The 72,089-nt window shown below is 36.0% G+C and overlaps 1 protein-coding gene across 1 annotated transcript; it reads right to left on the bottom strand.

Annotated features, from left to right (window-relative positions):
* Window positions 1-13,731: 13,731 nt before the first annotated feature.
* PRELID2 (PRELI domain containing 2) lies at window positions 13,732-51,326 on the bottom strand. Its single transcript, XM_044659868.1, has 4 exons — window positions 51,252-51,326; window positions 17,047-17,104; window positions 15,714-15,787; window positions 13,732-13,896 (listed from the first exon to the last, which is right to left on the bottom strand). Exons 1-4 carry the CDS (start codon window positions 51,324-51,326, stop codon window positions 13,732-13,734), a joined length of 372 nt encoding a protein of 123 aa, XP_044515803.1.
* Window positions 51,327-72,089: the final 20,763 nt, after the last annotated feature.

The raw sequence follows: 72,089 nt of genomic DNA, 5'->3' as shown, positions 1-72,089 counted from the left end.
AAATGTTCACTGATTTTATTGAACTGATTTTTCTTTTGCTTTTTAATCTTTTTTAAGAAGGATGGTAGGGTCAAGATAGAAATATATTTGGAAATAAAAGTAACATTAGAAACTAAAGCTATCAATAAAAATAAGATTTTAAAAAGCATACATATACTAAGTTTATGTACCTTATTAACAAATAAAATTTTATTTACCTTATCAGTTGGAACCACCACACCAATATTTTAAGAATATTCACATGACAAAATTTAGCAGCAATGACAATTTGTCAGTTTAAAGATGGTTACTCATTATATTCATTTAATTTTCCCCCTAAAGTTGGACCTGGGCTTTCTGATCATGCTCTATAAAGAATTTCATATTGTATATGCATTGATTCTATACAAATTTATGGTATACTAACATCTTAGTAGCCTGTATTTCAACAGGTAAACATTAAGAGGTCTTAGAAATGGTGTATAAATATTAAAAACTAAGCAGATTGTTTTAAACCTGAAGATGAATAACATGTCACTGAGACACTTATTCAAAGACAGAATAGTTCTGGCTCTTAAATATTATGAATTTGATTAGTCTTTACCATACTGAAATGATATTAAATGTTCCCTCAAGATGCCATAAATGTTTTTGCTTAACACAAAAATCTCCATATGGCTATGGTTATAAAGTAAAAATAAATAATTCTTCTGTATGGAAGAGTAGTTAGTTAAGTATTTTTTAATTGTATTCTTCAATTAAAGGAAATGTTTATTATTAAAATTAAAGCAAGTCAGCATGAAATGTGATTATCTTTCTTTATATTTGAGCCTATAAACGAAATCTATTAACGAGGTAGAACAGGAACAAGAACCAAAAATGAACACAGATAGACTTTCCAATGTGTTTGCAAACATAAAACAGCAACTCATTAATAAACCTGCATTGATTATAAAAATCCCAGAGGTCAAGCACCACTTCTTACTACCAACCAGTCAATCAATGAATATTCATAAAGCACCTGGGGACACACAAAGTTTAAATAAGAAAAGGCTTCTATCCTCAAGTAGTCTACCTAGGGATAAAATAACTGGACAGCTCTCTGTAATATATACATAATATTTGATGGCAATAACGTTGGAAAGTTACAAAATAAAGTTCTAGGTGAAATCCAAGAGGCAAGCTCCTTATAGAAATACAATTTTTAAGAAAAAAAAAACAGCTTTTATTTACTAGTTTCTATAATCATAGTGAAAGTTTAAACAATTAACTTTGGGGAAAAAAGAGTAAATGAAAACAAAATAATCTACACAACAAATAGCACCAAACCAATCATCTTTTCAGTAAAACTTATATGGTCAAAATGTAACAAAAATTTCCCACTTCTATTTTAAGGTCTTTCACACCACGAATCAGGTCTTCTGTTTCTTCTTTGTTATGCCCTACAGACACACACACACACACACACACACACACACCCTAATAATTGTTCTACAAATAGTCATTCAATAAATATAACTGATGAAAGTACAGATGCTTCAAAGGAACACAAAAATTCAAAATTATCAATCAGCCTTGACTTCAAGAAAGGAACAGAACATATTTACACAAGAACATTGGTAAACATGATATGAAAAAGGCAGAACCTATTTTTTTTGTATAATAGAAAAAGTACTGGACTTTAGTCAGGATAGACCTAACCCACCTTTGGCCCATATTAAGCGTTCATGGGTTAGTAACCCTTCTGAGCTTCATATAGTATATATCTTACAGGGCTAATGGTAGGATCCAATGAGACAATGTATGAAAAACGTTTTGAAGTTTTTAATGCATAACCTCTGAGTTTTGATGATAGTGATGATGATTATTTCTTTCTCATCTTTATTGATGGATTTCAGACAGAAATGGTCCTAAAATAAATGACTACCCTGTTTTTCTTGTATATTTAATTTTATGTAGACCACTGCACAGATCAAGAAAAAGAGCTGCTTTTAGTAATTTTTAACTTGTCTTTTGTGGGCTCATTGAAAGCATCTTTGGGAAAGTTCCAGAAGCAGACAAGATCACGAGAATGATACTAACTTCATCCTGTTCCCACATAATTTTTACTTCTTCTAATAGCGTTTTTTATTCCACACACAGTAGAGGCTATGAGTATTTGGTAGAGCAGCATCAATTAAAAACATCCTAAGTTTTTATAACTCAGTGTTATATTCAAGCAACTGTGCATTGTCAGTGATAGTAGCCTGATTCCAATATAGTTTTTTGTTTCAAAATTTTGTTTCAAAGATATTTTTGAGGTCTCTTACTTGAAGTATGGAAATTTGTTATTTATTTTATGAGATGTAGAAGTCCTAATGTATAATCCTTAACCAGTAGTTATTTGTTGTCTTGGTAAATGCTTAAGTTTTTGTAGTCTTCAGTGACTGTTACAAAGGTACTACTTTTTGCTTGCATTATCTCCACTGATCAATAAGTCCAGACAGTTCAAACATAACCATCTGTAATTTCTGGTTGTAATGCTCTGGTCCCTCACTGTCATCATAAATTTCTCCACCTCTTTTTTTTATTAACACTCATCTTCCATCTTAGAATCAATAATTTCAGTTATTTTCAACAAATCTGCTGAGATATGCATAATTTCAGTCTATATAGATTGCTTTGTAGAGTGATATCTTTTTAGTTCAATAGAACTATAAGTTCCTAACCTATTTATCATGTTCCATAAAAATATTTCTCATCCATCATCATCCTTTTTAATGAGGAAATGTTCATTTTTTCCATCACTGATTTAGAGTAATGGGCTCTGTTTTGTCTATTATTTTAAACTGTTATTGAATTACAAATCTGTTGTGGTCCACTTTGTGCGTGTTGAGACTGATTGCAAAGGTGTTAATTGCTTTGAATATGTTCTTCATGCTGGGTTCTGATTTCAGAATACCATTAAGTTTCTTGACATACATGACCTTGATATTTTTGTATGTCATGGCTTGCCTGGAGGAACACAAGCTGGTTTTAAGTATCACCTTCTTTCATTAGTTCAACTTAACCTCAAGATTTCAGTCTCGTTCCTAGATTCCTGGATCTTCATCTTTTCATGACACTTTTTTCTTCTCATACACTTTTGAAATTCAATGGACACTTTTGTATAATTTTTTAATAAAGATTCCATGAGATGAAGAACCTACTTAAAATGTTTGGAGTAGGAAGCATATAAATTTGATATCATTGATAAACATCAAGGATTTTATTATCATTATGTTAATTGTATTTATGACTTATTAATCTTTTTCTCAATTACATATAGAAACAATTTTTGATGATTCTTTCTCATCAACCCCCACCCCCAGACACTGATACTAGTTATACCAATGCTTTCATACAATACATATTTCCATATTGCTCATGCTGTGTATGTCATCAAATTTCAAAAGATTTATTAAAGGACTACAATATGGAAGACACTATGCCAAGAATATATCATGTATAGATTCTAATCTGGAAGACAAGACTCTCTCATGCATTTCTTTTGCATTACTCTTAGCACTAAGTAGAGTACTTGGTACATAGTAGGTGCCTTATATTTGCTGTTTTGTTTTGGATTTTTTAGTGAGGAAATATTATATAGATAATAAAGAATCTGATGGGATAGACTTCATGATCCTTTTAAAGTGTCCATTACTCCCCAACTCTAAGAGTCTAGGATCGACAATTCATTGATTCTAAGATCCAGAAGATGAAAGGGGTTGGGAAAATGTTGAGTTAACCTAACAAAGACAAGATTAATTTGGAAATTAGCAAAATGTAATAGGATGGAGGGGAAGGCAATTGACCTGAAGAGGTAAGAAAATTGTAAAAAATTCAAGTGGGAGTTGAAATTTGACATGCAACGGGAAATAGAGCATAGTCTCAGCCAAATACTGCAGGAAATCCATTTCAAAACCATCTCAGAATTGAAAAGACAGGCAGAGCATAGGGACAGAATGACATTTGGTTTCCCATCACACACCCACACCTGCTAACCAACACACAGCTTGTAGATCTAATTTTAGGCTTAACAGCCTTGGCAGTTTTTCCCTTAAAAAAAAGTTCATATTTCATCTTCTGGTCCCCGTAAGTGACTAGTCATTACTATCACAACTCCTGAGGGGAAAATGAAAGAAAAAATGAATGTATTTCTTTATTTGACTTCTCTCCCTCGATTACCAACTTGTTTTAAGGTGTCTAGTGAAATGTCTTCCTGAAATCATATCAAAAGCTAAGTATCATTCCTGGTTAAAATGGCGGCAGAGTAAAAAGCAGCTGATTGACCTCTCCTAACCTACGCATATAGGACTCTTCAAGAAGACATAAAAAAAAAAAAATCCAGACGAACAAAGGGACCCTACAACAGGGCGCAGCATTGAAGGTACATGGAATCGTGGCACTTCCATGCTATAAAGGGGTGAAATAGTGCTCACTAAAATGCGAGCTAAGCAATCCCCTCCCAACCACCACCACCTACAGTGCCAAAGCCAGCCCAAAAGAGTTAGAGCAAGTTTGGGCCACCCATTAAGTCATTGGCAGCTCCAGAGCCTGCTCCTAAGAGCAGAAAGAATTAAGACCCAAAGGAGCTAAAGAACACGCGGACTTTGAACACAGACCCTGAGCTCAGGCACAGACTCAGATCCTGAGCTGAGGTGTGGACCTTGAGTGGGGACCAAGCGCAGAGGGGTGCACGACTGTGGAAGCAGTGCCCTGAGACTGTTAAATGAGCTTCAGGCAGAAGAACAAGCAAGGGGACCATCAGGAGGCTTGACCCTAAGAACAACTAGACCTGAGACCTCAGGAGCCTAGAGAGTGGAGACAGACCTTGGGTGTGAGGATAAAACTGAGAGGGCACGCAGTTCACAATGGCAAGCCAGACTCAGGAACCCCCAGAAGAGAAAGATTAAGAAGAAACCTTTAACACTTGACAACTTTTACTCGGAAAAAAATCCAGACAACAGAGCAAACAGCACAGGAGAACAAACAAGTAACCATATCCAAACCTTCCCAAAAAAAAGAAAATGGGTCACAAGGTCTTGAAGAGTTCAAATCTGAGATTATGAGAAATTTGGAAGAGTTCTGGCAAGAAAATAACAGTTTAAAAGGCAGAATTTCGCAATTAGAAAGTGAGGCAAGTAAAACGAAGACCAGAAATGACCAGATTGAAAAGGAAAACCAGTCTCTAAAGACTAGAATTGGGCAATTGGAAAAAGATGCCCGCAAATAAAAAGAATTGATAAGCAAATTGGAGACCAAAATCAAACAGCAGGAAAACAGGATAGACCAAATTGAAAAGGAAAATCAAAAGCTTATAGCAGAAAACCAGTCTCTAAAGAAAAGAACTGGGCAAGTAGAAGCCAATGATCTCTCAAAATAGCAAGAACAAATAAAACAAAGTCAAAAGACAGAAAAAGTAGAAGGAAATATGAAATAACTCAATGAGAAATTGACAGATCAAGAAAACAGGTCTAGAAGAGACAATTTGAGAATCATTGCTCTTCCCAAAAAAGCAGAAATTAATAGAGATTTGGACTCCATACTAAAAGAAATTATTCAGCAAAACTACCCTGAAGTTCTACAACAAGAGGGCAATATAGACATTGAAAGGATCTATAGATCACCCTCTACACTAGACCCTGAAAAGACAACCCCCAGGAATATAATAGCCAAATTCAAGAGCTTCCAAGTAAAAGAAAAAAATTTTACAAGAAGTCAGAAAGAGACAATACAGATATCAAGGAGCACCAATCAGGATCACACAGGATCTGGCAGCCTCTATACTAAAAGACCTCAAGGCGTGGAATATGGTATTCAGAAAGGCAAGAGAACTAGGTCTTCAACCAAGGATCACCTATGCATCAAAACTGACTATCTACTTCCAGGGGAAAGTTTGGGCATTCAACAAGATAGAAGATTTCCAAGTATTTGCATAGAAAAGACCAGGACTAAATGGAAAGTTCAATATCCAACCACAAAAATCAAGAGAAACATGAAAAGGTAAATAAGAAACAGAAGGGAAAGTAAGAAAACTCATATTTTTTAAATTTGCCTCTTTAAGGGCTTCAATAAGATCTAATTATTTGTATTGCTATGTGGAGAAATGTTATGTATAATTCTCTGTAGTGAACTCCATTCACTATTATAGTATTCACTACTATAGTAATTAGAAGAATTATTCATAGGGAGAGGTTGGAATACTAAATGGTCTAAGATGATATTGGGGGTGGGAAAGAGGGGAGTGAATAGTAGAGGACACCAAGAGAAACTTGAAGGAATAAGAAAAATAGGATATTGTATTATACACAAAGAGGGCATAGGAAGGGGAAGGGATAAATACTATTATAAGAAGGAGAGGAAGAGAGCATTAAGAGGTAATATTTAAACCTTACTCTCAGTGTAATTAACCCTGAGAGGGAAGAGTAGCTATATCAATTGGGATATAAAACTCTATCTAACCCTACTGAGAAAGTCAGAAGGGATAAACCAAGGGGAGCAGGGGAGTGGGGAGGTCAAAAAAGGGAGGGAAGAAGAAGGGGGAGGGAATTCATTAGGCCTTAAAAATAAAAAGAGGGGGATAATAATGGAGGGGGTAGAAAGGGAAGTAAATCAAGTGAGGGGACAAGGGTTACTGGCTTAAATCAAACCACTGGTTTAAAAGGAATTAGTGTAAGAAGAAAGGGTAGAACTAGGAGAGGATACCAAAATGTTGGTGAATACACAACTGATAATTATAACTCTGAATGTGAATAGGATGAACTCGCCCATAAAATGGAAGCAAATAGCAGAGTGGATTAGAAACCAAAATCCTACCATATGTTGTATACAAGAAACACATATGAGGCAGTTGGACATACACAAGTTTAAGGTTAAGGGCTTGAGCAAAATCTTTTGGCCATCAAATGAGAAAAAGAAGGCAGGAGTAGCAATTCTGATTTCTGACAAAGCCAAAGTAAAAATAGATATAATTAAAAAAGACAGGGAAGGTCATTACATCCTGATTAAAGGCAGTATAAACAATGAGGAAATAACACTGCTCAATATGTCTGCACCAAGTGGCATAGCATCCAAATTCATAAAGGAGAAACTGGCAGAGCTCAAGAAGGAAATAGATAGTAAAACCATACTGGTGGGAGATCTCAATATTCCTCTTTCAGATCTAGATAAATCAAACCAAAAAATAAATAAGAAAGAGGTAAGAGAGGTGAATGAAGTCCTAGAAAAATTAGATTTAATAGATATGTGGAGAAAAATATATAGGAACAACAAGGAATACACCTTCTTTTCAGCTGCACATGGTACGTTCACAAAGATTGACCACGTAATAGGGCATAGAAACATTGCAAACAAATGCAAAAGAGCAGAAATGATAAATGTAACCTTCTCAGATCATAATGCAATAAAAATAATAATTAGTAAGGGCACCTGGACAGGTAAATAAAAAACTAATTGGAAATTAAATAATATGATTCTCCAAAACCAGCTAGTCAAAGAAGGAATCATAGAAACAATCAACAATTTCATTGAAGAGAATGACAATGATGAGTCATCCTACCAAACTCTGTGGGATGCAGCCAAAGCAGTGCTCAGGGGGAAATTTATATCCTTGAGTGCATATATTAACAAATTAGGGAGGGCAGAGGTTAATGAATTGGGCATGCAACTTAAAAAATTAGAAAGCGAGCAAATTAAAAATCCCCAGATGAAAACAAAATTAGAAATACTAAAAATCAAGGGAGAAATTAGTAAAATCAAAAGTAAAAGAACTATTGAATTAATAATAGACTAGAAGGTGGTATTTTGAAAAAACAGATGAAATAGACAAAGTAATGTTCAATCTTATAAAAAAAGGAAAGAAGAAAACCAAATTGACAGTATCAAAGATGAAAAGGAGACCTCACCTCTAATGAAGGGAAAATTAAATCAATCATTAAAAACTATTTTACTCAATTATATGGCAATAAATATAGCAATCTAGGAGATATGGATGAATATTTACAAAAATATAAATTGCCTAGATTAACAGTAGAAGAAATAGAATACCTAAATAATCCCATATCAGAAAAAGAAATTGAACAAGCCATCAAAGAACTCCCTAAGAAAAAATCACTAGGGCCTGATGGATTCACAAATGAATTCTATCAGACATTCAAAGAGCAACTAATCCCAATACTAAGCAAATTATTAAAAGCAAAGAAGGAGCCATACTAGATTCCTTTTATGACACAAATATAGTACTGATTCCAAAGACAGGTAGACCAAAAACAGAAAAAGAAAACTACAGACCAATCTCCCTAATAAACATAGATGCAAAAATCTTAAATAGAATATTAGCAAAGAGACTCCAGCAAGTGATCAAGAGGATCATCTACCATGATCAGGTGGGATTTATACCAGGAATGCAAGGGTGGTTCAACATTAGGAAAATCATCCACATAATTGACCATTTCAACAGTCTAACAAACAAAAATCACATGATTATCTCAATAGATGCTGAAAAAGCCTTTGACAAAATACAGCATCCATTCCTATTGAAAACACTGAAAAGAATAGGAATAGAAGGACCTTTCCTAAAAATAATAAACAGTATATACCTAAAACCATCAAGAAGCATCATATGCAATGGGGATAAATTAGAAGCCTTCCCAATAAGATCAAGAGTGAAACTAGGATGCCCATTATCACCTCTATTATTTAACATTGTACCAGAAGCACCAGCAGTAGCAATTAGAGAAGAAAAAGAAATTGAAAGTATCAAAATAGGCAATGAGGAGCCTAAGCTATCACTCTTTGCAGATGATATGATGGTCTACTTAAAAAATCCTAGAGAATCAACTAAGAAGCTTGTAGAAATAATCAACAACTTTAGCAAAGTTGCAGGATACAAAATAAATGCACATAAATGATCAGCATTTCTATATATTTCCAATACATCACAGCAGCAAGAGGTAGAAAGAGAAACACCATTTAAAATCACCCTAGACAACATAAAATTCTTAGGAATCTATCTACCAAAACAAACACAGGAATTATACGAACACAACTACAAAACACTTTCCAAACAATTAAAACTAGATCTAAACAATTTGAAAAACATTGATTGCTCATGGGTAGGATGAGTTAACATGATAAAAATGACCATTCTACCCAAATTAATTTGCCTATTTAGTGCCATACCTATCAAACTACCAAAAAACTTTTTCACTGAATTAGAAAAAACTATAACAAAGTTCATTTGGAATAACAAAAGATCAAGAATATCAAGGGAAATAATGAAAAAAATGTGAAGGAAGGGGGCCTAGTAGTATCAGATATTAAGCTTTACTATAAAGCAGCGGCCATCAAAACGGTATGGTACTGGCTAAGAGACAGAAGGAAGGATCAGTGGAATAGACTTGGGATAAATGACATCAGCAAGACAGTCTATGATAAACCCAAAGAGCCAAATTTTTGGAACAAAAACCTACTATTTGACAAAAACTGCTGGGAAATTTGGAAAATAATATGGGAGAGATTAGGTTTAGATCAACATCTCACACCCTACACCAAGATAAATTCAGAATGGATGAATGACTTGAATATAAAGTAGGAAACTATAAATAAGTTAATTGAACACAGAATAGTACACTTGTCAGATCTCTGGGAAAGGAAAGATTTTAAAGCCAAGCAAAAGTTAAAGATAATTACAAAATGTAAAATAAATTATTTTGATCATATCAAACTAAAAAGCTTTTGTACAAACAAAAACAATGCAGCCAAAATCAGAAGGGAAACAACAAATTGGGAAAAAACCTTTATAACAAATAACTCTGACAGGGGGTCTAATTACTCAAATATACAAAGAGTTAAATCAATTGCATAAAAAATCAAGCCATTCCCCAATTGATAAATGGGCAAGAGACATGAATAGCCAATTTTCAGGTAAAGAAATCAAAACTATCAATAAGCACATGAGAAAGTGTTCTAAATCTCTAATAATTAGAGAAATGCAAATCAAAACAACTCTGAGGTATCACCTCACACCTAGCAGATTGCTAAAATGATAGAAGGGGAGAGTGATGAATGTTGGAGGGGATGTGGCAAAATTGGAACATTAATGCATTGCTGGTGGAGTTGTGAACTGATCCAATCATTCTAGATGGCAATTTGGAACTATGCTCAAAGAGCTATAAAAGACTGCCTGCCCTTTGATCCAGCCATACCATTGTTGGGTTTGTACCCAAAAGAGATCATAGATAAACAGACTTGTATGAAAGTATTTATAGCCACACTTTTTGTGGTGGCAAAAAACTGGAAAATGAGGGTATGCCCTTCAATTGGGGAATGGCTGAATAAATTGTGGTATATGCTGGTGATGGAATACTATTGTGCTCAAAGGAATAATAAACTGGAGGAATTCCATGTGAACTGGAAAGACCTCCAGGAATTTATGCAGAGTGAAAGGAGCAGAGCCAGAAGAACATTGTACACAGACACCAATACACTTTGGTAAAATCGAATGTAATGGACTTCTGTACTAGCAACAATGCAATGACCCAGGACAATTCAGAGGGATTTGTGGTAAAGAACGCTACCCACATTCAGAGGAAGAACTGCAAGAGTGGAAACAGAGAAGAAAAACAACTGCTTGAACACGTGTTGAGGTGGATATGATTGGGGATGTAGACATCGAAACTACCACACCAACGCAACTATCAACAATTTGGAAACAGGTCTTGATCAATGACACATGTTAAAAGCAGTGGAAATGCACATTGGCTGTGGCAGGGTGGAAGTCGGGGGGTTAAGGGGAAAGTAAGAGCATGAACCATGTAACCATGTTAACTTTTCTAAAAAATTAATATTATTAAATGTTTAAAAAAAAAAAAAGCTAAGTTATCCAAGAAGTCTCTGGTATCCAAATACTGCTTTTATTCTCTTACTTTTGTGCTTAAGAAATCTTAAATGACTTCCCATTGCCTAAAGGAAAAAACCAAACTCCTTCACCAATTCAAGACCCTTTAAAATTAGTCCCTAACATACCTAACATTCCAACCTTACTTCATACTACATGGCTATATAAATTACCTTCCTAAACAAGCCTTATCCACCTAATTCCTCATAAATATGCCTTTTTTATTTGTTCTAATTAATAAATTTAGATTCAGTCAATATATCCTTATTGACAGCTTAACAGATTCTCTCCTGTCCCATATATGAACACTCTCTATTCTTTTCTAGCTATATCTATCCTCTAAAGCCAAGCTTCTGTCTCCTCCACAGTCCAATAGGACTTATCTCCTCCCTCCACTGAATTTCTATTGTACCTATACTCTATACCAGGGATGGCAAACCTCTTAGAGATGGAGTGCTGGAGCCCAGTCCCATCCTACTCCCCTAGACCAAGTGCTGTGGCTGCACCCCTCACAGACTGTATGCCATGCATGCTCCTACCCCCATCAAGTGTTGGCTGTGCCTTGCCCCCACCCTTACCCCACACAAGGGAAAGAGGAAACACTCTCATTGGGCTACTAGGCAGAGAGGTGGGTGAAGTGAGGAATGTCCTCAGAGAGAGTATAGAGAGGGTGAGGGGAGTGGCCTGACTCTTCTGCTCCCCTCCAGCTCTGCTGCCTGTGAGCCACCCAGATTATCCCCTGTGCACTCCCATTGGGCTGCTGGGCAGAGGGGAGGGGGATGTGAAAAAATGTCATCAGGCACAATGGAAAGGGGAAGAGGAGAAGTTCTGCCTCCCTCTTCTTTCTAGTAATGAACTCTGGGAGAGGAGAGGGAGGGATGGTGGTCACGTGCCCATAGAGAGTGCTCTGCATGCTATCTTTGGCACCCATGCCATAGGTTCTCCATCACTGCTCTATACCATACTTATTTGTCACTTAAAATTATATTTGAGTTTTAGCTAATTTTTCATACATATCCATCTGATTTTTCCTATTCAGTTTAAAACTCTGAGAACAAAGGTTATACCTTATACTTCTATTTATGAAATGTAGAATCTAGCATAAGGAAAATAGCAAACACATACTCAAAAACCAATAACAAGAGAGGTGCCAAAAAGCAAGTAAACCCAGGAAATTCAAAGTTATGATGTTTTTGAAAGTGTGGATACAACCTATATTAAACTATTTACCACTTAGGTGGGGGAGGGGGGAGAAAAATCTGAATTTTAAAATGTCAAAAAACAATTGTCAAAAACTGTTTCTATGTGTAGCTGAAAAAAATTTTAATTTAAAATTAAACAAAGTTAGGATGTTTAGTTCATAATATAGATTACCAATCATATAAATTTGAAGTAAAAAATCTGTTTTTATGCCTGAGAAAGAAAGTCATGTATTCCATTCTGACCCATACTCTCCCTACAGCTTTTGAAGGCAAAACATTCCATGTTTTAAACAGAGATGGTACCTTCTCAAATCATCTTTAGAAGTCCATCCATACCCAGAAGTAACCTTTCCAGGAAAAGATCATCAAACCCAATCTAAAATATTTTTAGGGAAAACATTAGAGAATTGATCAGGGAATAACAGGATGTCAGAATTGAAAGGGACCTCAAAGATTACATAATCTAATCTCTGCATTTTCAAGGAGGAAATGGGAGCGATTTATCAATAGTTACATCAAAACTCAGGGGGCCTGACCACTTGTCTTATATTTTTTCAATAAGCCACACTAGAGTTAATTATATTTCCACAGGAGAAAAGAAATCCTGGAGTTGAAGGCAAAGGGGAAAATAAAATGCCAATAAAAATATTTTTAAAAGGCTTTGGAGATATTCCAAAACAAAAACATAAAGGAATAAGGTTTCTAAAAAGTTATTTCCCTGGAATTTCCAGGCCAAAGTGTCAAGATTTATTTCACTAAGGAAAGCTCATCCAACAGGAAAAAAGTCTGAGAAATATCAGGTTAAAATGAAAATATATTCCTGTCTAAAACTGAATTTTTCTGCTTAAAATTAGAAATTCTAACTGCTACATTTTTGTGCTACTATGTAATAAGAAAAACTTTATTCATACATGCAGATGGTACTGTTATCCCTAGTCTATGGTTTCACCAAATGTAAGACATTTGGCTCACCTGAGAGTGTGGATTGCTCAGAGCAAACTTATCCTTGCTACTAAGGAATAATTTGAAATGCATCTTCTTTTGGTAGCATATGAACAATATCATCTTCTCATAATGATTATCACAAAGCACTGAGTATCTTATTATTATTTTCTAATCATATGTACATTAACAGAATGAGTTATTAGAACTATGGTGTAAGTGAGAGGAATCATGGCAAAGTGGATAGAGAGATAAACTCAGAGTCCAGAATACCTGATTTCAAGCCTTGCTTCCAATATATACTGGCCTGATGACTATGGCTAAATCACTTAATCTGTCAGTAACCCCAGGAAATTCCTTAAATGACAAACTGCCAAGCAATTACCAGTATGCATTGGGTTAAGGGACTTTTCCTCCCTGAGAGTTCCACATACCAATGAAATCACAGGTTCAGATCATGACATAAGTAACTCAAATGGACAGGTAATAAATTTAGCAGTCTAGTAGAAGCTTTTTAAAAGCCTCTCTCTTCAAGGGAATGTTAAGAGGTAATTTCAAAAGGGATTAATATTATAACATTCTTAGGGGTAAAAGGTCTAATTCAGAACAGAATGTTACATGCATAAAATTAAAAAGGGGGAAGGGCAACAAGAAAAAGTAAAAGAGAATAGAGGGAAGAAGGAGGGGATCTTACCAATTTGGATTTTCCAAGCTTTCCCTGAAGACAGAATCTTCATTCATGGATGCATATTGAGTCCAAGTTAAACAGTGACTTCTTATAATCATATTTCTTTCTTGAGGATTGAGCCACGATTCCTCTTCTAACAGGATATTTGGCACTTTTAAAATGCTCACCTGTCCAACAAAGGGATGGTAACTTCATATCTTTGCAAAGAGGCCACATGAAAAGGAACTAAAGAGGTGCTTTCAGTCTTGGATAATTAAGAGGCCACATAACTGTTAAGCACAAATGACACATCTCACCAATTGCTGTAAGTCCTTGATAATCAAATGTACTTTGACCTTAATAAATGCTGGTGAGGACATGCAGATGGCCCAAGATTTATGCAAGCTGTGTGGTTCCCTGGCCAGATTTCCCTAATCACTAAACACTAAGTAAATTATCAGCCTATTTCATGTTTCAGCTCTAGCTTGGTTATGGCCCTCTTAAATTGATGGATTCTAATAGGACCCACTTACAGACCATCACATGCAAGATAATATCAGGTAAAATATTTTCTTCACTTTAGCCTCTGCCCAATACCTGGAAATTTATGCTTTCCTAAGTGGAGGAGATATGTAAAAAATTAAAAAAAAAAACAGAAACGTACAAGTCAGAAGTATCTTAAATAATTTAGGGTTTGAGATGTGTGATGAAGTTGAATGCATTTTTGAATAATAGATTCAATATGTGTATTTAGGACAATGGAAGCATGCACTGTATACAAAAATCATTCCTATCACACTCTCTATATACAATGCAAAACATTTTACCATCTCAAAATAAAGAGAAGTTCATTGCTAGAATAAGGTATAGGCTCTCCTTTTATTAAAGGTCATTTTTAATCTTTAACATAATCTTGAATTTTCCATAAAAAAAAAGTGGCAGGAGCCACTGTTTTTCTACCCACTTATACAACACAGCAATTCAATTTCAAATCTAATCATTTAGGGAGCACAGCTTGGGTTTGTATCATATAAAATCAATTCAAGTTTTAAATGTCTATCAGAATGCTCTAATCCCTGGTTCTTAAAATACTCCCAACAATCTATGCCCCTTATGGCACAAGCAATATGAGAAAAAAAACTTTTCACTTACCTTCTTCCAACAAAGTATCAGCAATGTGGCTTTAAGGGGTTTCAAAGAGAAAAAATAATTTTGCTATCATGAAGACTTTTGTCTGTAACACAATTACTCTATAGATAACATGAGTATAACAAAGATTTAAAGGAGAGCTCCAAGAAGTAGGGTACCATCTTAAATACTCCTTTTGTCATCCCTGGCCACGAGTTTAAAAAGGAAGTTTATCATGCTTTCTAAAAGGTCAGACCAAATCTGTACAACTTTTACACCTCAGATCATTTTTACATAAAAAGAGTCACTTTTACCCTTTGGTAAAAAAAATGTAAAATCCAACTCACTCATGCAATATGTCTCCTATTTTGTTAAAACTAATTTAGAGCATCTCAACATCTCCACAAAGGAGCAAAAAAAAAATAAAAGGAAAGTACTTGAAACTTAAGGAAGTTGAGTTAAACCAAAAGTTTTATTCCTTGATAATGAGGATTTACAAGATGTTAGAATTTGGGAGATTGACTGGTCTCCTTTCCATACAAGAAAATGTAAGTACTGGACAAATTCCCATTTTTCTGAATAGCTGAAGGACAATTTTTCCCAAGGGCAAAGGGGAAAGGACATATGAATTTTTGTACTAATATTTTTCCACTATATTTCTTTGAAAGCACTGGTCTAGGGTTTAAGACCAGGGTTCTAGTTCCAGCTCTAATACTAACTCATGATATAAACTCAGGAAGGTTAGACATACTTCAGACCTTAGTTTCCTCATATGATTAGCTTGGACTAAATGACTTCCTATAATTCTATGACTAAATGGATCAGATAGGGAGAATGAAAACTAATGGAATTCCAAGTAAACAATTTAATTTGTTACCTTTCTTAAAATTTCTGGAATTACATTCTGACAGACTGCAATCCTCTTTCTGTAGATGATCCCTGTTGAGGCATCTAAAAATAATAACAATAATAATAATAATAATAGCTAGTATTCTGCAGTGCTTTAAGATTTGCAAAGTGCTTTACAAATACTAGCTCATTTATCCTCACAACAACCCTGGGAGGTAGGAGTTATTATCCTCATTTTATAGAAACTAGTAAGGCAAAAGTTAAGTAACCTGCAAATGGTCATAAAGCTAGTAAGTACAGGAACTCAGGTCCTCCTGACTCCAGGTCCAAAATGTGTCACCTAGTTCTGGGGGGAGGAGGAGTAACTAAGAAGGGGAAAGTGGTATTTTTATCTTTCATGTCAATTAAGTAAATTCTCAGATATCTCTGTATAACTGTTCTATGGCAAAGTTTTAAGCCCAGTTTAACTTCCCTAGATCATAATTCTGAACCACCATATTCAATTAGTATTTTTCATGTGAAGGATAATATGGCGAGATGGAAATAGCACTGAATTTTGAGGGAGGAGATCTGATTTCAGGTTGTAGTTCTGCCATTTCCTAGTCACTTGAGCTCTGTTACCAAAGCAACTCCATAAGATACAAGTTGTAGAGTAAGTGTCAATTTGCATTGTTCTCTATGTAAAGAGAAGTCACAGGTCAATGATACTTACAATAAAAGCACAAGGACACTTATACTAACTACTTCATAGGGTTGATATAAACTTTTAAAGTGTTGTAGATATCTAAGTTATCATTATTATCAATAATGCATCTTAAAGCCAAAACAAAAAGAGAGGGAGAGAATTTTTTAGTCTCTACCATTTTGAATTATCTGTGTCATTGCATTTACTATTGACATACATGACAAAATGTAACCACAATTAAAATAATTAAATGAAAACACTGAGAATGAGAATTATATGCATGATTAGAAAAAGCACAGGACTGGAAATTGGGAGATACTGTTCAGTAAGATATTGTCTCTATTATCTATCTATTATCTATTATTATTAAAGATAATATTATGATATCATCAGTGAAATTAGAATCAAGTCCTTGTCACTAACCAGTTAAGTGACCTCTAGCAAACACAACCTATATTTGGTGGATGAAATCAAAGTTGATAACAATAGAACAGAAGATTATTCACTCACTGTTACCAGTAGAAAAAGTCAAAAGAAACTTAACTGTCATAAATTGTTGATTATTTTACTGTTAAAAATCCATTAGACCACAAATTCATCTCTTGTGTTTAATCTCTCTTTTAAAATAAAAATAACAACCATCGATGATCTCATAACAAGCATGCCCGCAGCTTACCTGTTCGTTCTTCCACAATTCTCACAGCAATCACATTTTTATCCATGGAATTAGGGTACTAAGTGAAAGAAAATAGAGTAAAAGTTATTGGTTACTAAAAATAGACATTTCTGTTTATAGAATCATTAAATATTTTCTAAGAATTATCTGAGTAAAGGCCACTTTTGATCTAATATTTTAAATTTGCTATCCAGCTGAAGAAAGGATGGTTTTTGGTTTAAAAAATTAACATACATTTCTTCATGCGATAACATCTACTTTTATTATGAAATAACCATAATTTCAACTTGGAGGATATTTATTCAGAAATAATTTGCTAATTGATTATGTTCATCAAATAGATGATAATCCCAAAAACAAAGCAAAACAAATTAGATAATAGAACCACTTCCAATAGATGGACAGGGTCCACTTATGATACATTCAGAGAGAAGTTATAATCTCATCACTACCTGATTGTATGTCTCCAACATCTTCTCTCCCTACCTGAAATGTAACCATCAGAACCACTATTTTGGGAGTAAGGAAAAGTTAAGAATTTATAAGCAGAATGTTTTCATTAAAATATGCTATATGAGAGAATAGACATGAATACACAAATATCCTCTTCATATTAGGGACCATGGTTTATCATTTAAAAAATACTAGAGTGTGTGTGTCCTGGAGGAAGTCACTTAAAAGGGTAAGATGGTAAGCAGTTCTGTAGGACTATAAGTTGTCTTGGTAGAGTTTCCTTACCTGGGTATTCCCAATGTCAATGAAATCACAGGTCCAGTCCATATTCTTAACTTTATCCCAGATATCATCTTAGAAAGTTGAGTAAATAAGACTATAGGACATCTATGTTTTAGATAATATGCCATTTCAAGAATATTGAGAGATATTTTGGAGAGAGGATCTTTTCTTGGCATGAAGAAGAAATAGACAGACCAATGTATGTGAGTTCCCCTGGCCTTTCAAGGAGAAATCACTCATATATTTAGAGCTAGAAGGGACCTTATAAGTCACTGAGACTAACCCCCTCATGTCATTTTACTTTATTAGCAAGCATTCATTTTTTTCTTTTATCTTCCTTGTTCTCCATTCCCCAACCCTTAGCTCCCTTTGGGGGAAAAAAAAAGGAGAAAAAAGAAAAACAAAAATACTGTAACAAATACACCGTCACATGAAACAAATTCCTGCATTGGAATATATGATTCATTCTATATCTTGAATTCATCACCTCTTTTTCAGTCTTTACAATGATCAGAGGCCTTAAGTTTTTCAATGTTGCTGTTAATGCATGAATTGTTCTGGTTCTATTCACTACATTCTTTATTAGTTCATACAATTTCCAGGCAGGTTTTTCTAGGACCAACTCTTTCATCATTTCTTATGGCACACTAATACTCCTCTCCATTCATATAACAATTTATTCACCTACTCTCCCTAGTATATGAGTAGCCCCTCAATTTCCAGTTATTTTCCACTGCAAAAAGAGTCAATATAAATATATTTATTAATAGCTAGAATTTTGAGGTAGCTACATGGCACAGTGGATAGAGTACTAGACCTAGAGTCTGGAAGACCTGAGTTCAAATCTTCTTTCATATATTTACTAGATGAAGTTTGAGCAAGTTACTTAATTTCTGTTTGCTTTAGTTTTTTCAACTAAAAATTTGGGTTAATGATAGCACCTACCTCCTAGGGTTGCAGTGAGAATTAAATGTGATGATAATTTTAAGGTGCTTATTATAATACCTTTACATACTATTATTATTATTATAGTACTTACTATGTGTTAGGCACTGTCCTAAGTGCTTTATGAATATCATCTCATGTAATTCTCAAAATAACCCTGCAAAGCAGATACAATTATTATCCCAATTTGACAGCTAAAAAACTGGAACTAACAAAGATTATATAACATGTGTAGGATTTAAATTAATGTCCAATACTTCAAGTATTATTTTTATAAAGTTTATTATCTAACAAAATAGAACCAAATACATACAAAATAACTAAAAGGTAATTTGGGAGAGAGAGCACTACCATTTGGGAGAATGAAGAAAAGCTTCATGCAGAAGATAACTTCAGAAGCTGCTTGTGGCACAATAGAGTATTGGGCTTGGAGTCAGGAAAATTTGAATACAGATCCAACTTCAGATATTTTCTAGCTGTATGACACTGGACAGGTTGCTTAATCTGTTTGTCTCATTCTCCTCAACTGTAAAATGGTGATAATAATAATACCTATCTTGTAGGATTATTATGAGGATGAAATGTGATAATATTTAAAATATGGTAATATATAGATTGTATAATATGTAAATAGATGAAAATATGAAAAGTGTGCTTAGCACAATAACTGGCACAGTTTTCACTCTATAAATGCTTATTCCCTGGGGACAGCTAATTGGCTCAATAGATCGAGAACCAAGTCTAGAGACTGGAAGTCATGCATTCAAATCTAGTCTCAGACACTACCTAGCTGGGTAACCCTGGGCAAGTCACTTAACCCACATTACCTAGCCCTTACCTCTTTTCTGCCTTGTAATCAATAAATCAGAAAGCGTGAGTTTAAATAAAGAAATAAATATTATTCCCTTCCCATTCCTCCCTCCTTCCATTCTGTACCCCAGAAAATATACTTCAATGACAACCTAAAGGAAGAGGCTCTGAGGCTGAGGTAAAGAGGGGATGTCTTCTAGAAAGAAAAAACAACAGTCACTTCCCTCTCCAGGACTTCCTTTCCTTATCTGTAATCTGAGTGGCCTGAACTACCTCAATCATCAAAATCATTTCCAGCTTTTTCATTTAATGTCCTTAGATCACTTTCAGATCTAAAAGTCCATGTTCTATTTTCTAAGACCCCATCCAGCTCTAAAATTCTAACATTTTGTGAAATCTAACAATCTATGTTATACAAAGCTATTCAGAAGGTCAACATTCTTTGGCACAATGAAAAATGTTTTATAATTCCCTTAAGGTGTATCATCCCACATCAAGAAGAGGATGTGGACTCGAAACTACCACACCAATGCAACCACCAACAATTTGGAAATAGGTCTTGATCAAGGACACATGACAAAACCAGTGGAAATGTGCATCAGCCTTGGGTGGAGGGAGTGCGGGGGGCGAAGGGGAAAGGAGGAGCATGAATCATGTAACCATGTTAAAAATGATTATTAATAAATGTTTAAATTTAAAAAAAAAAAGAAGGACAATTATTTTAGATAAACCATTCTGAAATTTGCTCAGTTCCTCTAAAGAAAATGTCTGAGGGAAAAAATAAAAAATTAAATCATTATAATAAGATAAATAGAAATAATTAATGTACAATGGTCCAAAGAATTTCCATTAAAATTCGTTATGTTAGCATACATATGCTGAGTGGATATTATAAACACATTATAAGAAAAAGAAGGAAAGAAAAGGATTATTAGACTGCAAAGCAATGAGAGAAGCAGGAAAGGTAATCTATCACTCAAGAAGCATGGAAATAAAATTATTATCTGAAGCACCTTTCAAATTCTGATAATTTCTCTGGGTTACCCATCAGTGAAATTCTATCACAGAATAACAATCCAAACATTTGCCTATATTTGGTTGGTACTTACTAAAACTTCAGATTAATTTAAGAACCGGAGGAAATCACAAAATTACATTTCATTATACACTCAGGTCTCATGCATAACATGATGCTTTGAAATAACAAAATTAAAATGAGAATTTCATTACCAAACAACACTGGGAAGCACATGCCCTAGTCCAATCATTGGCAGAGATTCAAGTCATTTTCTACATAAATATTTTCAAAAAGCCAACTATATTAATTGGAAAGAAACAATTTGCCACACAATAAAGTAAAAAGTAAAATTATTCAGGTTTATTTTTAATATATTCACGAATAGCTAAATAAAAATTATCTGCCTTTTATTTTACAGTCTTTTTTAAAGTTAGAAATTACTGTACTGAGTCTGTTAGCAACATTGCAAGAAATGATCTGTTGCCATCTTGTGGTAACTTAAATATTTGAACATTACCTAAATTAAGGAAAATTTATCTAAGAGCTGATAATGAAAGAAAGGAGCCATGTGGTTGGTGGGTATGTACAGATATAAATGTATGTGGTGATTTTACAGAGAAATTATTACCTAACTATTACCTAACATCTACCAATTACCAACAATTTAGTAGGCAACTGGATTGAAAGAGCTTCTTATTGTATAAAGGTTCTTGGTACCTCAAAGAATTGTTTTTTGTTTAATCAGAATTTAGGAAAATAATGGACATGATCACTGTGTGTTATTCTGTTCATATTTAAGAAACATAGGTATGTATATAATAATATACTTGAATGTACATGTGAAGGGTATAGAATGTACTATGTATAAATGTATCACTAAAAAAGTAGAAAATGTTTTTTCTAAAAATGCTATAATGTAACAAATTATGGAGGTGGATATTATTACTTATATAGAGTAAATATAGATGAGGAACTAATAAATTATGCTTTTATGTATAAATAGGTAAGTCAAAATTTTAGAAAAAAGCATCTAATGTTCTTTTTACATAATAAGCAGTTATTGATTAGCTTAGATTAGATTATAATAAAATTTTGTAAGACTATATTCAATTCAACAATGGGGATACAAAAACAGAAGTGAAAAATATACATGGAAGATCTGCTTCACTACAATCTATTCCCAATAAGGTCACCAAATTGATCAGATGCAAAATCCTTCGATGATCACCTATACCATTCCATGAAAGTCCAAAACTAAAGTCAAGAACATGAGCAACCTATCCCAGTACTTTTCCAACTTTCCAGTCTTACATCACATTATATCCTTCCATATTAACTAAATTTTCACTAAACTGTATTAGTCAGCATCCCTCAACTATTTGCAAAGTCTTTCTCATCTCCATGCCTTTCCTTATACAATCCTTTTCCATGTCCAATTCTTCATGAACCCATTTAGGGTTTTCTTGACAATGATACTGGATTCCTTTGCTTACAGCTAATAAGTGTTTGAGGGCAAATTTGAACTCAGAAAGAGGAATCTTCCTGACTTCTTTCTGTGAGTGTATGTGTGTGTGTCTCCCTGTCATGAGTTCTACAAGGGTTGAGAGATAACCATATTTAATCTTTGCACATTCCTTACTTCCTTACTAACACAGTAAATTTGCACATAATAAGCATTAAAATGCTTACTGAATGAACAAATGAATTTCTTAGGCCAAAAACAATGCTTTTGTGTAGAAAAGAAATTATTTTGAGAACAGCTTAGAGGGAAAAAATGGAGATCTTAAAAAGTCAAAAATTCACAGGAACAGAAAGGAATGATCTAGGATCATTTTCACATTATGGATTAGAAAAGTGGCACTGAAAAGTGACACAATGAAATAAATGCCACTTGTTGCTAAATTGAAGAATCTGGATCCAAATCCAGATCTTGTCTCCTAATCCAGTGTTTTTCCTACTTACTATATAATGTATAGCTTCTGAGCTTTTTTATTTTTAGAAAAAAAGAAACAAGAAAGATTAGAATAATAATGATCCACTTTTGTTATTCAAATTATAAGTTTAAGAACATTCAAAAAGTAATTATCTAGTATTTCTAAATGTAGAATAAATATCAACTTTTCAAAAGCCTGGAATTCAATGAACCTTCATCCGAAATAAAAAAATGTAAACCATTACTAGAAAATTCATTGTTTATACCCCTCCAAGTATGATTTTCAGAGATTTTTTTAATAAGATAAATAGATAAGGCTGTTAACAACAGTAGTTGCTACTGGATAGTCCTGCATACAGTTCAGTACAATTGAAGGAGAAATAGTTCTGGACTAAGCGACTCTTGGTCTGAATCATTACTATTAATATTATGTGGCATTGGGCAATTTACTTAACCTCCTTAAGATTCAATTTCCTCATCTCAATCAGGCAATTATTATTTATTAAGTGCCTACTATGTGCCATTCAGTGTGGTAAGCACTGGGAATATAAAGAAAAGCAAAAGAATGCCTTCTAGATCACAATCTTACAAAAGAGACAACAAGAAAACAAATATAAAAAATAATCTATACACGGGATATATAAGAAATAGTTGAGAGGAATAGAATTAAGAGAGGGCAGGAATAATTTCCTGTAGAAGGTGGGATTTTATCAGGGACTAAAGGAAACCAGGAGACAAATATAAGGAAGGAGAGCATCCTAGGCATGGGGGATAGCTAAAGAAAATGCCCAGAGATGAGAGATGGGAGTGTCTAATTTGAGAAACAGCAAAGGGACCATGTCATTGAATTGAATTGTGAATGACTTTAGGAAGTGGAGAGTAAGAAGACTGGAAAGGTAGGGGATGGGGAGCCACTGGTTATGAAGGACTTTGAATACAAAACAGAGGATTTTAGACTTGATCCTAGAGGTGATAGGAAGTCACTGGAGTTTCTTGATTAGGGGGGATGAAATGGTCTGACAAGCACTTTAGGAGAATCACTATGGAAAACAGACTAAAGTAGAGAAAGACTTGAGGTAGCAAAACCAACCAGCAGGCCATTGCAATAGTTTAAGAATTAGAAAATGAGGGCCTGTACCAGGATGATGGCAGTATCAAGAGAGAAGGGAATATATTCAAAATATGTTACAAAAGTGAAATCTAAAAGGCCTTTGAAACATATTAGATATGGAGAGTGAGAAATAATGATGAGTTGACAATGACACTTAGGTTGTAAGCTTGAGAGACTGGGAGGATGATGCTGCCCTCAACAATAATAGTAAAGTTCATAAGTTGGCAAGGTTTAGGGAAAAAATTAATAAGTTCAGTTTTGAACATGTTGAGTTTAAGATTTCTATGGGACAAACAGTAAGATATTCAACAGGCAACTGAAGATGTTAGATTAGAGATCAGTAGATAGCTTAGAGATAGATAAGCAGTTTTGAAAATATTTAGTATAGAGATGATAGTTGAATCCATGTATGCTGATGAAATCACCAAATAAAATAGTATAAGAGAGAAGAGAAGAGACACCAGGCCAAAGAGCCCTATGAAACACTCGCAGTTAGTGGTCATGACTTAGATGAAGATCCAGCAAAATAGCCTGAAAAGAAGTCAAATAGATAGAGTGAAAACCTGAAGAGAGTAATTTCCTCAAATCCTAGAGAAGAGAGAATCAAGTAGAAGAGGGTGATGAAAACAGCAAAAACTGAAGAAAGGGTAAGAAGAATGAGAGGTCATGGAATTGGCAATTAAAAGATCATCGACTACGTTAGAGAAAACAGTTTTGGTTGAATGACGATGTTGACAATGAGATTGTAGAGAGCTAAGAATATGGAGAAGAAGAAGAGTTATCTGTAGAAGACAGCCTTCTTAACAAATGACAGAAGAGATTTGGGATAATAGTGGGTATAGAAGGGTCAAAAGAATGGTTTTTGCAAATTAAAGAAATATAGGCATGTTGTAGGGAGTAGGGAAGTAACCACTAGACAAAAAGAGATTGAAGATAAGTGAAAAAATGGGGATGGATAGAAGAAGCAATCTGCTAGAGGAGATAGAATGGAATGGAATCTTTTATTCATCTTTTATTCTCCTCAGCAAGGAGAAGGGCCACCTCTTCAGGTGAAGAAGGAGATAATATCAAAAGTGATGTGACATGAGGAGGGAAGAAACGGGAGCTCTTGGCAAATTGCCTCATTTTTTCCATTAAATATGAAGCAAGGTTCTCAGCTGAGATAGTGGGAAAAGAAAGAAGTATGGAAGTTGTGAAGAAGAAATTTTAGAAGTCAGAAAGAGCTGCTCTGGTCAGTGGGATAATGAGTCCATTAAGGAGGTACTAGAGGATTGCCTAGTCCAGTTGAAGGCATATGACATAAATTTATAGTGGAACAAATAGAACATAGTTTTCTCTACCTTTGTTCATGTATAAAAGTTAATTTGACATTAGTCAAATAAAACATCAGTTAATAAGAATTATAGAGAATGAGCTCTTAAAATATCACATTAAAATCAGTAGTCAAAGTTGCTATCATTTGTTAAGAGATATTACCTATCAATGCTAATTCAAACTAGTCTTTAAAATGCTCCAATTGGGGCAGCTAGGTTGCTCAGCAGATTGAGAGCCAGGCCTAGAGATGGAAGGTCCTAGGTTCAAATCTGGCCTCAGACACTTCCTAGTTGTGTGACCCTGGGCTAATCACTTAACCCCCATTGCCTACTCCTTACTACTCTTCTACCTTGGAACAAATACATAGTATTGATTCTAAGACAGAAGAGAAGGATTTTTTAAATAAATAAAGTGCTCCATTTGTTATATTGGCTATTTATTTTTATGAAGAGTAGGTCAGTTTATACACAGATAATCTTCATCAAGCTATATATTTGTAGACAGGTTAAAACAGATTAATTGAACTCACTTAGATAGCTATCTAAACAGTGGTAGACAGATGAGCTCCTCTACACCTATCTAGAAAAAAACTCAAAATTTGTAATGATCAAGATATTCAATGGTAAACTACTATAAGTAACTTTTTCCACACAGAAAAAAGTAAGCCATGATCACATGGGCAGCTGGGGGCAGGGAAAGGTAACAGAAAAGCTAGCATCCATCAATGTGAGCAAACAAGTGATAAACCTTTCATCAAAACTAGAAATAGTACCAAGACAATATATCTTTCAGGGCTCTCTGGCTGGACGCATCAAAATCAGCCTTCACCTCCTCCCCAGAAAGCCCCAAGGAGTTCAAAAAGCCCCAGGATGGGGACCTTGGAAGTCCTGGGGAACAGCCACATCCAGGGCATTAGATGCCAATGAGGAAACAGAAGCACATAGTTAAATGACTTCTCCCAGTCCACACAGCTAGTATGTATCTGAGTTCAAATTTGAATTGAGGAAGATGAGTCTTCTTGACTCCAGGCATGGTACTCTTTCCACTATGCCACCTCACTATCCCCATATTCTTTAAAGTCACCCATAATTTTAGTTCTTCTTAGATCATGATATATCAGTTTCTAGAAAGAACCAAAACAGAAGAACCCTGACATTTTTTAAAGACGGGCTTTTGTTGCAGGGAGTAAATTGAAATCACTGAAGGTGCTTCATTATTTTCAGCTCTTATTCAATTCTTGGTCTAAGTATAGCTGCCAATCTTCAATGCCTGCCCAAAGTTCATATAGTACCTGAAAGTCCAAATGCATGTATGTCATAATGCAGACATTCAGCATTCAGCATTTACTTGGTTTTTCCTGGATGGATTGACAGATTGATCTCTCTTAAAAAGTCATGGATCCCCAAGAGGGCCCTGTATTATTCTGAGGATTTGTGAAATCAGCACAATGTCATCTGCAAACAAAAGTATCTGGCAAACTTACTATCTGTATGGATTACCTCTTCTACTCTGAATGGCACTGAAAACATCTTTGATGAGCATGGCTCTCCCTGTTTTATGTCTTACTTGATGATATACAGAAAAATCACTGAACCAAGTTATCTATGTGATTGTATCCAAGAAATTTTTTATGATCCTAACAGATATTTCATTGGAAAAAAAGACTTTAAAATTATATTTTGCTATAAAGAATTAAAACTTTTTTGTAATCAGCACACAATGACCACAGCAGGATCTCAATGTATCCATACCAAACCAATCATGGTGGGGGGGTGGGGGGGAGAAGGGGTTGTGAAAAGAGTTATTACAAAGGATTCTTAAATCCACATGCACAATTGTATGTCTGTCCCTTTCACTTTACTCACTGACAACAATATATGAAGTGTGATAATAAATAAGCAAATTGTCTTTAGACATTTGTACATATATATGCTCTGGGACTGGGAAGGGCAGGTGGTCTGCAACTATACTGGAAACTCCCAATGTATAAACTCCCTCCACAAATGCAGATCAATAATTTTTATGTAACTTAGAGAAAGTTGGCAGAGGCAGTGAAAAGTTTAGCTGATTTGCCCATGATCATACAGTTAATATGTCTTCCTGACTCCAAGCCCAGCACTATATATACTATACTAATTCACATTTATTTATTGCCACTTTTGCAAATATATGTAACAGATATGATTAATAAAACAATTTCATAGAATTGCTGAATTTGTAGTAGTTTTTTCTTATGTTTTTACAACTAACAATAATGGTATAACTATTATCTGGGCATCTATGAAACTTTTCAACACTAATATTTATACTTAAAAAAAAGGTCCAGAATCATGAATCTAGACCTCTCAGTCAATTCTAAAACTGGGGAGATGCTGTTAAATGTAGAAAATTATTTGCAAAACTCTACTTGTGCCCTTTTCTTACTTTCATCATGAATATCCTCAATACAACATAACTAATCTCAAAAATTTCACAGAAATAAGAAAGTAGATATATACTAAAGTCAGTTACCTTTTAAAATATTAATATCATATTTTTCTTTCTTTTGGAATTATCTCTGATTGGGAATATTTAGAATATTTTCCAAATTGATCTCTGAGTGCCTTTAAAATGGTAGCACTTCTATTACACATTTTCCTGTATATCTTTGCGTAAGGATGGGATCAAATTTGTACCATCCCAATTAATCCAGATATATATATTGAGTAAGAAAACATCTTAATCAACAAAGGTAAACAAGGCTTGGATGGCCTACCTAGGTCCAAAAGGAAATCTATTTGGATTAATTGAAATTGCAGACATAATTGGAACTGAGGATGAGGTATTTCTTCCCAACCTCACCCTCAGACACCCCTTTCTAAAGGGGCTGGCAGGAAACCTCTCTCCTAGCTCCTACCAGCTCAAATCTCAGATTCCAACTAGCTAAATGGCTTCATAGAGGTCACAGCAAACATGACAAAATTAATTAGTGAATCTGAAAAAAGTCCCTACTATTCCTAGGGAATTTTCCCAGTTCCATTCACACTAAATGAACAACTGAAATATGTTCTCACTAGATAAAGTATAAGTGTCATAAAATAGATAAAGCTAAGTGAGATGGGGTGATATTGACCCTACCTCTACAGTTAGTCAGAACCAGGCTCTCTTCAGAAGTGTCCTTTACTCATATTATCTGTGTGCTAGTAAATGTTTAACAATCAGTACTCCAGGAAAAAAAAAACATGTCCATATGATATCCTGGTAAACTTAATCTGCATTGTTAACAGTTTTTCTTTCACTTTCTTTGGTCTAAACAATTGATCATTCAATAAATAAAATACCATTTATAGAGTTTGCCAATTTCTAAACATATCTTCTGCCAAACTCAATCAATGTGTTGGCTAGTTTTGACGACCTGCTTTTTTATTTTTTACAGATCAGTCATTAAACATTTATTAAGCACCTAAAATGTATCAGTCACTATGCAAAGTGCTAGGGATACAAAAAGGACATGAAGAGAAGGAAGGCACTAAAATTATGAAGGGTTAGGAAAAGCTTCCTAAAGGATTTTAAATGGGACTTAAAGAAAACCAGGAAGGTCAATAGAGCAGAAGATGGACAGCACTCCTGGTTTGGGAGATAGCTAGAGAGAAACATAAAAAGACAAACAAGTAAGATAAATCAAAAGACAAACAAATAAGGCTAAACTGCTTGCATCCCTATATGGGAAAATGATACTTATAGCTCCTAAAAACTTTATCATTATTAGATCAGTTAGAAGGTATATTCATAGGCAGTGCAAGGGTTTAAGTTGAATATGATGGGATATAACATCTAAATTATACATTTATAAATTATATAATCAAAATTATAAATGGGAACATAAAAAAATAAAATGAAAGGGTAAGAAAAAGGAATGCATTGAGAGGAGGAAAGGGAAAATATAATGGAGTAAATTATCTCACATAAAAGGGGCATGAAACATCCCATTTTTGTCTATATCCTGTCCCCAGGAGCTAATACAGTGGCCACACATGGTAGGCCCTTATTAAATATGCTTGTACTCTTTTGTCAGTATCAGTACATGAAATATGTGTGGTTTCATAAAGGCAGAGAATTTTCTCCACCAATATGATCCATCACAAGGACCTTGCCTGAGACATTGGCTAAGTATTAGCACAGGGTGGAACCAAGACCTCTTTTCCTTTCCTTCTTATTCACTTTCCTTTTTTCTTTCCTCATCCATAAATGAATTAAAAGGAAAATATTACTAAGTACCTAATCACTTTCCACTCTATAGAAAGAAATACCATTCATAAATGTCATTTATGTGCTTAACTATAACTATTCAAACAATTTCTTCTAACGTATCCAGTTTCTAGTAAAATTAGAACACTGTATTGCAGGAAAGAAATTATTTTAGCTTTTGTACTTTATTACAGATACCCAAATTAAGTATGTTACTTAATCCCAAAGCAATTTAAGGTTGAAATTATATATCACTATACCACTACAGAGTGATATTTGCAATGTTTCCTTTGTCCACATAATAATAAATCAACACCAACAACTCTATAGAAAAAAAATTTTATCTAGCCTTTAATTGATATATAAATAAGGAAACTGACTCAACACAATGGCCCTCAGGGTCTTTGATCCTCTCTACTGACTTATAAGATTTAATATACATGAGATTCTAGAAGTAGATATTTCATGGCATATCCCTTTCTCATTAGTTCTCTCTGGTGCCAATTCCTAAAAGCCAAGTTCATTAAATATAGTCATTTGAGCTCACCAGAAAAGCTTCTCTACACAATTATAATTCATTTACTCAACTTTGTAAAACTTCTTACAAATGATTTTAGTTAAAGAGAGAAACTGCTATTAGTGAGAGAAGAAGGAAGAATGAAAGGAGAGAGGGAAAGAGCAGGAGAGAAAGTCATTAAAAAGCAAACACAGCTTTGGGCCCTGGTCCAGATGAATAATATGGTTCATCCAAAACATTGTTTTTGGTAGTATACATCCATTCATGCATTGAGTGAGATAAGAAGCATAGTTTGGGGGGAGCAATTCCTAGTTTGTTTGTTTTAAAGGTCCCACCTAAACTTGCAATGCATACACTGCCTTTGTGTAAATTATCTGTTACACACAGGGATAAAAGAGAGTTAATATCTCTCAAGGTTTTAAAAATAGTAGTATACTATGACTTGTGAGGGAATAACATACCAGAAGCCATAGCACAAGATACTATTTAAAATACAATTTGCTTAGTATTTTCACAACTTCCAGCACCAGGATAAAGTAAATCAGCTTCCCAAAGTTATAAATATTACTCTCCTAGTTGCCAATATTTTCATATATTCCTAATAGGAAACTTCCCACTAAAAAGAAAATTATGCCATCCTGCATTTATACAAAGCCACATAATTTTTTTACAATGCCTAGCACCCAGGAAGTACTTAATGAATGTCTATTGAAAATGAATTGGCATTATTACATTTGATTCTAACAATAACCTTCTCAGGTCATGAAAATATTATTCTTATTTTGTGGATGGGGAATAAGGAGCTCAGGGAAGTATGGCTTGTTCAAAATAATACATGATATCCATATATGTAGAAGCAGGACTATATAATCCATGCCTCTTGACTCAGTGTTTTGGGTTTTTTTACCAAATCACAAGGAAATTACCACTCCAAGTGAATCTCTTCAGATTATAGCAAAACTCTCATATCCTGAAAGAATACAAATGCTTCCTAGTATCTATGAGTCAATGGTCCACAAGCTAGGAATGCCTGATTTATATTAATTTTTTCTAAGCAAAGAAAAAAATAGCTAATTTATACTTTACAATAACTACTAATATTGATGATTCCCAAACATCTCAAGTCAGAGGAACCTTTCAAGAATCAAAAATATTCTCAACCCCAAAACAAAATAGTAATTATACTATTAGTATCCATATGTGAAAATATACAGAGGTAAAAAGCTACTATAGATTTAGTAACCTTTTGCAATGAATTTGCATTTTATTAATGACAACAGCATCTAGATATATTTATGTATAATGTATTCAGTCTGTAAAAGATATGTTTGTTTATTTATTATCCTAGTCACACACATATTTAGTGGTGACCACTCTTGGGGTACATATGGATTATTTATTAATCCCTTTCAAAGTACTAATGTCTCACATTTTTCCCCAATCCTAACAAAGGGTCCAGAGCCCACAGTTAAAAAACAAATGATAAACTAATTCCCCCCAAGAAGAGACAATGATAACTGCTAGGATACTTTAAAAGAAGAGTCCAAAGAATAGACACTATACAAGAAAGTTATGAGGAAGTTTTAGAAGACTGCACCTTGGCCAAGGCAAGGAAAAAGAAGAAGAAATATTTCATTTATATTTACTACTATATGCTTTACTTTCATCATTGTATGAATGAATGGGTAGAGATTTGGACAATTCTGTCTCCCAAATGTTCTTGTTATCAGGCAGACACATTTTGAAAATGATTGGCCTACTTTGGGAGTATAACCTGTACTTGTAGAAAAGGGCAAAGCTACCTAGCTAACAAAGGGATCCAACCCATGTTCTCACCTGCAATAGCAATAGAACCTACTGAAATAGAACAGAAATGATATAGAAATGAGGAAAGGACAGGAAATTCTTCAGAGAATATGCAGATGTTTTTAACTATAAGGAACACACTTCAGTTACACAAAACTCTACAAAACTGTGTAATGGATGTGCTTTAATTCATCACATTTTTTTGTGTGTGTTTTAATCTTTTTTTCCATTTTTAAAATTTATTAATATTCATTTTTAACCTGTTTACACCTGTTTACATGCTTCATACCCCAACTTTCCCCTTCACCCCCCGCATTCCCCCCACCCATGGCCGACGCACATTTCCACTGGTTTTGTCATGTGTCCTTGATCAAGACCTATTTCCACATTGTTGTTAGTTGCATTTGTGTGGTCGTTTCGAGACTACATCCTCAATCATGTCCGCCTCAGCCCCTGCATTCAAGCAATTGTTTATCTTCTGTGTTTCCTCTCCTGCAGTTCTTCCTCTGAATGTGGGTAGCGTTCTTTACCATAAATCCCTCAGAATTGTCCTGTGTCATTGCATTGCTGCTGGTACAGAAGTCCATTACATTCTATTTTACCATAGTATATCAGTCTCTGTGTACAATGTTCTTCTGGCTCTGCTCCTTTCACTCTGCATCAGTTCCCGGAGGTCTCTCCAGTTCCCCTGGAACTTCTCCTGTTTATTATTCCTTTTAGCACAATAGTATTCCATCACCAGCATATACCACAATTTGTTTAGCCATTCCCCAATTGAAGGACATACCCTCCTTTTCCGGTTTTTTGCCACCACAAAAAGCGCAGCTATAAATATTTTCGTACAAGTCTGTTTATTTATGATCTCTTTGGGGTACAAACCCAACAATGGTATGGCTGGCATTTTTTTATAGCCCTTTGAGCATAGTTCCAAATTGCCAGCCAGAATGGTTGAATCAGTTCACAACTCCACCAGCAATGCATTAATGTCCCAATTTTGTCACATCCCCTCCAGCATTCATTACTCTCCCCTGCTGTCATTTTAGCCAATCTGCTAGGTGTGAGGTGATACCTCAGAGTTGTTTTGATTTGGATTTCTCTAATTATTAGAGATTTAGAACACTTTCTCATGTGCTTATTGATACTTTTGGTTTCTTTACCTGAGAATTGCCTATTCATGTCTCTTGCCCATTTTTCAATTGGGGAATGGCTTGATTTTTTATACAATTGATTTAACTCTTTGTATATTTGAGTAATTAGACCCCTGTCAGAGTTTTATGTTATAAAGATTTCTTCCCAATTTGTTGTTTCCCTTCTGATTTTGACAACATTATTTTTGTTTGTACAAAAGCTTTTTAGCTTGATATAATCAAAACCATTTAATTTACATTTTGTAATTTTCTCTAACTCTTGCTTCGTTTTAAAATCTTTCCTTTCCCATAGATATGAAAGGTATACTATTTTGTGTTCACTTAGCTTATTTATAGTTTCCCTCTTTATGTTCAGGTCATTCACCCATTCTGAATTTATCTTGGTGTAGGGTGTGAGATGTTGATCTAAACCTAATCTTTCCCATATTGTTTTTTTTTAATTTTAAACCCTTAACTTCTGTGTATTGACCCATAGGTGAAAGATTGGTAAGGGTAGGCAATGGGTGTCAAGTGACTTGCCCAGGGTCACACAGCTGGGAAGTGTCTGAGGCCGGATTTGAACCTAGGACCTCCTGTCTCTAGGCCTGGCTCTCAATCCACTGAGCTACCCAGCTGCCCCCTCCCATATTGTTTTCCAGATTTCCCAGCAGTTTTTGTCAAATAGTGGTTTCATGTCCCAAAAGTTGGGCTCTTTGGGTTTATCATACACTGTCTTGTTGACATCATTAACCTCAAGTCTATTCCAATGATCCTCCCTTCTGTCTCTTAGCCAGTACCATATTGTTTTGGTGACTGCTGCTTTATAGTATAGTTTAATATCTGGTACTGCTAGGCCCCCTTCCTTTACATTTTTTTTCATTATTTCCCTTGATATTCTTGATCTTTTGTTATTCCAAATGAAATTTGTTATACTTTTTCCTAATTCAGTAAAGAAGTTTTTTGGTAATTTGATAGGTATGGCATTAAATAGGTAAATTAATTTGGGTAGAATGGTCATTTTTATTATGTTAGCTTGTCCTACCCATGAACAATTAATGGCTTTCCAATTGTTGAGGTCCATTTTTATTTGTTTGGAAAGTGTTTTGTAGTTGTTTTCATATAATAGCTGTGTTTGTTTTGTTAGATAGATTCCCAAGTATTTTATATTGTCTAGGGTGATTTTAAATGGTGTTTCTCTTTCTACCTCTTGCTGCTCTAATGTGTTGGAAATATATAGAAATGCTGATGATTTATGTGCATTTCTTTTGTATCCTGCCACTTTGCTAAAGTTGTTGATTATTTCTACCAGCCTCTTAGTTGATTCTCTAGGATTTTTTAAGTATATCATCATATCATCTGCAAAGAGTCATAGCTTAATCTCCTCCTTGCCTATTTTGATACCTTCAATTTCTTTTTCTTCTCTAATTGCTATTGCTAGTGTTTCTAGTACTATGTTGAATAATAGAGGTGATAATGGGCATCCTTGTTTCACTCCTGATCTTATTGGGAAGGCTTCTAATTTATCCCCATTGCATATAATGCTTGTTGATGGTTTTAGGTATATATTGTTTATTATTTTTAGGAAGGGTCCTTCTATTCCTATTCTTTTCCATGTTTTCAATAGGAATGGATGCTGTAGTTTGTCAAAGGCTTTTTCAGCATCTATTGAGATAATCATGTGATTTTTGTTTGTTAGACTGTTGATATGGTCAATTATGTGGATGGTTTTCCTAATGTTGAACCATCCTTGCATTCCTGGTATAAATCTCACCCGATCATGGCGGATGATCTTCTTAATTACTTGCTAGAATCTCTTTGCTAGTATTCTATTTAAGATTTTTGCATCTATGTTCATTAGGGAGATTGGTCTGTAGTTTTCTTTCTCTGTTTTTGGTCTACCTGGCTTTGGGATCAGTACTATATTTGTGTCATAAAAGGAATTTGGTAGGACTCCTTCTTTGCTTATCCTATCAAATAATTTGTATAGTATTGGGATTAGTTGCTCTTTGAATGTCTGATAGAATTCACTTGTGAATCCATCAGGTCCTGGTGATTTTTTCTTAGGGAGTTCTTTGATGGCTTGTTCAATTTCTATTTCTGATATGGGATTATTTAGGTATTCTATTTCTTCTGCTGTTAATCTAGGCAGTTTATATTTTTTTAAATATTCATCCATATCTCCTAGATTGTTATATTTGTTGCCATATAATTGGGCGAAATAGTTCTTAATGATTGCCTTAATTTCCCCTTCATTAGAGGTGAGGTCTCCCTTTTCATCTCTAATACTGTCAATTTGGTTTTCTTCTTTCCTTTTTTCTTATTAGATTGACCAGTACTTTGTCTATTTTATCTGTTTTTTTCAAAATACCAGCTTCTAGTCTTATTTATTAATTCAATAGTTCTTTTACTTTTGATTTTATTAATTTCTCCCTTAATTTTTAGTATTTCTAATTTAGTTTTCATCTGGGGGTTTTAAATTTGTTCGCTTTCTAATTTTTTGAGTTGCATACCCAATTCATTAATCTCTGCCCTCCTTAATTTGTTAATATATGCACTCAAGGATATAAATTTCCCCCTGAGTACTGCCTTGGCTGCATCCCACAGAGTTTGGTAGGATGTCTCATCATTGTCATTCTCTTCCATGAAATTGTTGATTGTTTCTATGATTTCTTCTTTGACAATTTGATTTTGGAGAATCATATTGTTTAATTTCCAATTGGTTTTTGATTTGCCTGTCCAGGTGCCCTGACTAATTATTATTTTTATTGCATTATGATCTGAGAAGGTTACATTTATTATTTCTGCTCTTTTGCATTTGTTTGCAATGATTCTATGCCCTATAACATGTACCATGTGCAGCTAAAAAGAAGGGGTATTCCTTTTTATCCCTATTTCTTTTTCTCCACATATCAATTAAATCTAATTTTTCTAGGACTTCATTCACCTCTCTTACCTCTTTCTTATTTATTTTTTGGTTTGATTTATCTAGATCTCAAAGAGGAATATTTAGATCTCCCACTATTATGGTTTTACTATCTATTTCCTTCTTGAGCTCTGCCAGTTTCTCCTTTATGAATTTGGATGCTATACCACTTGGTGCATATATATTGAGCAGTTATTTCCTCATTGTTTATACTGCCTTTAATCAGGATGTAATGACCTTCCCTGTCTTTTTTAATCATATCTATTTTTACTTTGGCTTTGTCAGAGATCATAATAGCCACTCCTGCCTTCTTTTTCTCATTTGATGCCCAAAAGATTTTGCTCATACCCTTAACCTTGAACTTGTGTGTGTCTACCCGCCTCATATGTGTTTCTTGTAGACAACCTATGGTAGGATTTTGGTTTCTGATCCACTCTGCTATTTGCTTCCGTTTTATGAGCGAGTTCATCCCGTTCACATTCATAGTTACAATTGTTAGTTGTGTATTCACTGACATTTTTGTATCCTCCCCTAGACCCACCCCTTCTTCTTACACTATTTTCTTTTAAACCAGTGGTTTGCTTTGAGCCACTATCCCTTATCCCCTCCCTTGATTGACTTCCCTTTCTGCCCCCCTCCCTTGTTATTCCCCTCTTTTTGTTTTATAAAGACCAAATGAATTCCCTCCCCCTTCTTCTCCCCTCCCTTTTTTGGCCTCCCCACTCCCCTGCTCCCTTTGGTTTCTCCCTTCTGACTTTCTCAGTAGAGTTAGATAGAGTTTTTTATCCGGATGGATAATAAAGCTACTCTTCCTTCTCCGGGTTGATTACACTGAGAGTAAGGTTTGGTTATGCTCTCTTCCTCTCCTTCTTATGGTAGTATTTATCCCCTCCCCTTCCCATGCCCTCTTTGTGTGTAATAGAATATCTTATTTTTCTTAGTTACTCATATTTTTCTTGGTGTCCCCTACTATTCCCCCCTCTTTCCCACCCCCCATTTCATCTTAGACCATTTAGTATCCTGTCCTCTCCCTATGAATTATTCTTCTGGTTGCTATAATAGTGAATATTATAATAGTGTATAGAGTTCACTACAGAGAATTATACATAGCATTTCTCCACCTAGTAATACAGATAATTAGATTTTATTTACGCCCTTAAAGAGTCAAGCTTAAAAGATTATGAGTTTTCTTTCTTTTCCCTCTGTTTCTTATTTACCTTTTCATCTTTCTCTTGATTTTTGTGGTTGAGTGTCAAACTTTCCATTTAGTCCTGGTCTCTTTTGTGCAAAAACTTGGAATACTTCAATTTTGTTGAATGCCCATACTTTCCCCTGGAAGTATATGGTTAGTTTCGATGGGTAGTTGATTTGTGGCTAAAGGCCCAGCTCTCTTGGCTTTCTGAATATTGTATTCCAAGCCTTGCAGTCTTTTAGTGTTGACGCTGCCAGATCCTGTGTGATCCTTATTGGTGCTCCTTGATATTTGAATTGTCTCTTTCTGGCTTCTTGTAAGATTTTTTTCTTTTACTTGAAAGCTCTTCAATTTCGCTATTATATTCCTGGGTGTTGACTTTTCTGGGTCCAGTGTAGAGGGTGATCTATGGATCTTTTCAATGTCTATATTGCCCTCTTGTTGTAGAACTTCGGGGCAATTTTGCTGAATAATTTCTTTGAGTATGGAGTCCAAGTTTCTATTAATTTCTGCCTTTTCTGGGAGACCAATGATACTCAAATTGTCTCTTCTAGACCGGTTTTCTTGGTCTGTCACTTTCTCATTGAGATATTTCATGTTTCCTTCTATTTTATCAGTCTTTTGACTTTGTTTTATTTGTTCTTGTTGTCTTGAGAGATCATTGGTTTCTAAATGTCTGATTCTAGCCTTTAAGGACTGGTTTTCGGCTATAATCTTTTGCTTTTCGGCTTTAATATTTTGGTTTTCCTTTTCAATCTGGTCATTTCTGGTCTTCAGTTGACTTGTCTCACTTTCCAATTGTGAAATTCTGCCTTTTAAACTGTTATTTTCTTGCCAGATTTCTTCCATCTTCCTCAGCATTTCATTTTTGAACACTTCAATAGCTCGTGACCAGCTTTCATTTTTTGGGGGAGGTTTGGATTTTTGTTTTCCCTCCTCTGTTGTCTGGATTTTCTCTGGGTAGAAGTTGTCGAGTGTTCCAGAGTTTCTCTTGATTGTCTTTTTCTTCTGGGCTTCCCTATTGCTTGCCATTGTTAGCCCCGCCCCTTTTCAGCTTTGTCTTCACACTCAGGGTCTGCTTGCGCTTTCTAAGCTTCGATGGCTCCGGTCTTCTTGTCCTCGGGGTCTGGTCTCCTGGTAGTTCCCGATCTGCCCCTCTGTCCGAGGCTCCTTCAGCGGTCTCCGGGGCTGCTTCCACAGCCGCGCTCCTGTCTTCCCCCGGGTCCTCACTAGATGTCCTAGCCTGTGCTGGAAATCTTTATTCCTCCAGGGGCACTGCCTTCGCTGAGTAGAAGCTGGGGGAAGTCCCTGCTTTAGGGATCTTTATTCCACCAGGATTCCGCCTGGGGCAGAGCATTCACTAAGTAGAAGCTGGGGAAAGTCCCTGCTTTAGGGTTCTTTATTCCTCCTGGCACAGAGCCTTCACCCGCATAGACCCTGGGGAAAGTCTGTGTGTCCCCCCAGCCACTTGGGGTCCCACGTCTGGCCGCTCACAGGTACAAGCCCTGGGGCTGCTAGTGATTTACTGGTTGCCCCAGTCCTGTTTTCACTCTTGTGCGTTGGCCTTGGCGTTGTGCGTGATGTGGGGGGGGGGGGTGGAGGGGCTTCTGCCTCTCGAGTTTTAGTGAGAGCTGTTTCACCCCTTTATAGCGTGGAAATGCCCCGATTCTGCGTACCTTCAATGCTGCACCCTGTTGTGGGGATTCGTTTTTATGTCCCCTTGAGGAGTCTTGTATGCATCGGTTAGGAGAGATTCGAGCAGCTGCTCCTTACTCTGCTGCCATCTTAACCGGAAGTCTCCAATTCATCACATTTTAATTTAAAATACAATCCCATGTAAAAAACTCCTCACTAGCAAAAACAAATTAGGTGGATTAATGATTTACATTTCTGAAGAATCCCTCAATTTTCAAAAAGCTTTACTTAAGCTTCCTTATTTCTAGTCTGACATCCCTTGAATGAAACTCAATTCAATGTAATTCAACAATCCAATTCAATAAGCATCTACTATTTTTTTTAGGATACTACATTCTTCCAATCTCACAAGTTTATAAACTGAGCAGTATGCTCAAGCTACCTCAGCAGTTGCCAAATCATGTCATTTCTAATTCCACAACTATGCACTCTAACCCCTCCTCTCTACTTATATAGTATAAAAAGGAATTCTTTATTCCTTTCTTAATTTAACAGGGGTCCTGGAGGTCCTCTTACCCTAGAGATGTGTGGGGATTAACCAGCCCACAGTGACAGGAAATAGAACCATAGAGATAGGAATTGAGGTAGGAGAAGAATATAAAAGGGGGCCAGCACCAGTTGGTCAGTAGGTCAGTTGCTAACAGTTTAGGGCTGGCAGTTGCTGGGAAGTTGGCTGCTGGGAGTGTTTTGGGCTGGTGGTTGGAATATAAAGGTGAGCCTGAGCTTACTGAGAGGGGTTTTTTGACTTTAGAGGGCTTTTTGGGTTTGGGGTTTGGGGCCTTTAGTTTGGGATGTTAGGTTGTTTTCTTTCTTGAACTGTTTTGGGAGGTGGCTGGTCTTCGTTGACAGACCTAATTAGGGTTGGATTAAACACTGATTCGGTTGGTTTTGATTGGGCTGGATTGGGTTGGAACTTTGTGGGGTGGTTGTTATTAGTGGTTGTTATTATAGGTAGTTATAGGTAGAGATAGGCAGTTTTAGGTAGTTATAGGATAACTAGTATAGACATTAGAATTTTTTCTTTCTCTACCTCTTTCCTATATTTTTCTCCTTTACTATATTCATTTTACTATATTCTTTTACTATCTCTCTTTTAATTCCACTAAATTATTAATTGTTAAAAGCTGCTAGAAGTTTTCTTTTCTCTGGCTTAAAGGGATAATATTAATTTACAACTATATTCTTATTAAAACTTAAATTATTAAAAGCTGCTCTCTTATTTTGTCAAAACTCCTAATTTAACCCTTACAATAGCAACCATCTTTATTCAGATTCCATTGTCTTCTCATCTAAATTATTTCAGTGACTTCCTAATCGCTTTCTCATCAAGTCTCTCCAGACTTTGATCTATATTCCACACAGCTGCCAGAGATTTTCCTAAGTAGACACTTGACCACATCACTATTCTACTCAATAAGCTGCAGAGGATCCCTGTTCCCCTGGAATAAAAATATAAATTGCTGTTGAGCTTTCAAAGCTTCATGACTTGGTGGGGCAGCTAGGTGGCTCAGTGGATTGAGATCCAGGCCTAGAGACAGGAGGTTCTAGGTTCAAATCTGGCCTCAGACACTTCCATGCTATGTGACCCTGGGCAAGTCACTTAACCTCCACTGACTAACCCTTACTGCTCTTCTGCCTTGGAACCAATACACAGTATTGAATCTAAGAGAGAAGGTAAGGGTTTAAAAAAAAAAAAGCTTCATGATCTGTATCCAATCTACAATATCATTCTACCTTTGCTGAATAAATGGGAAAGCAATTAGGAAGCAATTATAAGCACTGTATTTAATATTATTAGTGATACAAATAGGAAAAATGGAAATATTAAATGTTGCACATTAATCTCTACCCCAATTTCTGTGGTATTCCAGCCAATTTTCTCAGTTCCTTGCCTTTGGCATTCTGCCTTTGTCCCATACCTGAAATATATGTGCTTTCTCCTCATTACCACCTCAAAGTACACTTATCTTCCTTAAAGGCACAACTTATATACCCCTTTCTATATGAAACTTCCTAAACTCCCCACCTCCAACAGCTAGCGCACTCCTTCCCTATCTACCTTGCAATTATTTGTAATTATTGTTCTTGCAAAAAAAAAGACAGACAAGAAAATAACTGTAGGTTACAACATCGATTGCTGAAGACAAAAATAACAGAGAAACTTTATGCAGAACTTGATAAGATTTTTCAAATGTAATCAACTTGAACTTTGATAGTTGGTAACCTCAATGCAAAAGTGGGGAAAGTTGATGATGGGAAGAAATATGTAAGTATGATTCTAGAGAAATAAATAAGAGGCCAAAGATTTATAAGTTACACAAGACCCTTATTTCTTTCATTAGGGATTCCTAACTGAGGGCCAATGAACTAGTTTAACATTTTTATAACTGTACTTCAATATAATTGGTTTCCTTTGTAATTTTATGGTATAACGCTTTGTGTGCTTAAAAACATTATTTGATCCAGGAATACCACTACCAGGTTTGCATCCTAAAGAGATCAAAGATAGGGGCAAAGGAGCTACTTGTACAAAAATATTTATAGCAGATTTTTGTGATGAGCTGAAAGGATGTCTATCAATTGGGGAATGGCTGAACAAGTCATTGTATATGACTGTAGTGGAATAGTGTTATGCCATAAGAAATTATGAACAAAATGACCACCCAAGAAAACCTAGAAAGATTAATATAAAGTGATGCAAAGTGAAGTGAACAGAACATGGAAAGTATTGTACACAACATCAGTAATAATGTATGACAATCAACTGTGGATAATTTAACTATTATCAGCAATGCAAAGATTCAAGACAACTCCAAGGACTTGTGATGAAAAAGGCTATCCAGCTGCTATAGTAGAAACTGATGGAGTCTGAATGTATTTCGAGGCATACCATTTTAAAATTTAATTTCCTCTATGAATTTTTCTCTAGTGTAAGTGATATGTGTCTTTTTTCATAACACAATGAACATGGAAATGTGTATCATATACTAACACATGTATAATCTTGTAGCAATCCAGGTATACATTAATTGTGATACTATTTTAAGAGTGCTCAAAAAATGACTCTTGTATTGCTTATGATTGATTTCTGTAACCTTCAGTTGAATTAAACCTCAACCTTGCCAAATTCCTAGCCCTTCCCTAAGGCTACACTCTGGAAGACTGGTCAGTTATCTCAGTCTCTTTGCCTTACCTTCAACAATCAGCATTTGTATCAAGACCTTAGGTCTCATAGATTCCTGATCTAGATGTTTGCTCTACCTGTTATTTCAGGTTCCAACAGTTTGTATCTCCTGATGATTACGTATGTATCAGACCACTTGGCCCTCTCCTTCCCCCCCACATACAATTGTAACCCCAATAAAAGTAGCTATATGACAGTTGAGAAAGAAGCTCTTGACCATCAGAGCTCTGAACCATCTAAGCTCTTGACCACTTGAGCTTACTCGCTGTCTGTCTACCTTATCCCAAAACTTTCTATGTCTGCATGTCTTTATTCTCGCCTTATGTTCTCTTTCCACTAGTTTTTAACCCACTACCCATTTTCACTCAGTCCTTGGTTCCCCTTTCTAAGTGTCCAACCCACTAGGAATCTTCGTGGACCTGCTGGACGACTTCAAATCTATATCATATTGCCTGCTATCTTGAGAAATAAGAAGGGATGGCGGGTAGTAAGAGAACATGGATCAAAGAATATCAGAAAATGATCACTGAAAACTATATCAACATGTAATCTGGGATAAAATTTAATTCAATTTTTAAAAAAACATTATTCTGAGAAGGGATCCATAAATTTTGTGAGATTATCAAATGAGTCCATAACAGAAAAGTTAGAGAACTTATGCCTATTTCATGAACAGTTTCTTTTTTAAAAATAGAATTTGGTAGGTATTGAACAAAATGAACATTACATAATATTATAAAGAATAAAACTGACTACATTAAAACAATGTAAAAGAAAAAGACAGTATGAGTTATTAAATATTAACTAAATATTAACACTATTAAATATTAACTAAACTATTTAAATAAGCTATTGAAAATCAAAAAATGGAAATAGACAATAGAAATAACATCAACATTCACTATAATAACTTCAACCAAAAGCTAAGTTAATATAAATTAATTACTATAACAAGGAGACTAAAAGACCCCACTCAGAAAGTGCCTGAATAGATATTTGACTTACTTAACAATTGGAAAGATGGCTATCAAAGGTAATACCTGGCTTGAATGTAAACTAGCCTGTAAATCCTGACAAAAGAAGATGATAAATAATTATGACTAGTCTCATAAAGCTGAGAGAAGCAATGGAAGATAAAAACCAGTCTTAATAAATCAATCAAAAAGCACAAATTAAGTGCTTATTATATGCCAAGCATTGTGTTAAAGAAAGTTGGGCAAAATATCCAACAAAGCAAAGTTACCCCAAGGGTAATCAAGAATGAGGAGAACTACAAACAGAACAAAGAAGGGAAAATGTGCAAAAATTATTACAACAAACCATTTTCGCCATCAAAGATAACAGAATCACCATAGCTGGATCCTAACATCACAGCACCCAATATGCTTACAATTAGACTTCAGTAAATAAACAGTTACTAAGACCCTCTTATATGCTATGTTAAGCACTGAGGATACAAATACGAATTAGAAAGATAGCCCTTGTCCATAAGAAGTTTACATAAGGAAGACAACACACAAAAGGAAGCAGAAAGTGGGAGAAAAGTACCAGGCAAGGGGAGTATGAAATAGAGAAGTCTAAAGGAGACCAGAAAGGTAAGAAATGAAGAGATGGCTGAACAGAGTGCCCTCCTTAAATGGAAGCTTTGGGAGTTTTTGCTCCCCCTCTAATCAGATGAGGTCTGAGTATCAAGGTTTATTCAATCTTGCATGATAATAAACTTCACAGAAAATGTTACAGAAGAAATGACACTAAATAGAAGAAAACAATCAGATTGGACCTAATATATATAGAGATCTGTGCTATGGTGATAGTTGTGAAGGTACTGAAGAAATAATTTATAATATAGCTTCATGAAGGAAAGATACTAAAAGTGTGGAGAAAAATCTCAGACTCTGTTGCTACCAAAAGAAAGTGTCCAAGAAAACAATGACAGTTAGTGACCTATGTGCTCTCTCTCACTTCTATTTATATCAAATCTTTAGGAAGGTTTATGAGTTGAAGGTATTCTTGATGATAGTAGGTTTCTGAAAATTATATTTAACAAAAATCACATCTTTACAATCTCAAATGACTGAAAATATAGAAAATACAAGCTTTTCCAAAATGTCTTAATACTGCACTAAGACTTTTGGAATATGCTGTATAAAAACCCATTGTGCTTGTTTACAGATTATTTTTTAAAGCATTAAAATTATTGTTTTACGGTCTCTTTTAAAATAAGGTATTGCTTATCTATTTATCAAGATCATGTGGGATTCCTTGGAAAACTTAATAATAGAAATAACCCTGTTCTAAGACCTCTAATAATGAACATCAGGCAAGGTATAAAATTGGCAAGTGTATGCTCAACAAAGGTTTTTATTGTTGTGATAGGAGATTCAATGCAGAATCCAAATTCAGCAAGGATTCCAAGAAGTTGTTGAGGTATTCAGACATTTCCAAATCCCAGGACATTGTAGAAAATCCTGGAAGAGACCACTGATTACTCAAAGGAGTTTGGTCTGTTTCTTCACAAGGGAAAAGCCAAATGGATAAAAAATTGTTTATTGCCCAGACTTCAACATTCATCTGAATGGACAGCCCATAGAGTTTGTCCAACAATATTCATATCTGGATCATTTCTTCCTGCTTATATAGAAACCTAAGATTATTTATGGAGAAACCACCATAAGAGTCCAGAGGTGTTTAGGTGCCCCATGTTGACACAGAAGTTCCCAAGATGCCTTTGTTCTATATGGTTCTGGCTGAATATTTTATGAGGAAAGGAGAGGATCTACAGTGATTTTGCCACTAAGAAGTGAGGGGGACAAAGGAGCTAGGGGAATCAGAACAGAGGGATTTGGATATGAAGTACTATTTCATGATTGAGGGTAGTGGATAGGAAGAGATTTGACTTTCTTGACCTCAGCCTCTGTTGGATCCTGAACTAATATTAAGGGACTAAGACCTAAATTAACTGTTTCTATTTCTCACACCCAGTTATTACATGTTTGATCTTTTCATTCTGGTTTGGTTTGCCATAACCTCCATAAAGGGTAGGTAACCAAAAAGTAAACAAACAAATAAATAAATAAAGCCTCAAACTAGGAAGTATGTGCCAGATAAAGAAAAATTACAGATAAATTCCCAGGACTAGAAAACAAGAATCACATCAAAGTAAAAGCTTTATGAACTAATACTAGAAAATGTTCATCCTAAAAGGAATGCACAAAATGACTCACGAGATTATGTCTGAGACCCATATTAGAACCCCCTCCTTCCATAAAGCCTACTAACATAATCCAAATACTGCCATTTTTTCCACCTAAAAACAGCTTACCCCTTGTCACCTCTGTCTTAGAGTTGTTACTAAGACAAAAAGCAAGAGTTTTTTTTTAAAAGAAAGGATACTAAAATTCAGGTGGAACCATTCTTGTTCCCTCTATCCCACTTCCTAAAGATACCTATGCAAGAACCAAACCAAGAAGAAGCTAATGCAGCTTTGCAGTGCAAGACATAAGGTATACCCATCAGCAAATATGTGGGGAGAGAATCAGAAAAAGAGTAATTGAGGAATAAAAGGGAAGGGAGGGAGTTGAAATGCTAAAGAAAGTCCAAAGAAGAGAATTCAAATTGGGAGAAAAGTACAAAGCAATCCTTCTAAGAGAGAGGCACACTAAAACAAAAGAAGTGGTTAAAAAAAGGAGGGGGGAGAGAAATTAAATTATGAGGGAGGGAAAGTAAAAATAAGAGGGGAAGAAAAATATAATAGTGTAGGAGTCAACAACAATCATGTGGGGTGGGGTTGGAGTGAGAGAGAATGAGGATTCAAAGATGACACCTGGGTGGCTAGCCTGGATGACTTGGAAGATCGTGATACCCTCAACAGAAATAAGAAAGTTCGTTAGAGAATTAGGAAAAACTATAACAAAGTTCATTTGGAATAACAAAAGATCAAGAATATCAAGGGAAATAATGAAAAAAATGTGAAGTAAGGGGGCCTAGCAGTACCAGATATTAAACTATACTATAAAGCAGCAGTCATCAAAATAATATGGTACTGGAGGCAGCTGGGTAGCTCAGTGGAGTGAGAGTCAGGCCTAGAGACAGGAGGTCCTAGGTTCAAACCCGGCCTCAGCCACTTCCCAGCTGTGTGACCCTGGGCAAGTCACTTGACCCCCATTGCCCACCCTTACCAATCTTCCACCTATGAGACAATACACCAAAGTACAAGGGTTTTAAAAATAATAATAATAATAATATGGTACTGGCTAAGAGACAGAAGGGAGGATCAGTGGAATAGACTTGGGATAAATGACATCAGCAAGACAGTCTATGATAAACCCAAAGAGCCAAACTTTTGGAACAAAAACCCACTATTTCACAAAAAATGCTGGGAAATTTGGAAAACAATATGGGAGAGAATAGGTTTAGATCAACCTCTCACACCCTACACCAAGATAAATTCAGAATGGGAGAATGACTTGAATATAAAGTGGGAAACTATAAATAAGTTAAGTGAACACAGAATAGTATACTTGTCAGATCTCTGGGAAAGGAAAGATTTTAAAACCAAGCAAGAGAGAAAATTACAAAATGTAAAATAAATTATTTTAACTAAAAAGCTTTTGTACAAACAAAAACAATGCAACCAAAATCAGAAGGGAAACAACAAATTGGGAAAAAATCTTTATAACGAAAAACTCTGACAGGGGTCTAATTACTCAAATATACAAGGAGTTAAATCAATTGTATAAAAAATCAAGCCATTCCCCAATTGATAAATGGGCAAGAGACATGAATAGCCAATTTTCAGGTAAAGAAACCAAAAGTATCAATAAGCACATGAGAAAGTGTTCTAAATCTCTAATAATTAGAGAAATGCAAATTAAAACAACTCTGAGGTATCACCTCACATCTAGCAGATTGGCTAAAATGAAAGAAGGGGAGAGTAATGAATGCTGGAGGGGATGTGGCAAAATTGGGACATTAATGCATTGCTAGTGGAGTTGTGAAATGATCCAACCATTCTGGATGGCAATTTGGAACCATGCTCAAAGGGCTATAAAAGAATGCCTGCCCTTTGATCCAGCCATACCATTGTTGGGTTTGTACCTCAAAGAGATCATAGATAAACATACTTATAAGAATATATTTATAGCTGTGCTTTTTGTGGTGGCAAAAAACTGGAAAATGAGGGTATGCCCTTCAATTGGGGAATGGCTGAACAAATTGTGGTATATACTGGTGATGGAATACTATTGTGCTCAAAGGAATAATAAACTAGAGGAATTCCATGTGAACTGGAAAGACCTCCAGGAACTGATGCAGAGTGAAAGGAGCAGAGCCAGAAGAACACTGTACACAGAGACTGATATACTGTGGTAAAATCGAATGTAATGGACTTCTGTACTAGCAGCAATGCAATGACACAGGACAATTCTGAGGGATTTATGGTAAAGAACGCTGCCCACATTCAGAGGAAGAACTGCAGGAGAGGAAACATATAAGAAAAACAACTGCTTGAACACATGGGTCGGGGTGGACATGATTGGGGATGTAGACTAGAAACTACCACACCAATGCAACTAACAACAATTTGGAAATAGGTCTTCATCAATGACACATGTTAAAACCTGTGGAAATGTGCGTCGGCCATGGGTGGGGGGAGAGCGGGGGGTGAAGGGGAAAGTAGGAGCATGAATCATGTAACCATGTTAAAAAATGAATATTAATAAATGTTTAAAAAAAAAAGAAAGTTCGTTAGAGAAGAGCACTGGGGAAGAGAAGATCCATTTTGAGATGCCTAATAGGCAGTGAAAATGTAAATCTGGAGGTAAGGTAAAGTAGATTGAGAATCATTTGGCATAGAGTTAATAATTGAATCTCTGAGATCTGTTGAAATCACCAAGCAAAATCTTATAAAGGGAGAAGGGAAATAGGCCCAGGATAGAGACCTGTGGGACATCTACAGTTAGTGACCTGGATTAAAATACAGCAAAGGAAACTGAGAAGAAGTCAGAGGGCAGAACTGAAATATTGTCACTAAAACCCAGATAGAAGAAGAGTGTCAAGATGAAGAGGGTTATCAACAGTGTCAAGGGCTGCAGAGAGGTCAAAAGGAGTAAAACTGGAGATTGTAACTTTGAGAAAGCAGTTTCAGTTGAATGATGAAGTTAGAAGAGAGTACTAAGAGTTAAAAAGAAAATGAAATGGAGAAGTGATGCTCACTAATTATAGACCACCTTCTCAAGAAATTTAGCCACAAAAGGGAGGAGACATATAGGATGATACCAAATAGGGATAGATGGATCAAGTGAGAGATAGAGAAATAAAATTTTTAAATTGGAAAAAAGAAATTAAATAACAAAGTCAAGTGAGAAAGAGAGAAATAAAATTTTAAATTAGAAAAAGAAATTAAATAACAAAGTAAAAATTTTAAAACTAGGTTAAAATGGGAGGGGTGAGGGGGAAGAAAGTCTGTGAGGAATAGGGTTACATCAAAGAAGTTTAAGTAACTCTAACATAAGACAATGTATTAACTTTTAAAAGGAAAAGAAAAAATTCCAGAAAAGCAATACTGAGAAACAAATAGAAGAAAATATAAATCTAATTCTTATAACATTAACCATTAATGGATTAAACAATCCAATAAAATGAAAGAGTGAAAGAACTGAAAAACAAAAACCTACAATATTGTTTATAAGAAATATATCATGTAAAAATAAAAGACTTACATAGAATTTTAAAAGCCTGGGAAATAATTTACTGTATCAAGTTTTTCTAAAAAGCAGGAGTTGTATTCATTCTATCAGATAAAGCAAAATTAAGAATGTGGAATATTATTAAATTATTTAAAATTATAACATCCTTAAAGAACCATGGATAAATTATTTTCAAATTTTTTCATTTCTATATTCACAATATCTCTCTTCTATATCTCTGTATCTCTACTCACATAGCCACAATCCCTATTCAAGCCCTTCATTGCCTAAAACTAGGACTATTATAATACTGTTTCTAATTGGTCTCCCCGTCTCAAGTGTCTCCCCATTTCTCCATTCAAGCTGCCAAACAAAAGTGCAAGTCTATCAATGTCACTTCTACTACTTAAGCTCAGTGGCTCCTTATTATTTCCAGGATAAAATATAAAATGCTCTGGTTGGCATTTTAAAACTTTCACAAATTGGCCTCTTCATTCCTTTCTAATCTTCTTATATTGTACTCCCCTCCACCCCTTTTTTAGCCAGCTATATCAGCCTACTTGCCCTTGTTCACAGTCAATCTCCTAACTCTCATTGTCCCCCAAGCCCAAAATGTACTCTTTCTACCTAACTTTCAAGATTCCTTCAAGACACAGATCAAATCCCATCTTCTTCAGAGGCCTTTCCTAACGCTAACCCTAACCCTATTCACCCTGTGCATAAAATTCCCTTCCATTTTGTTAATCTGTACATTGTTACATACAGATACCTTAGAATCTGAGATATTTTAGGGCAGGTACAAATTTGCCTTTATATGTATTTCCAGTGCTTAGCACAGGGTCAGACACAAAATAGGAACTTAATAAATGCTTGTTAAGAGATTAAGGTCTAAAAGGGCTGCTAGGTAGCTCAGTGGATTGAGAACCAGGTCCTGTGTTTAAATCTGGCCTCAGACACTTCCAGGCTATGCAACTACCCTGGACAAGTCACTTAACCTCTATTGTCTAGTCCTTACCACTCTTCTATCTTGGAACCAAATCACAGTATTGATTCTAAGAAGGAAGGTAAGGGTTTAGAAAAAAAAAAGGTTGAGGGGCAGCTAAGTGGCTCAGTGGATTGAGATCTCAGGTTTAGAGATGGGAGGTCCTCGGTTCAAATTTGGCTTCAGAAACTTCCTAGCTGTGTGACCCTGTGCAAATCACTTAATACCCATTGCCTAGCCCTTACTGCTCTTCTGCCTTAGAACAAATACACAGTTTTGTTTCTAAGATGGAAGGTAAGGGTTTTAAAAGATAAAAAAAATTTTTAAAAGGTTGAGGTCCTTGGGGGCAGTCAGTCAATTAATTAATAAGTACCAATTGCCAGGTTTTGGATAGAAAAAGACAATCCTTGCTCTTAAGGAGCTTATGATTTAATAAGGGAGGCAACAAAAAAATAACATGTACACATGATCTGTATACAGAATAAATAGGAAAAATTTTCAGAAGACATTGAATGAAGTTGGGAAAGGTTTACCGTGAAAGGTGGAATTTTATTTGGGAATTGAAGGAAGCTAGGGAAAGTAATAAGTATAGAGCTGAGGAAGAAAAACATGGAGGATAGCCAGAGGAAATGCTGAAGCTGAGAGATGCTGTGTCTTATTCATGGAACAGCCAGGAGACTGATATCACTGGATCAAAGAGGATATGGCAGGAAAAAGGGGGTAAGAAGACTAGAAAGGTGAGAGTTAGGTTTGAAGGGCTTTGAACACCAACCAGAGAATTTTGTATTTGATCTTGGAAACGATAGGGTGCCACTGGAGTTGTTTGTTGAGCTGAACCAAAGAAGGCAGGGTGGTATAAAATGGTCAGACCTATGGGAAAGGTTTAGTTTTTTCTGTGTATCCCCAGCACCTAGTAAAATGTATGGATTATAATAGGCACTTGATGCTTCTTTAACTAAATTGAATTGGATCATAACTGAACCCTGGTTTTGCCACAAAGTGATCTTTTGACTTTACTTAACCTCTCAGTGTCTCATTCCACAGATGAATGAATAAAAGAAAAATGATTCACTAAATATGCATTATGCGAAAAGCACTGTGTTATATATATATATATATATATATATATTAATGCCCTCAAGAAATTTATATCCAATAGGTGTACTCAACACACATAGAGGAGTGGTAGCCTTGGGAAAGTGATAGCAGACTAAGGTAACTATTGCCCTTTATAGAAGCTTTGACTGGATTCCTGGATAGAGGGTTAATAAAGAAAGTAGAACAGGAAAGTAAAATGAAAGGATTTCATGATATCACTTCTAAGGTCCCTTCCCAACTCTAAATCCTATGACTCATCCGTCTCCTCTTGTCTTACACATAGGCAAGTGAGTGCAAAAAGGAACAACCATTCAGGCATTCCTTTTATCTCCTATTGCTTCCCAAGAAAGTTGTCCTATCAGAGGCTCCAACTTCCCAGAGAGCCCTCAGAAGTCTTTCCTCAAAAAGTTTCGTGGGAAAAGGAAGACTCATAAGTTTTTCCATTTTCACCACAAAGGCAAGGGCAGATTTAAAAAAAAACTCCAGCAGGTGGGGCAAAGAGGGAAAACCTCCAGAAGTTTCTCTTCTGTTCATTCATTTGCTCATTGAGCAAACACTTAAAGACACCATCCCCATCTCAGAGAATTTAAAGTCTAAAACTTAAAAGTAAAACATATAGGCACATATACCATACAACGTAGAATATGAAAGTCTCTATGAGACATAGTCAAAGTGCAATAACATTTCCCAGAAGGGAATGATCACTTGCAGTCTCAGAAAGAAGTCTTGCAGTCTCTGCTTGACAGTTCAGTTTGGGGAGGAAGGCAGGGAACGATTGGCAAGAGAGAGGACTTGCCCTCGGTCACACACTGCTACTAAGTATGAGAGCAGGCAGGAAAACACCCGTACATAGTCCAAGTGAGGACAAAGAATCAAAAGAACAAGAATTGCTACTTCTTTACCTTTCTGAGGAAGCTGGACACTACTTGCTCAAATGGATATCTGTACACTTGGTGCACATCCACAGTGACTCCCATTTCTGGCAGAGGATGGTCCCTCCCAGCCAAGCAGTCGGTCCTTCTCTGAGCCCCACAGGCCCAGCCTGTCTGACTGCTCACAAGCCTCCCGGGCTCCCAGTCTAAGCCTGCAGGCACAGCCACGCTAGTGGCTGCTAGACTTCGGGTGTTTTTTTTCCTCCTTTTCAAACTTCTAAAACTTTATTGGTTCCTCAGAGAAACACTTCATTGCGGGTCCTCCCCTTTGGCTGAAGCTGAAGGCAGGTCAAAGAACTGAAATTAAGATTAGGGGCAGTTGTGCCTTTCCCTAAACCCTAACTCTCTAGACCAAGAGAACAGAGCCCCAGCTCCCCCCTAATTCTTTTCTTTTCTCAGACTGCAAACAGGACTTGCTCTTTGCAGCTGTCGTCTCACCTAATAGGACTGTTAACAGTATAAGCAGTCTGGGATGGGGTGATGCTGCATGGCCTAAGGGGTAAAGGAAAGAAAAAGTAGGGGAGGAGGGGAAGAGAGAAAAAGGAAAGAAGGATAAGGAGGAGAAAGGAAAAGGATGGGAATTGGGGCAATGAGAGGATAAAGAAGAGGGAGAACCTCAGAGCAACAAATGCTTCCTGAAATTAGAGCTGGAAAGAACTTCTGAGACCATCTAGTCCAAACTCTTCATTTTATAGTTAAGGAAATCGGAGCTTGACAGAAGTCACACCAAAAATAAAGAATAGATCCAGAATTCAGATTCACTCCTCTTCTCCAAATCCAGCACATTATCCACTATACCATGAAACTAGCTCTCCTTCCTCATGGAAAAATGGAATCAATCTGCCCAGAGGAATGCAGAACACAAAGGCAGACCACTGTATCTAATGGAAGTAGATGTGTCATATAATAATGCCTGGTCTGGTCCTGTAGTCATGGTTCTATGAGAGGGAAAGAGCAGGATTCTTGATCATATCAAAATGAAAAACAGAGGGAAAGCATTCCCCAAAAGTCAGATTCAAAAACACATAACTTCACCCCACCATCTCCTTAAAATACATCCTTCCATTACCACTTTCTAGGAGTTCTCATATTCTTATTAGTTCATCTGTTGGAAGCAAATTCCAGTTGAAGAAAAGTGAAAAAGAACCCCTCCTCCAACCAAGGTAGGAACAATTTTTATGTGGTTGTCTTCATTACTAAAAAAAAAAAAAAAAATATTGTTTTAGTACCTAATTTCCACAAAGAGCAGTTTATATTTGAATCCATTCAACTCAACAAATATTAAGTAAGCCCCTAATAGTAGATACTGGAGATACGAGGACAGAAAATGAAACAACTCTAAGACCCATTTATTAAGAGGGAAAGGGAGAAGGGGGACAACAAGTACATAGATTAGGAACCAGGCATGGAGAATGGAAGGGCAAATAGTGACCCTTTGAAAGCAGTCCACAGAGTAGACAATACACTTATTCTTAGATGCTGCCTCTATTCAAGAGCTATCACTGGACAAGTTATATCTTCCCTGAGCTCTAATTTCCTCTTCTAATGAAATGAAGGGGTTGAATAGTCTCTAAGGTCCTTTCCAAATCTCTATATATATTCCTATGTCAGGAAACATATGTTTCGTGTCATATTTAGGAAGTTGTCATGATGTAATCTAGCTAACTGTGACAGGTAAAATGTACACGGTACACAACTCTAACATACATTTTCATAAGCATCTACAATGTGCAAGGTTCTATACCATAATAGAAATCTGCTTTCAAATAATTTATAATATATAAGTTCAGAATAAACACAACATAAATACAATATGAGAAAAAATTTAATGAAGTTTAAAGGAGAGAAGGCCAGCAAAGTGCTAAGAGAAATAAAGGGAAGAAGAGATTGTGACTGCAGCCTGATGTAATGGAAAGAGTAGCTTCTGAATTTGGAGTTAAAGGAACTGAATTTGAGGCCCAGCCTTGTCAGCACTTACCTGGGTAACTATGTCATCTCTAAAGATTTCAATTTCCTCTATAAAATGTGGGAATTGGACTAGATGACCTCTTAGGACCCTTCCATCTCTAAATCTATAGTCCAACGACTGAGACAGATCACACAGTATGGTCTAGTTCAGTGATCCCCAAACTTTTTTGGCTTACCACCCCCTTTCCAGAAAAAAATATTACTTAGTGCCCCCTGTCACATACTATCACAGCCTCCAAATGCACCTGGAGCCATCATCGTTCCCCTGGATAGCTGCAGCACCCACCAGGGGAGGGTGGTGCCCACTTTGGGAATTACTGATCAAGTTGATGGAGTACAAAACTAGGGCTCTATATGACTACAATGAATGAGGGCTGTAAAATAATATGGTCTGCTCTATTGGCTGTATGGATCATCTTAATGTCAGGAGGCCAATAAAAATAGTGCTTCCTGCTCCAACTCTCAGGGCTGGTCCTAATGATTCCTGAGAGTACAGCAAGTATCTTCTAGAACTCCACCCCTACTTTTATGATCTTGCCTTTCAAGCTTTCCTGTGACTTCCAGATTCAACTCATGTTTTAGAATCATAAAATGTTAGTGTTGGAAGGAACCTTAGAAACCAAGATATTCCAAGTCCTATATTCCTTCTTTCACTTTGCCTTTAAAGGTGAAAAACTGGAAGTTACTATGACGGGGAAAAGCAAGATGACAAATATGCAGAAGCCTTAGATACTTTTGGACTGGCCTTCTGGCTGGTCCTCTAACAAGACGCTCCATCTCTTGACACTGGCCATTTTCGCTGGCTGGCTGCCACTGCTCTCCTTCCTCATCTCTGCTTGGGAGCTTCCCTGGTTTCCTTCAAGTCCCAGCTAAAATTCCACCTTCTGTAAGAAGTCTTTTTGATCCCTCTGATGCCTTCCCTCTGGGACTTATTTTTAATTTATTTTGTACATAACTTGTTTGTGGAGTTATCTGCATGTTGCCTCCCATATTAGGTTATGAGCTCTTCAAGATCTTATACCTTTCTCTGTATTCACAATCCTCAGTGTTTAGCCTAATACCTGGCACATAGTAGGTGCTAATGTTTACTGGCTGACTGGAAGAGAATTATCCCTCAAGTCAGAGAATCTTTATTCAAATTTTGCTGATGATGACTATCATCTGTGTATCCAATGTCACTTAACCTCCCGGAGCCTGCATTTCCTCATTTATCAAATAATGGGGTTAGACTACATGGCCTCTGGGATTTCTTTCTGCTCCAGAACTATGATTCTGTGAGCCTATGATTTCCACATGGGCTCTCAAGTGATCTGTCAATCAAGAAGATTTCATAAAACCTGTTCTGTGCAAGTAACTGTGCTAAATCCTCTAGAATACAGGCAAAAATTAAGCAGCCCTTGCTCTCAAGGAACTTTTTTTAAAAAAGATTTACACATATGTAAATCCCAAAATATATATGAACTCAATATAAAGTGAGAAGCAGTAGTTAGATAACTGGCCTTGAAAATGGAAAGACCTAGGTTCAAGACCCCAAATAACTTATAGGTCCTGCAGCTAATAAGTACAAGTCAGAATCTGAAGCCCACACTATCGTGACTTCAAGCCAGCACTCTTTTATTATAGAAATTTTTTATTTCTTTTTATTATTTGGCACACAGTGCCTTTTCTTCTGCAAATTTTGGTTAACTAAAACTTGCCTTCTGTCTTAGAACTGATACCATCAGTTCCAAGGAAGAATAACAGTAAGGACTAGGTTTTTGGAGTTAAGTGACTTGCCCAGTATCACACAGGAAGGAAGGTCAAATTTGAACCCAGAATTGTCCCATCTCTAATCCTGGCTCTCTATCCACTGTGCCACCAAACAGCCCCTAAAAGTTTGTCTTAATATCAATCTCACCTGACCAAAATCTATCCTGTTGTTGTGGGAGACCTTGATATTATCTGGTTCAGAAGACTGCCCTCTTAAAGAATTACCAGGTCCCAACAAATACTTAAAAATTGTAGAATTTTATTGAGTGAATGGCTGGGAGGCAGGTGCAAGTGAAGTCTGCCTCCCTGAGGAGAAGAAGTCCAGGATATTTATACCTTAAAGGAATAGAGTCTACCTGACCAGGAAAGGAAGGTGGGAAGGGCACTTACAAGAGGGATTAAGTGACATTCCAGAGTGAGGTGCCTTTGTGAATGGGGTAGAAGCACAGGTATACATTGTTTATGGCATATCAAGCCCTGTTCATAAAGGTGGGTGTGTTGCATATCTCAGAGAATCTAATGACATTTGAGATGCAAACAGAAGGTACACCTTCTTGCTAAAACCCTTATCATCAGACTTGGTGAAATGCATTTAAAACAGAAGGAAATATATCTCTCAGAGAATCCTTTGTTTATGCCATTGTCATTTTACTTGTACCAGGGCTGGCTTTCTTCTACCACCAGGCTTCCTGGGATCCTGAATCAAACAATTCCTCACATACTCTTTTGACCTGATATTCCTCTAGAGACTTGGGATATCCAGAGGGCCCTGTACCCCCATACCACCATGGGATAGGAAAATTTATTTAGAGTTTTAAGGAGCTGGGGAAGAATCTCAATTTTTCCTGACTCCTTGGTGACATGTAAACTTTCTTCTTCAGTTAGCCTGTTTGGAATCCCTCTAAATGTGGTTTAATCTGTATTAGGAGCCAGTCTAACCAGTTCAAGAAAAGCAGTTGTTACATTTTCAGCATATGCATTTATGCCACAGAAACCTGGAAACTCCAAAAATCAAGTTTGATTCATTATTTTGTCAATTGTCTCTAGACTTAAGAAAATGTTAATAATGTAGCTTAACCTTTAAAATGTTTCATACCTTTTTAAGAAACTGGTTGCTAAACATTAACCAGCACAGTCCTGATCCTCACCAATTTGATGCATTCCCTTCAATAAACCTCAGAGAATTAAGAGGGTAGATCTTTGTCCAAAGTGTATCTTTCATGGAAGTAAACATGTGCCTATCTAGCAGAAAAACATAGAGAACTTCCAACATAGTTATATAAAGGTCTTTAATCAAAGTGAGCAGATTAATCTGGGAAGATGTGTAGAAATAGTCTTAGGACTTCCAATGAACTACAAAATGTGAGGTGCTTATATAGATTAGTGGGGAGAAAAGGGGAAGGGCAACTTTCTGGTTATATGAATTCTCAGATGCTTGGGAAAGACAGGTAGCCACAGACTTGGGTTGCTCAAAGTGGCCTAGATACAATAGGAGAGGTTAGGGTGGCTGAGGAGATATTTAAAGTTTGATTATCTTTAGCTAATCCTGGCCATAGTAATTGGACAGTTACTTTAGAGTTTATTGTTGTCTTTAAACTCAGTCCTTGGGAAGACAAACCTAATTCATAGTTAATTCATTCTTTGTCTTTTGTTTCAACTTTCTTAGAAAAGTCTGGAAAAAAATGAGTCAATCTAGAGAATCCTTGATACAATATTGTCATGCCTTTGCCTCTTGCTGAGAATACAGTACTCAGAGAAGACGTGGCTACTTCCATATCTGTCCTCATCTCTGCTTATTTAAATCCTACCTTTCCTTCAAAGCTCATCTTAGTGCTTCCTTTTATATGAAGATGTTCTTGATCCCCTCCAAATCTCTTTCACCTTCCATTAAACCACTCAAAATGGAATTGAACTTTAAGATACTCTTGTCAGGATACCAAGATCACAAACATTTTTGATCTTCAAGATAAATTCAGAAATCTTGGCTAAAGGCCCTATAACAATTTTTCCTAACAAAAATTCTTCAAATTTTCATGGACTACTTTATCTGAATTTCTTCTTTTGTTCTTATTGCTGCCTATTTTATATCATACTTGTCTGTGTACAGGTTACAACCCCCATATTAGATTGCAGACTCCCTGAGGGCAAGGACTATGCCATATTTCATCTTTATATTCCCCACATTCCTAATACATAATACCCAATAAACATTTAATAAATTCAATTATTATTATTAAAAACTCAAATTTATGTAATGCTTTAACACCCATTAAATACTTTCCTCAAAACAACTTTGCACAATAGACAATACAAGTATTATTGCAGCACATATTATGGCTCCCTCTTTCCAAGTCAGAATTCTACATGGTCCCCACCAACTTATTGCTTCCATTATTAGAGTCTAGTAACTAATGACCTAGCAATGTTATAATGTAAATAAAGTATAAACATTTCCTTCTTCCATCTTGGAGGGCATACTTTTCCTTACACCACTTAAGTCTCTAAGGGAGCAAACTTTAAGCTTAGCTCACTTCCTACATAGCATTCATTCTACCAATTATAGAGGATGGTTGCATCCTCCTCTATCTTCTATTGAACAGAGTCCAGAAGGTCACTCCTAAAAGTCAATTATCAACTCACTCCTCTTCCTTCTTCTTTGCCCCTCCTTTGTGGCCTAAAGTCCAGTTCAAATAAGATATCAGAATGTTCACGTTGAATAATAGGATTCAACCCAGAATACCTGAAATGGAGTTGGCCCACAAACAAAAGAATATTTGTTTGATGATCCTTTTTAGGACCTAAGTGGTGATGGTTCCTTTGGTGATTTTCAGGCTAGTGAAAAATTTATTGCAATGGTTGATTAAAACTAAGAATTACTCCCCTTTCATCCTTCCCTGACCCCCAAGTCAATTTATGGTTAGTTTCATATTCAATAAATCAAGAAATGTTTGATAAGATATACTTTTTTGTGAATCATAGAACAAAAGCTCATTGAGGGCAATAGCTTTGGGGATATTGTCTTTGTATTCCCAGAGTCTAGCATTATGTCTTACTCTTGCTGAATTGAATTGTTCTTATTTTCACTTACAAAGGATAGTACTTTTTCTGATGTCCCAGAATGTAAACCAAACTGGTGAACTTTTTGTAGATTGTCAAAAAGTTGGGGAACATTGTAGATTTCATTTAGACCTGAAAAGGAGAGTTTACTATGATAAGCTAATACATAACTCAACAAACAGTGAACCTCTGGTCTTTGTGTGTCTCCCAATTATCTGAGCCTCTGAGGCTCAAGATCAAATGAGGTTTCCTTTTACATGTCTGATATTTTCAGCTCTCCCTTTTTACCCTTTTCACCTTGATTGTTTAGAAGTTCTATAAAAGCTTTATTCATTTTGTTTGTTTGGTAAAAGTGTGTCCTTCATGACCAATTCACCTCAGAGTACAAGGACAAGAAGGAAAATGTTCTTTAGAAAGCAGTAGCAATTAATGGCACATTTTTAAAAGCATCTATTTGAGATGCTTTTTGTCAAGGAAAACCAATTTTCAAAACTGATCTCATACCACGCCTAAAGGCCAGAAGTCATTAAAGGGCAGTTTTGGTCACACTAGAGATAATAACAAAGCCAAACCTGAGGAAGGCACACGGAGAAAAATGTGAGTCAAGTAAAAATGGCTTTGGAATCTGAATTATAAACTTTTCCTTTCACAAAAGTGACTTATTTTTCTGTAGAGTATTAAAGGAAAACACTAAGACACTTATGTCTGAAATTCTGAGGATGATCAGCTTAAGAGCTGATTCCTGTAGCTCTCAACAGGCAGCAGAACTAATCTGCTACATTGTGTGAAATCAGGGCAAAAGAAGTTCCTCTTATCCAAAACAATAGCTCTTCATCCATCCAGAGATGCCTGAAACTCGAGAGAGTTTGGTTACTTTGACTAGAGCCAAACAAGGACTTTATAGACATTAAGATGCAAACATTCAGGGGCAGCTGGATAGCTCAGTGGATTGAGAGCCAGGCCTAGAGACGGGAGGTCCTGGGTTCAAATCCGGCCTCAGACCCTTCTCAGCTATGTAACCCTGGGCAAGTCACTTGACCCCCATTGCCTACCCTTACCACTCTTCCACCTATAAGTCAATACACAGAAGTTAAGGGTTTAAAATAAAAAAAAAAAAAGATGCAAACATTCATAGGCAAAGCAATATTCTAAGATTTTACCATTTTCTTTTCATGAGAGTTCTTTTAAAAATAATAAGAGTCGGGGCATTTGGGGAGGTCCTAGGTTCAAATCTGCCTCAGACACTTTCTAGTTATGTGACGCTGGGCAAGTCACTTAACCCCCATTTCCTAGCTCTTACCACTCTTCAGCCTTGGAACCAATACACAGTATTGATTCTAAAATAGAAAGTAAGGGTTTAAAAATAAAGATAATAAAAGCAAAAGAGGGTGGAGAGAGAGCATGAGGATACTGAGGCTTTATGGGAGTTGAAAACATGGAATACTGTTGGAACACCAAAGACAAACTTCATCTGATACACAATTTTGTTTAGGAATGGCTATGAGCTATCTTTCTAAGATGAGTTAAAGGAGGAGGATAATGTTTATTTTTATTTTGGGGGGAAATTTTCATTTAATTAATTTATTTATTTAGAGTATTTTTCCATGGTTACAGGATTCATGTTCTTTCCCTCCCCTCCCCCCAATACCCTCCCATAGCCAACTTACAATTCCACTGGATTTTACAGGTGCCATTGATCAAGACATATTCCCATATTATTGATATTTGCACTAGGGTGATCGTTTAAAGTCTACATCCCCAATCATATCCTCATCAACCCATGTGATCAAACAGTTGTTTTTCTTCTGTATTTCTGCTCCCACAGTTCTTTCTTGGATGTGGATAGTGTTCTTTCTCATAAATCCCTCAGAATTGTCCTGGGTCATTGCATTGCTGCTAGTAGAGAAGTCCATTACATTCGATTGCACCACAGTGTATCAGTCTCTGTGTATAATGTTCTCCTGGTTCTGCTCCTTTCACTCTGCATCAATTCCTAGAGGCCATTGCAGTTCACATGGAATTCATTATTCCTTTTAGCGCAATAGTATTCCATCACCTACAGATACCACAATTTATTCAACCATTCTCCAATTGAAGGGCATACAGAGGATAATGTTTATGATAAAACAAAGGAATAAAATCAGGAATGGCATGGCCTGAGCTCAAACCCCTAGCCTCCTGGGCAAACCTTTTCTGAGTTTGAATGCCAGGAAAAATTCAAGCAGTCAGTGAGCCCTGGATTACAAGGAGAGAATTGAAGGAGAAAGTGCTTGTTTTGGGTAGCTGAACAGAGGGGTGGGGCATGCAAAAAATGTCCAGGCACTGGGAAGAGGAAGAATTGAGCAGCTCCCCAAGTGTCACATCTTCACCAAAACTGCCCTACAGTATGTTTTCAGGTAGAAACAGACCTGAAATACAAATTGATCTGAATTTTTTAAAAATTATACTTGAAACTGAAACTACTCTGGGAACTTTGCCCAAATCTGCTTTTGGAAAAGCTACTAATTCATGGTAAAATGCCCCAAACCCCCTAGTATTAATTACTCTATTAGCAGCTGCATTAGTAGGCTGGGAGCCAGTATGATAGGAAAAAGAGTATAAATCTTAAAAGACTGATTTGTCCACCTCAACATGGGTAGTAAATGCCCTATGACCAAGGATGAATGACATTGCTAAGGTCACTGCATAAGTGAAATTCAGAAGAATTTTATTTAGAAAAAAATAAATGAGAAAAGGCATTTGGAAACAGAAAGAGCAAGCTGGAAACTGGAGTCCATAGCCAATATTAGAAAAAGAAAATTTATTTCAATGAAAGAAAATTGATTATGTGGTTTCCAGATAGTCTCCAGTACTCCTCAATGAGTTAACCCACATAGGAGTGAGAATTCCCAGGGGAAAAAAGTTCGTAGCTTTCAAATTCATTTTGCCTGGGGAGAATGGGGAGAAGAAAGTGGGAAAGGATGTCTCTATAGAAACCAGTCAACAAATAGGAGTACTCAGTTTGACAATAGCTTTTCTGAAAGTGAAGAGTAGTGAACAGCAACTAATTACTGAATGTATTCTGAGTTTTGTTCTGGTTTTTTTTTAAGTCATTATCATTATTACTCTCATCAAGAACCAATTAGATTCTTACCTAAAACAAACAAACAAAAAAACAACAACCAAACAAAACACCACAGGAACTGACTGGGGTTGGGGGTTGGGGCTGCAGGGGGGGGTTGGGGGGGAACATGAACTAATTCATTAAACAATGGTTTCAAGTGTAACTTCCTGGTTGAAGTTATTCTCTCAATATTTGGGAAGTGAACTCTAAACGACCACCCTAGTACAATTATCAGTAATATGGAAATAGGTCTTAATCGATGACACAGGAAGAAACCAGTGGAAATGCCTGTCAGCTACAAAGGAAGGAAAGAAGGAAGGAAGGAAGGAAGGAAGGAAGGAAGGAAGGAAGGAAGGAAGGAAGGAAGGAAGGAAACAATATCACTGAATGTGGATATGAGAAGACTTTGACTGTATTCCAGGCTGTACCAAGTTCTTTCCAACCTGTGATTTTGGAGAAGTCACTTCGCAAATACTACTTCTTCCACTTTTTACCTATGTGACTTTGGGTAAAACACTTCATCTTTATGGTCCTCAGCTTACTTCTCTGAAAAATGCAGGTGATTTTCAGAGAGCAAATAAATGAAGCATATTTTCCCCTCAGCAGAGAGATAAGAGACAAGAGTAAAATGTTTCTTATATTTTCTAAACATTCTTTCAGTTGTTCTTGCTTAATTGTTTTTTATTTCTTTTGTTACTTGGTAGGACTGGGAGGAATGCAGAGAAAAGATATTTGGGAAGAGGGCTATGTCCAGAAATGACTGGGATAAGACTTAAAGGTTTCTTCCAGCTCTAGATCTAAATCTGTGAAGTAGATTTTAAGATTCTTGAGCACAATGACCATTTTTATAATTCTTTCTATATTAGTCATTTAGCAAACAATAGAAGCCTAATGCATGTTTACTGATGGAGAGGATAAGATTATCTGATACTAAAGGGAACATACATGCATGCTGCAGGCATGTAGCCAAAAAATTTTTTTTTCCTAAAAAAGAGTTGTGGGTTTTTAGGGACTGAATGAGGAGGTAGGTATATGAATTTGTGTATTTTTCTTTAAAAAACAAAACAAAACAAGTATCTTGTGTTGCTTTATAGTTTCTTGTAAACTTTTTCATTTTGCTTTAGTTTAAAGGTTATTTGCAGATGCAATAGATAATGCCATCTTTTGTCAAACCAATTTCTTATTATCTCTACATTATCTAGCAGCAGTTTGTTTATTTATTTGACAGCCCACATACCCCAGGTCATTTTAAAAACTACATTTGAGACCAAACTCTAAACAAACATATAAGAAGGATTTACTCTTATATAAGGCTTACCTTGTTAAGGCAATACAATCATTTTCCCTCCCATTTTGACTTTGGTGTTTTAAGAAGATTCAGAGAAACTTCATCCCAGAATATCACTTCCACCCTGAAATTCACACTTCAGAAGTACCTTCAGCCCCTGTGACTTTTATTTCTGATTGAATAGTTCCTTCCAGAACCTACATTTAAGGAGGGTACCTATACCAGTCGACTCCAGGCTATAGTCTAGACTTCTCCATCATACCCCAGCACTCCACCTCTAGCTTCTTTTAATGAGTTGTGTTCCCCTATTAGAATGCAAACTCCTCAATTTGGAACAATGCTGAAAGGATTCTAAAACTGTGTATATCCTTTGATCCATAAATACCATTACTAGATGTATATTCCTAAGAAGTGGTGGTTTTTTTTGAGGGAAAAGGACCTATTTTTACAAAATATTTGTTGCAGCTCTTTTAGAGGTTGCAAAGAATTGGAAATTGAGGGATTTTCCATCAATTGGGAAATGGCTAAACAAGTTGTGGCATATGATAATTATGGAATACTATTATGCTATAAGAAATGGCAAGTAAGATGATTTCAGAAAAAAACTGCAGACTTTGGTGAACTGATGCAAAGTGAAACAAATACAATCAGAACATTGTACGCAGTGACAACGATTTTTCTTGATGAATGTCCTAGTTATTCTCAGCAATGCAGTGAACCAAGACAGTCTCAGAGACTCAGGTTGAAAAATGCCATCTACCCTCTAAGAAAGAACTGATGGAGTCTGAGTGCCGAATAAAACATACTATGTTTCTTTTTCTTTTTTTTTAATTTGAGAACTTTTCCACAAAATGACTAATATGAAAAGGTATTTTACATAATTGCACATGTAAAATCTATATCACATTGCTTACCATCTCAGGGAAAGGAGTGGTAGAGAGGAAGGGATGAATGGAGGATCAAAAGAAAGGAGAGAATTTGGAACTCAAAACTTTAAAAAATATATATATTAAAAATTGTTTTTATATCATAAGGGAAAAAATTAAACATTATTTAAAATTTTTTAAAGAATGTAAGATCCTTGAGGGCTATGACTTTCTTTCTTCTTGCTTGTATGTGGGCTCCCAACATTTCACATAGTACCTAACTCATAATATTTGCTGAGTAAATGCTTATTGACTGCCTAATTAATACAAAAAGCATCCTTGAAACCAAGACTACATGGATTCAAGTTCCACCTCCAGCACACATTGGTAACATAAACTTGAACAAATCATTTAACCTTTCAGTGTCCTAGGCAACTCTCCAAAAGCATAGGTTGTAAGAGAAGGTGACCATCTACATAGATAGGAGTTTCTTCATTTGGGAAACAACCCTTTACTGATAAAATCTCAGGTCCAGTTTTTGTTGTTTAGTCATTTTTCAGATGTGCTCAACTCTTTGTAACCTCATCTGGGGTTTTCTTGGCAAAGATACTGGAGTGGTTTGCTTTTTCTTTCACCGGCTCATTTTACAGATGAGAAAACTGAGGCAAACAGAACTAAGTGATTTGCCAAGGTCACACAGGCAGTAAGTATCTGAAGCCAGGTTTGAACTCAGGAAGATGAGTCTTCTTGCCTAGAGCCAGGACTCTATTCACTGTACCATCTAGCTGCCCCAGGTCAAGGGCCTATCCTAAGAAGAAGTCATGTTGTACAATGGAAATAAATGTGAAATAGGAGTCGGGAGACTCCTGGCTCTGTTGCCCCTCTCTTGTGGGGGGACTTGAGGTGAACCCCCAGTGTTCAGGAAGGGTACCATTTGCAAGGATGCAAGACTCTGAAACTTAGTTTAAAAATAAAAAGAGAAATGTATTAATTTAGAAAGTAATGTTGAATCTGGACAGTAGCATAGCCTGCCTCCTAAATAGAACAGCAAAGATGGAAAGCTATTCCCTGATGGCATCAATTCTGGGGTCTTTATACTCTTTACAACAATGAAGACATGACTCTAGAGTGGTATGCACTGAGGTATGGGGTGGGGGAGGTTTGCCTGAAGGCACGGGGGTTGACCCTCCTACTTTAGAAGACAGATGGATGTCTGAGATACAACTTGATGATATCAAGGAGGTGCCTCTCTCTGTCCATCTCAAATCTAAAGGACAACTGCTCTCAGGGTCTTATCAGAGTTATCAGATGTTTTAGGTTAAGAGTCACAAGAATGTAAGGGAGCAACATTAAATAGAATTTCCCTACTTATAGTTTGCCTGAAACACTTCTATAATTTGGGGGTACAATGCCCATGCCACCACCTGCAGAGTGAACTTGGGTACACTACAGCTACTCTGGACTTCAGTCTCCTAAACTGTGAGGTAAATTCTAAGTGATCTCTTCAATCTCTTCTACATCTAAGAATCTGTGGGCTTATTGATGAAGTATCTTGAACCTACATATACAAAATTACCCAAGCAATTAAAGGGGGTTATAATATAATTAATCAACAAACATTAAGTACTTCCTATATGCCAGGCTCTGTGCATAGCACACAATCAGGAAAGTGCATTGACTAGTAAGGATGAAGTGAATGTGATAACATTTTTTAAAAATTGATGTCACTTGAAAATCTAAAATTAGGAGGCAGCTGGGTAGCTCAGTGAATTGAGAGCCAGGCCTAGAGACGGGAAGTCCTGGGTTCAAATCTGGCCTCATACACTTCCCAGCTGTGTGACCCTGGGCAAGTCACTTAACCTCACATTGCCTAGTCCTTACCTCTCTTCTGGCTTGGAGCCAATACACAGTATTGAATCCAAGATGGAAGGTAAGGGTTTAAAAAAAGAAAAAAGGAAAAAGGAAAAAAAGGAAAAAGGAAATCTAAAATTAGTTATAATTTGGTTATAATTACCTACTTTTTTTCTACACCAAAATTTTATTAAAATCTACCATATTGTAAAAGATATTATAAATTTGCACCAATGGTACATATATTGCCTCATTATTATACTAATTCAGATATAGATAAATCAATAAACATTTATTAAGCACCTACCATGTACCAGGCACTGGAATGAGTTCTGTGGACACAAAAAGAAAACTGTCTTTCCTGTAAGATATATTATATAGCATATACTGCTTAAATGACTGTATTATAGGACACTAGTATACATACATTTAATATATACATTAATTGAATCCAATACAATAATTTAATATAACATGGTCTAACCACTAAAGTTCTCCTCTAATGCTTCAAAACATTTCTTGAAAAGGTCCTAATAAGCTGAAAGTTTTTCCATTGTAGGCCACGTTATGGGCTATGTATCATTCCAGGAACAATCTGGAGAGACAGATTACCAAAAAGGTTAGTTGCTAGTTTGTTGTTCTTCTTGTTTTGTAGTTTGTTTGTTTTTTGGTGGGGAGTGGACAGCAACAACTCATGAAACAATGGACCAAGTGTGAAGGGCATTGTAATCTAGGCTGGGAGAAGGAACAGCCACATGGATGAAATTGTGGACCTTTAAATTTTTTAAAGTAGAGTAGATTTATTATATAAGGTAAGCATGGATAAAGGTAGCATAGTAAAGCTTTTCAACTATTTGAATAAATGAGTCTATATGAGAATAGAGCCCTACAAAACACAGAGAGAATATCTGGCCATTGAACCTTCTGGGGCTGGAAAGAGACACCATTAGTAGGAGAGAAGGATGCAGAAAGAAGAAGCTGCCAGGGACAAAGATAGACTTCATCTCCTTCATAATTATGCTGAAGGTTGGTCCTGTTAATCCTTTTAGTACATTAGTGCTAAAAGAAGATTTCAATTTATTGCCCTTCCAAGACATTTCTTCACTACATTTTGCAGGTTCTTTAACTCAGGCAGTAATTATACACCTTAATCATGACACTGACATAACTCCGTTTCCATCTCACATAATTGTATGTATGTGCACTCTCTATAATTACCCTGTTTAATTAGAAAATAAGGAGTTGGTGCTAATGAGTGCAGGTGATAAAAACAACTGAGAACATTTCTCTCAAGTTTACCTTTACCATAAATTTACCCAAATTAAACTACATTGAACCATATATATTTTTGACGAATGTGGTTGTCTTTATTTCACCTGAAAGAATGCATTGCCAATGTGTTTACATACAATCTGAAGGCAAAAGGGCCTCCATATTTAATGGTGCCCCAAAGAGCATCAAGATCACATGTAACTATGGGAATTTCACTAATACCGTTTGCAGCTAATTAGCTCTGAAAGTCAGAATATATTGTATAGAATCATAGCATCTTAGAGCTGGAAGGGACCTTTGGATGGATTGATAAATGAAGGAGCATGCAGAGATATGCTAGCTGTCAAAATAAACAGAGCATTAGATCCAGGGAGAGAAAGAACTGATTTCAAAGCTCCCTTAAGATACTTACCTAACTGTGATACCTTGAGCAAGTCACTTAACCCAGTTCAAATCAGGTCTCAAATACTTACAAGTTGCATGAACTAAGCAAATCTTCTATCTGTCTCAGTTTCCTCATATGCAAAATAGGTATATAGCATCTACCTACAAGGGTGATTATGAGGCTACAATAAGATAATATTTGTAATACATTTTGCAATCCTTAAAACATTATACAAATGCCAGCTATCATTACTAAATATTATTTTGGAACATAATTATATGATTGAGGGATAGAAAGAGGAGTGTGTTGGAGCCAGCTCCTATCTTCTTTCTAGAGCCAATTGTTAAATTTTCAGCATTTATATTTATACCCCCCAAATCAGCATTTACTAAAAGTCAGAGGCTTAATTTATTATTTGATGATTTTATCAAATTAAGATAGTGATAGAGAAAATGTTTAATAATGCAAACTAAACTTCAATGTATTTGGGTAAATGCATCTTTTTTTTTCCAAGCTTATTGTTAAATGTTTGCCAGTATACCATTCAATAGAAGAGACCAACCATTCATTTCAGTGCCTTTATTTTTCAGATAAGGAAGTCAAAGCCCAGAGAGGTCAACTGACTTACTTAAAATCATACAAGACAAAAGTAGCAAAGCCAGGACTCAAACTGGGCCTTCTCACTCAAGATCTATAGTACTTTCTACTATACCACATTCTTTCTTTCCAAAGACATAATATTACTTACAAGTACACAATCAATATAATGTCTCAAGAACCACATAGAGTTCAAGAGCCAAAAGTAGACCAGCCCTTCAATAGACTCTACCTCTAATTCTGGACAAGTTTTACCCGAAAGGCATTTGAGACCCTCCAAAATTCACTGCTAATCTTCATTTCCTGTTTTTTCTCAAATTACTAAACTGCTATGCATTCTGTGCACTAGTTAAACTATAGCACTATATAGTCCCAACCACAATCCCCAAATGCATAGGGGCACCTCATAGAAGTCAATGAGATGGTATAGATAGAATGGTGAACCTGGAGTCAGGAAGAACTGTGTTCAAATCCAAACTCAGACACTTACTCTTGGGGAAGTCATTTAACCTCAGTTTCTTCAACTATGAGGAGAGAATTGTAAATAATATTTATCCTAGGATTGTACTGAGGATCAAATGAGATAATATTTCTATAGCACTGAGCATAGTACTGTGAAAGGGAATTCTTTATTCTCTTTGTCTATTTTGAGTTAACACTTGGTTAACACTAACTTAAATACCCCTACTTAGTACCTCACCAGACACTAAATAAGAGTTTTCCCAAGTCATTTGCTAAAATGGGTAACAACTCAATCAGTCAGTAAATTGTGAATTTTTTTATAAGAGTTTACACCTCCAGAGAATGAGAAGTGGATCCCAAAAGACACTGCCCTCCTGGTAGTGCTAGACAATTTGAAAGCTGTGATTGGCCCCTATGAAGAGGGGAAGGGACAAGAAGTCACTATAAAAGCCCTGAATTTCTGGGGCTAGAGGTCAGCTTCAAGAGTCAGCCTTGATAGGTCATAATGGTCTTCAGCTCAAACTGCCTCTTGGTAGGATTTAGGTGAGTGAATAGCTGGTTTTCCTTTCCTGACTTCTGAAGAGAGATTAATTCCAGTCAAGGGTTAACAAGTCATGGCAGACTGAGTGAAGCAGCAGAGCAATATTTAGTGTGATAGGCTAAATATCTTCTCTACACTCTTTTTGTATTTCTCAACTTTTACTCTCTCCACCTATTTTGAAAATAAAAACTATTGAGTTATTTTAGCTTAAGCTATGATATTTTAAATTGGTAACTACCATATTATTTATAATTTTCATATATTTTAGTCAAACCATTAATTTAATTCCTTGCAGTACCTAGCACCTATTAAGGGGTATATATATATGCAAATTGCTATCATCATCATCATTATTATTATTATTATTTTATCTGTATATTTACTCAGGATATTCTTTCTACCTGTCATAGTACAACTTCTCCTTTAAAGTCTAATGAAAATTGGACCTCTTCCAAGAAACCTTCACTAACCTTCTCTCTTAAATCTCATATATTTTGTTTTGTAAGTCTCTTATGTAATAGTATATATAAAAGCTATCTAAATTGGTGTCTAATGGCCCTATTAACATATAAATTCTACATGGATAAGGACTTTCTCTCATCTAAAGTTTGTGTCCTAGGGACAGCTGGATGGCTTAGTGGATTGAGAGCCCAGGAGATCCTAGGTTCAAATTTCGCTTCAGACACTTCCTAGCTCTGTTTCATTTAACCCCCATTGCCTAGCCCTTACCACTCTTCAGCCTTGGAACCAATACACAGTATTGATTCTAAGATAAATTAAGAGTTTTAGAAGAAAACATTTTTAAAAATAAAGTTTGTGTACTCCTCAACACTTAACATAGTTCATTGAAAACCATAACTGCTTAGCAAAGAATTTCTCTTAATGTAAATATACTTTGTAGGGGAAGAGCAAAGATGACCACAGAGTAGCAGGAACTCTTGGAATCTCCTTCCAACCAAACAATACAAAGAGTCTTAAAAGGACAGAAATCAAAATCAGACAAGTAAAGGGGCACTCCCACAGGGTACAGTCTTAAAGGCAGGCAGTGTTTGGGGATTTTCACACTATAAAGGGGCAAAACTAAACCTATCAAAGCACAAGCTGGTCACCCCTCCCTCACACCACCTACCGCACCAGAGTCCCAGAGAGAGCCCAGGCAATCTAAGTTCTCCAGGGCTGGCTGAGACTTACCCCTGAGGGCAGTGCAAGGCCTTGTCTGCAAGACTTGGGACCAGAGGCTGAAGAGCTCAGAGCCTGGGCAGCAGAGCAAGGAGATTGGGCAGAAGCTGACTGGCCACAGTGGAGGCAGCAGGGACTTGTGAAATAGCCTCAGGGCAAAACACTTTAAAGCTCACTACACACAAAAAAACTGCCTGCCCTTCTCAGGCTTCTGGCTGGGAAGAGAAGATAATACTGAGACAGAAGCTAAGACAGCAATATCCACCAACATGCAGGAAAAACAATCCACAAGAAGCAAAAGAAATAAGCAGCAGCAGAAAAAGCTTTTGACCCTGGATAATTTCTATGGAGAAAAAGAGCAAAATACAGAAGCAACAGCAGAGAATGACAAACAATAAAATATATGGAAATATACTTTGTAACATGGAAAGCTGGTTAAGAAATAGAATAACTAGTTTAGTGCAAAACTGTCCCTCCTAAGAGGAAAACATAGTATCGATACATACTTTGCTGTTGCAATATCTTCCATTAGGAGACAAACTCCTAAATCAATTTTTATATACAAGTCCCCAGCTCCTAGAGTAGAGTCAAGCACATAGTAAGTGCTTAATAAATGTGTGTTGATTGATTGCAAGTGGTGGTACAACTGTAATATTTCTTGGTCAAATACTCAAATGAATATTTGATCTCAGTGACCTGGAAGTTCACTCCAAAATACAGGACTCAATCCATATATGACTGCTCTTTTCTGTGACTGATCATGTCCTCCCATAAGTTTGTCACCGAAGGTTCACCTAACATGTTAGAAGCCTTCTTCAATTTTTCCTGAAATTGCTATGGCATCTGTGGCATATGGCAACTCTATCTAACTACCTGCTGTCACTTAGCTCTTCATGTGACCAAATTCTTCCCATCATGCAATTCCTTTAATCCTTTTCCAAAATCCTCATCAATTATGTATTGGTTGTTCACAACCATCATGTGCCTTTTGATAGCACTTTATGCATTATTAACTTTTAATTTTTGCAGAACTATTCCAGGTTTTGTCGCCATAGAGCAACAGTGCTGAAATTGTGACTATTATAAATAGAGGTCTTTGTTTCCACGAAAAGCTTGGCATTGTTAAAGGAGTTTTACAGGTTCCTGAAAAGCAATCCATCTCATTATCCTCCTTTCATTGTCCAACACTAAGTCTGTTCCATTTGTACTGTCTGTCCCAGATACACATACTTATGGCCAAGCTCTATAAGGTATCCATCCAAATGCATATTTTAGTATGAAGAATGGGCTTCTTCATCTAATTGTTCTTTACTGTGTGGCTGGTCAAACTTCCTTAAGTAATTACAAACTTCTTCCTTAATATTCCAGGGTTTCTTACAATCTAACACAAAGACATCTACAGATAGGAGTATCAATCAATCCCTCTTTGATTTGGATTCTATACTGGGCTCCTTCCCAAAGGTGAATGCTTTTGATAAGCATTATGTTTTATGCTCCACAAGATGTTTACCATCAGAGAACAAGATTATTTAAATTGTTCCATTTCTCAAGTAAGAGGCAGCCATAGCAGAATGTATAGGCAGAAGGCCTTGGAACCAGAAAAACATAGGTTAAAATTCTGCCTCTAATGCATACTGGCAGTGTGACTCTGTGTGCATAATTTAACTCCATGCTCTAGAGCAGAGAGGGACAAACCACAGCCCACAGTCCAGATGGGGCCCCCTGAAATGTTCTATCCTGTGGAGCAACATTATCCCTAATCTGACTAATACAATGAGTAGGATACAATACAATGAAACTTTGATAGAGTTGCCTTAGAAACAGACTGACAGATGAGCATTTCCTTCCGTTTTTGGTCCCCTCTTTAAAAAGTTTGCCCATCACTGCAGTCTAGACGATTCTAAAAGATAAGTTGAAGAGAAGGTACCATCCTTCATTGGCAGGACTTTCCTGATCTGAGAGTTCTTCAGATCAACGAAATCAGAGGTTCAGTTCCTATCTTTCAGGTAATCTTGAATTGAATAATTCTGTTGTGTTGGTGGGATGCATTTTATGGGGGGGGGGCAATATATAAGGTGACATTTTGCTACATTTAATCAAATATTTTTCTCCTAATCATTCAGCAAGCAGAGAAGAATCTTATATTCCCTTCATCATTGAGCTCTCTACAAAATGATAAAAATGTGGTCCATTTGTTGAATATTTCTTGAGAATGCCTACTTGTTCCTTCATTGAAGATGCTTTCTATTCATAGATAGAAGACCCAAATGTGAGAGTAAATACATTGATCAGAACTAACATATCTTGGGCATCCTTTCTCATTATTAATAAAATTAAAATTTTCCGTGTCTTTGGTACCTTCCCTTTTCTCAGAAACTTTGTCTATTTGTTGCTCAGCATATTCAGAATTGTATTTCCTCCAGCATGGATCTCTTCCACACATTCTTAGTCCAATTCAGATGTGGAACTATTGTGTTAAGATTCAGATGT

Source organism: Gracilinanus agilis, chromosome 2 (assembly GCF_016433145.1).
Source record: "Gracilinanus agilis isolate LMUSP501 chromosome 2, AgileGrace, whole genome shotgun sequence".
In the NCBI taxonomy this organism is placed as follows: Eukaryota; Metazoa; Chordata; class Mammalia; order Didelphimorphia; family Didelphidae; genus Gracilinanus; species Gracilinanus agilis.
Note: the sequence above shows the minus strand (reverse complement) of the source record. Positions and strands in the feature narration are given on the sequence as shown.

Bases quoted from the DNA above. Each gene is read 5' to 3' on its own strand.
- PRELID2 (XM_044659868.1), bottom strand. From the start codon at position 51,326: ATGGGAGTCACTGTGGATGTGCACCAAGTGTACAGATATCCATTTGAG. The intron at 15,788-17,046 runs GTAAGCTGCGGG...TATTATTTTTAG, and splicing joins AATTGTGGAAGAACGAACAG to ATGCCTCAACAGGGATCATC. The intron at 13,897-15,713 runs GTAACAAATTAA...TTTGTTGGACAG, and splicing joins TTCCAGAAATTTTAAGAAAG to GTGAGCATTTTAAAAGTGCC.